Source organism: Ictidomys tridecemlineatus, chromosome 11 (genome assembly GCF_052094955.1).
Source record: "Ictidomys tridecemlineatus isolate mIctTri1 chromosome 11, mIctTri1.hap1, whole genome shotgun sequence".
Lineage (NCBI taxonomy): Eukaryota > Metazoa > Chordata > Mammalia > Rodentia > Sciuridae > Ictidomys > Ictidomys tridecemlineatus.
Genome location: NC_135487.1, coordinates 7365988 through 7435547, shown reverse-complemented (window position 1 = coordinate 7435547; position 69560 = coordinate 7365988). Strand labels below are relative to the sequence as shown.

General features: G+C 57.5%; 1 protein-coding gene across 3 annotated transcripts; it reads right to left on the bottom strand.

The window, feature by feature from the left end:
* Positions 1–12756: 12756 nt before the first annotated feature.
* On the bottom strand, positions 12757–58385 carry Disp3 (dispatched RND transporter family member 3). 3 transcript variants are annotated; one of them, XM_078025279.1, is made up of 21 exons: positions 58061–58383; positions 39139–40216; positions 37992–38211; positions 27642–27778; positions 26677–26811; positions 26173–26333; positions 25009–25148; positions 24574–24722; positions 24248–24409; positions 23455–23616; positions 21789–21902; positions 21079–21215; positions 19994–20178; positions 18212–18342; positions 17960–18132; positions 17040–17166; positions 16548–16693; positions 15429–15588; positions 14909–15022; positions 14366–14532; positions 12757–13913 (listed from the first exon to the last, which is right to left on the bottom strand). In XM_078025279.1, the coding sequence occupies exons 2-21, from the start codon at positions 40211–40213 to the stop codon at positions 13551–13553; spliced, it is 4158 nt and encodes a 1385-aa protein (XP_077881405.1). In that variant the 5' UTR covers positions 40214–40216; positions 58061–58383; the 3' UTR covers positions 12757–13550. The 3 variants fall into 3 exon arrangements, with proteins under 3 accessions (XP_077881405.1, XP_077881406.1, XP_077881407.1); XM_078025280.1 differs by lacking the exon at positions 58061–58383 and adding an exon at positions 42331–43411; XM_078025281.1 differs by lacking the exon at positions 24574–24722 and having other exon boundaries at positions 23455–23573; positions 58061–58385.
* Between the last annotated feature and the right edge of the window lie 11175 nt (positions 58386–69560).

Sequence of the window (69560 nt, the reverse complement as noted above, 5' to 3'; positions counted from 1 at the left end):
GGAGAAGTGTCCAGCAGCTCAGGGCTCTCTGTCTGAAGAGACAGAACACGCTCACAGGCAAGGACTGACGCGAAGCACATTTTTCACTCACGGATCGGCACGGGGCCACAGAGGCCTCGGATCCGCTGTGAGAAGGACTCCCCAGGAAGCTGCCCACAGCTGGGGGGCCCTGAAGGGCAGCCCGGATCTCAGAAGTCACGTGACCCACTGGACTAAAGATCTGAAGGACATTCTGTGGCGGAGGAGAGAGGAACCACTCCCTGGCTGTCCCCGCAGCTTCTCGTTACCTCCAGATGTTCCATCCCCTGGAGGGGACAGGAGCAAGGCCCAGGAGGGCCGTTCCCTCCTTGTCTCGGGGTACTGCGCTTCCGGTACATTCTATAGTCATTCTTGGGAGCTGCAAGTCAGAAAGGGGAGAGAAGGGAGTTGTACAGGCCACATGGAGAACTGGGCTGCAGGGGGGCCATGTCACAGCCTAAGAAAGCCGTGCGGGACGGGAGACCCCGGGGGCTCCCTTGTCAGAACACAGGGCACGGGAGCCCACGTCTTTGGGAATATGGTCCCTTGTCGTCTTGCATGGTTGTCAGCTAGAGTGTCCTCTGCCCCCCACTGCCCGTTGCCAAGGAGCCGTCACCTGGTCCACGCTGGTCAGTGAGATTGCCGTTCCTCTGGCTACAGTGACGAGTCTTGGAACGGATATGTGACCAGCAAGGTCGTTAGGGTTTTCCCTGCTGTTGGCCTGCTGGTGGCCTTCTGGGTCACCCACGGGGGTCCAGCCTGCTGAGAGGTGATTCCAAGCAGAGCTGAGAGCTGAACGCAGAGACTGGGATCCGACAATATGGCTCAAACCTCGGGGTAGCGTCGTGCCCCAGCCTGGTCCTGTCCAGGATTTTCATGTTTCTGGACCATTAACGATCTGTCTGAGTGCCGGGGAGTGGACGCGGGACCCTGCACGTGCTAGGCATGCGCTCTGCGCCCGAGCGGCACCCCAGCTTGGAATGATTCTTCACAATGGAGCTGGGGACGGAGAGATGATTGCACCACGGAGGAGAAAGGGCCGAACTGAGAGAGCGATGCCCTCCGAGTGGCAGGGAGCAGACCCAGTGTGCCAGGGAGCTCGCAGGAGAGCAGGGCCCAGTGGGCCCTGGGTGGGGGGCTGCAGGAGGGGAGGGGGATGTCTAGGGGTGAGGTGTGTGAGGCCTGGAGAACGTGCCGTTGTCCCCTGCAGGAGTCACGGTGTACCCAGGTGGGTCGTGATGGCTCTGGGCCCCTTCTGGCTCCAGTGTTTTGTTAATTTGTGAATAATCCCATGCAGCCTTGAGGTCTCAGTGTTCCCATCTGGAAAAATGGGCACGAGGATGCACGCTTTATGTTCTGAGGAGAGTTTCAGGAGGACCAGGGGGATAGTTGGGTACAAAAGCAAGTCTTGCAGGAATGCAGCTCGGGGTCCTTTGCAGACGTGCAGCTTGCTGAAGCCAGAGCCCCATGGAGCTCAAACAAGGCTCCTTGTTGTACAGGCAAGAAGAATCAAGCCCAGGAAGGGATTTCCCGACCTCCCTGAGTGGATCAGTGAGATGGTCCTTGATGCTCAGCCTCCTTCATGCCTGGCAGGCATCACGTCCCCAAGCCCCTGTGGCCGGGCATCTGCTAGGGTCCAGCTCCGGCTGGCCCATGGCTGAGGCCCCCCTGGGTGGAAGCGGTGCCCAGTGTATCACTCCCTCCCAGGGGGTGCTTCTGTCCTCTGCATCACGGCCGAACTGGCTGCAGGAAGAGCCCCAGGAGCCAGCTCAGCGCTCTGCAGCCGGCCTCCCCTCGCGGCCGTGAAGGAAAGAGCTGGAGAAGAACCGCATAAGAGAGGCCATCGATTCGGTTTCTAGATGAGCCAAGTGGCTCTGATGTCACCACTCATTCTTTCAACAAGAAATAACCAAGCCATAACGGCTGGCCCCGCACCCGGGCTCTCACAACAGCCTGCGAACGCTCGGCCCCGTCACCAGAGGGGCGGGGGAGGGAGCTCGGGGACCCAGAGAAGGACATTCTCGGTGGATCTTAGTGACAGGAATACGAGGTCTCCCAGCTTCCCCCAAGTCCGTTCTGCACACAGCAGGTGTATCAGTGGGCGCTCCCCAGAGAAACGGAATCTGTGCGTTAGAAGGAATTCAGTTTTACAAGGAACTCACTCTGGTGGCCTCGGAGGCACAATAGTCCCCAGATCTGTGGAGGCAAGCAGGAGACCTCGGAAAGATGATAGTGTAGTTCAAGTCTGAAGCCTCTAGAATTGGCACTGTTCCAGTCTGAAGACCCAGGGCTGTGACACCCCAAGGAACCGATATCCAGTTTGTCCCTGGAGGGTGTGAGAAATCCGTCCTCTGGGTCCGTTCAGGCCTTCAACTGATGAGACGGAGACCACCCATGCGCGGGGAAGGCAATCTGCTTGGCTCGTCTCCAGTTTACATGCTGATCTCACCCAGAGACGCTTTCCTGAACACACCCAGAATAATGTTTGGTCAAATGCTTGGGCACCCAGTGGCCAGTTTTATGTGTTGATATAAAATCAACCACATGAGTGTTTGAAAAGCAGGTTTTGTTAAACATACACCAGATCATATGGATCCTGTACGCTCTGCAGGGCCGCGGTGGTCAGGCCTCAGCCCACACCTCACCTCCTCCACGTCGTCCTCTGTCCACTGTGTTCCGCACACACACTGAGCGCACTTTGGGTGTGTCCTGCTCTTCCTCCCTCACAGCTCTGCAGTCGCCTTTCCCCCAGATCATCCAAGTGGGCTCTTCTCCTGGTTCAAGTGTCAACTCAAACGTGCCTCCTTGGAGAGTCTCCCCTGTCCCGGTCACCCCAGAGTCCACGATCCTGCTTATTTCCCCCTCACATGCACTAAGGACAGACTGGAGCCATCCCAGTTACTGGCAGGTTTGTGTCGTGTTCCCCTCCTACTGGGAGACGGACCCCACAAAAACAGGGGATTTATTTGGCCAGTCATCTATTCCCAGTGTCAGGCACATAGTAGGCCTTCAGTAAAAGTTGAATGAGTTAATTGATGGCAGCACATATTTTAAAGGAAGAAAAAAAAACGTTAAATATTCCCTCTTCCCACCCTCTTGGAGAGTACACTTGAGTCTAGGTTTTGGAAAACAAGGCGGTCCCCAGGGGTTCTGCTCCTTTCCCCGTGTGCTTTTGTGACAGTGCTAACTGCAAACCCCGCTCACCCCGGCATTCCTTGATGTGTGGGTCCCGGGAGAAATGCCGGGGTGGGAGGTGGTGGCGGCTGGAGGTAAACGTAGGGTGTTTTCCAAACCCGTCCCTCGTCACACATGCATGTTTAATGCTGTCGGAATTTAATTGGTTACATAAAGCTGGGCGCAGGAGCGTTGTGTGTAAATAGCAAGCCGTGGGAAGATTGCGCTCTGCAAATTTGTTTTCCCATCACAGTCACTTAATGCACCGGCCGCTGTCCACGGTCCTGAAACAATAGACTCCCGTCGGGGACGCCGCGGGTTGTGGGCGCCTCTGTCCGAGGTGCTGAAACAGCCCCCTCCCCTGCAGGAGAGCTGCCCTGCACGGGGCAGTCACCCATGCTTGGGTCACCCTGCAGTGACAGCTGCTGGAAGTCACGAGGTTGGAACACACTTCTGTCCTCAGGCATCTCTGGAAGTCCACCCCGGAGCTGCTGCCCCCCGCCTGTTCTGCTCTTGGGAGGGGGAAGGGCTGTGGATGCCGGATGGTTTTGGAAGCTGCACTTGGTATGTCCAGCCACAGGTGTCGCAGACCACACCTTCCAAGCCACCAGGAAGGCAGAGTTGCCGCAGATCCCACTCCCGGACTCCACTGACCATGACTGTCCGAAGGCAGGCTGCGTGGGCTCCGGTGGCACCTGTCTGGAGGAGCCATACCTCAGTATCCACATGTGCCCAGTGGGCAGGAATGCTCCTATTTCCCCCACGGTGGGCAGTAAGGAGCAGGCTCTGTGAATCTGGGGGCCTCCAAGAATTTTGGAGTGACAGGTGACCATTAAAAATATTTGTTAATATTACGAGATATGACATATAGAGCACCTTAACTACACAGCTTAAAGGGTGAGTGTGTGTGTGTGTGTGTGTGTGACATTCCCAGCTTGCCCCACCCCCTTCTGCCCACTCAGGCAGTACCTGCCCTGAAGGGTGACCAATTTCCTGGCGCTTGCCACCATGGATCAGTTCTCTCCCTCTTGATTGCCATGTGAATAGAATTATTCGGTACATGCTCCTCTGAATTGGATTCCTTTTGTTCAACACCGTGTCTTCAGACCCGCCCGTGCTGTAGTACAAAGGTGTCCCGCTCTATTTTACTGCTGATGACCTTTGGTGTGAATCAACCAGCTCATCTATCCCTTCACTGTTGAGAGTCGTTGGGGTGGTGTCCAGTTTGAGGGTGTGGACACTCTTGCGGGGGTCTGCCGATGGACAGTGCTCCCGTCTATGTTGACTGGATCTTGGCGTGCACTCAAGTGTTCAAAATGGTCGTATCAATTTAGCCATTAAAAGGATTCATTCCTCCTTCCTGGTGTTGCCTTCTCTGTGTTCTCTTGATGGATGGAGAAGATGCTCTGGGGAAAGCTGTTTGAATAATGGTGGTTTTAGAATTTCCTGGGGAACTTTATTGATCGACATTGATTAGATGACTGTTCCCTACTCATCTGCACGAGGCACGAGGGATGCTCTTCTCACACCCTTCCTTCTCTTGGGTCATGACCACGTCTGTCCCTAGGATCTGGTGGAGGTGAAGCAGAGTTCAGAATGACCAGCCTCCAGTTCTGCCTCCACACCCCGGGTTGGAACGCGCCGGAGAAAAGCATCAGCCAAGGAGCGCCAGGTACCTCTGGGCTCTCCACCCCCAGAGCACAGGCGGCGGGCTCCTGGGGGCTCCCACGCTCACGGCCAGCTTAAGATCTGCAGGGGGACAAGTGGCAGGGAGAAGAGCCAGCTCCTCCCCTCTGTTCTCACCTCTCACTTTCCCTCCATATTTTAAGTGAGTCAGGTGCGAGACACCAGGGGCTAGTGTGCAGGGTGCAGGTAAGATCAAGGCTCAGGCCGCGGCTACGACAGACAGGCGCAGTGAGCTCAGGGTGGCACAGGATGCCCTCTACAGATGCCCTGGACTGTGATCCATTCTCGCAGGATCCAGCGCCCAGTTCCTCTTCCCACACGCTGAGATTTCCCATGACATGGCTGCTCCTCTGTGAGATCCATCTCTGTGTGTGTCCGTTTCTCTGCTTCTTCAACTCTCTGTCTCTGTGTGTCCTATGTCTCTCTCCTCTCTCTGCCCCCCCCCCGTGTCCCCCTCCCCCGTCTCGCGCTCTCCTGCTCTCCCGCCAGCTCTCCGGCATCCTCTTTGTCCTACCTCTGGACGTCCCTCTCTGCCCCTTCTCCCCGACTTCCTCTGCTCTGACGTGCCCCTTGGAGCAAAGGCCTCTGAATTCAGAACATCCAAAATGGCTGCTGCAGAATAAAACGAGGCTCCTGGGTTCTCTTGAGACGGAGCCAAAGTTCTCATGGCCCCTTTAGAAGCAGCAGGCGGAGATGGGCAGTGCGTCGCGCTCCGCGCGCGGGATGAGAGCAGCCAGGCTGTGTCCACACACAGAACCAAGGGCTCAAGGGAGCTCTTGGCTGGGTCAAGGGCTAAAAGACTCAAAGCTTAGGACAAGGAGGGGGCCCGGGTGGGTTCCCTTGGGCTGGAGAGTTGGGGGCCAGGCCGGCCTGGTGGACCCCGAGGGTGTGGCGCTCACTCTGGGGCCCTGGGCACGTTAGAGATTCTCGACGTGCCTTTAGAGGATTCCGAGTACCACCCGCAGGACTGGGACGGGGATTGCTGGCCTCAAGGTCAAGTGCCCCGCCAGCCACCAAAGCTGCCTACAGGCCATGCAGGAAGTGGCCTCAGAATCCGCCACAGCGGCGGGAGTCTCCCCTGGCACGGCCGGCCCCTTGGCCTGAGGATGGTCCCCGTCAGCGCTTTCTCTCTCTCTGCAGATCAATAGGGCCCTTGGACGTGACCTCGAGTTCAATTATGGCTTCAATTATGGAATAAAGAGGCTGTTACCGCACACCTCCCTCTGTCAGGAGCGCTGCACGGGGGCTGGCAGAGCCCAGTCCTGCGGGAAATCATTAGCCCACTAATTTGAAATCAATTTAAAGTGCATTTGCTTAATGGCACGAGCATTGTGAATTAGCCATAAATTGTTGATTTCGCCAAACGTCCCACCAGGTTTTCATGGTACAAATTGCATTTTGGGTTGGCTAAGGTGAGTGTCCTTCCTCTTCTGGCCCCATCACCTGCTTTTTCTAGAACACAGCTTGATGCTCCTTCTTGTGGCCTGAGCTTGCGATCTGCAGCCGACGTCCCCTCTGTTGAAGGGGAGATGCCGGGCGCAGCCTGTGCCCCCGTGACCCACCTCTGCGTCAGTGACAGCTTGGGGAGGAGGATGCAGCACCGCAGGGGCCGCCCCTGAGACGGCTCTGCGTGGCTCAGAGTGGGAGTGACTGTGCCCCTCTCTGGGTCACTGCCTCTGTCTTCAGGAGACAGGAGCATTGTCTGCCAGAGACGAGGTTTCCTGGGGCCAGCGAGCTCCGAGGGCTGTCCTGGGAACCAGGCTGCCGGCATAAGTGACAGCCTTGCCCTGCGGACTAGGCACCTGCAGATAGGAGGTGGCACGAGGTGGGCCCTGTGGACAGCGAGGGATCTCGATACCAAGCAGCTGGAGTTCATTACACTCTTCCAGAACTTCTGTTCCGTGCCTGGCCCGAGGCTGGACACTGGATCTCTCATTTAAAGATCTGCCCTCAAAAACGTGCACACGGATAAGTCACTGCTTGTTTTATGGGGTCCTCACATTGTCCCCCTCTCTGGGCCAAGCACTTTATGGAATCCTCTTTGGAACATGGAGTGAGATTTACCACTGAACACTCAACAGATAAAGTAACGGTGAGGGGTTGTTCTTTTATAAAATGAGAAAACCAACCACAAAAATAAGACAAAACAAAAACCCATCATTAATCTACTCCCTGTACCATCACCCAATCCCTAACATTTAACCTAACCCTAACCCTAACCCTAACCCCTCTTGCTGCCCTGGGCTTGGGGTCAGACTCTGCATGGACCGGCAGGCTGCCCTTAGAGCTGTATTTTCTTCCACCCTGGCCTCGGGCTTTGAGGATCCAAAGTCCTCCCGTCCCAGGCCCAGACCCAGGTCCAGATAGAGCTACAAGGCAGAATGTTTGCACAGGATGATGCTGATGGCGCAGGCCACAGGACAAGTTGTCGGTGACTGCATGGTGGCCCGAGGGGCACACAAGAAGAAACATCCCTTGGAGCCATGCTCCGGGCAGAGGAACATCACTGACTTTAGCTCAGCCCAGAAAATCAGTGAGAAGCTTGCATCTCCCTCTGTCTGGGGCTCAGCCTGGTCCCTGGTTCAGGGCTGTGTCCCCCCAGCTGAAGCCTGGCCCGCATGTCACCGTCCCCAGTCCATAGTCCCATCTGCAGTCCTGGGGGCACAGTTCGGCCCACAACAGGGCCCTGCGCACCTCCGTGCATCTCCTCGGACGTTGTGAACAAGCCCAGGCAGCCTGCTGGACGGTGAGGGACACGTGGCCCTGGGACCCCTGTCCCCTAGCCTGACAGCCAGCCAAGCCCCTTGAAACGGGGACATCCACTAGCTCACGGCTTGGCGCAGACGCATGAGGGAGCCCTGCTGGGGTCAGAGCCACCTCCCAGAGGAGCCCACCTGAATTTGTGGCCCGGGGGATCCTGGGGTAAACACACGGCTGCTGTCTTAGGCCGTTAGATTTGAAGTGGTTTGTTAGGCAGCAGGAAATAATTGATACCCATGGCTCAGAGATTCAGTGGGCCGCGCAGGTCACACAGCTCTGGGGGAGCTCAGGAATGGATGGGCTGGTGGCCACACGCAGGGCAGGCTGTGCCTGTGGCAGCCAGTATTCACCTGGGGTCCCTTAAGGGCGGGGAGGCAGGTGGGAGGCCAGAGCGGGGCAGAGGATGCACGCAGCAGCTCCCCGTCAGCGCCCTACTGAGCACCTTTCCTCCCTTCAACGCCTCCATCTGCCACCTGAAAAATGGGGATGATGTCACTACAGCTGTATGTCGGGGACTGGAACACACAGCTTTTGCCCTCCTGGTCCGCGTGTCCACCATGCCCCCAACAAGGGGAGAGAACCTGGCAGCTGGTCATAAAAATACAGCACCCAGGGAGGACAAAGTGCTGTGTGGTCCCAGCCCAGGGAGGCTGACCCGGACTTAGGGTGACCACTAAGGCTCCTGGAGAAAGCTGGGTCTTTAAGGATGAGGAGGAGTCACACGGTGCAGTGGGCACAAGAGGAGTGCACCAAGCTGGGCCGTGACCTGTGCGAAGGCAGAGCCACAACACTGCGCCTGGCAGCAGCTGAGGAGTTTGTCCTACAGAAGCCTGAGGTGTAAGTGGAGGCTGTGACCTGAGATGGAAATGGGGACATGTCAGTGAGACCCAACTGGGCCTCCATGGCTGTGTGAACCTTTAACTTAATTCTGGAGGTGATGGGTAGTGCACCAGTCAGCTACTGCTGCGACAGTGCTGCATAACAACTATCCCCAAGCACAGTGGCTTCAAACAACAGTCACTGATTGTCAACTGGGAGTGGGCTGATTTATGATGGACCAGCTGGACTTACTTAGAGACCCATGGTTCCCTGGGTCTCTCTGCTTCCTGGAATCAGTGGGCTGCGGGGGCATGTTCCTCTCCTGGAGGTGCAGAAGCACAGAGGGCCATTCCCCTTGGCCAGGTATATTGCAAACCTTCCCTTGCTTCACTTTTGCCACCTCCTAGTGGATGACAAAGATCCCATGGCCATTCTCACCAGCCGTGGGACAAGGCAGCTTGCTCCGCCCCCAGTCAAGGAGGGTGTGTGGGAGGAATAATTCCTGCTTACTGAAGTGATTTGCAACTCCAAGCACATGCTCCCCTGCGTCTGGAGAAGTGGTGGGGACAGTGACGGAGGGTGTGGCAGGCATCTCTGTGGCCGTGGCCTGGGCAAACAGTATCTCATTAAAACACAAAGCCCATGCCTGGTGGGTATTATTCTATTAAAAGGATGAGTAGACAGATGAAAATAGACTATATGACTTGCCCAACCAAGTGGTTAATGGAGGTGGAGCCAGAATGTCCCTGAGCAGAGCAGAGGGACTGTTACTGGGGTGCCCCTCCATGTGTCCCTGCTGCCTGCTCACCTACACGGGGGCCAAGGAGCAGCATCCGGCAATGCCACCCCCATCACCCCAAGGGCTCATGGGACTCTGGCTCCAGAGCAGACAGCCCTGTCCCTGCTCATGGGCAGGAAGTGTCACTGGCCAGCAGCTCCTGGGACAGTGCCTTCACCTGGCGCTGGCCGGTGCCTGCTGGTGGGTGTGGGTGCGCCTCCTCTCCTCCCTCCCTGGCTCCTTCTCCCTCCTCCCTGGGCCAGTGAGCTCTCTAAGGGGCAGTGACAGCCACCTCTCTCCCCTGCTTCCAGACAATCATCTAGATGACAATTCCTGCAGTCATGAAGCCTGAGCGGGCGGATCTATAACCAAAGCCCCGCCTCCCGCACGCCTCCGTTGCGCTGCCCCACAGGGAGCCCCCTTCCCGTTTCCTGGTACTTCCCTCTGAATCACTTTCCCTGCAGCACGTGGAAGTGAATGCAGGTCCTCGCCGCCCGATTCTTTATGCACGTGAACCAGCATATTTCACAGTTTGGGGACCTTCCTCCCCATCAACACGTCTCGGCAATTCCCCCACACTGGCCCAGGAAGTCCCCAGCTCTTCCCTCGCAGCCAGAGCGTCCAGCTGTCCGGGTGGACTGGCTCCAATCCACTTCATGGGCCCTCGTGCTGATGGATGTTGGAGCTCCAGTCCCCAACATCCCGGCAGGTCTTAGAGGGGAACTTGGACACAGGGGCAGTGTAAGCTTATCGGCAGGAAGATTCTTGAATGGGGACTGTGTGGTGTGACTTTGAGTCACTGCAGGTCACCCTCCCTGCCTGCCACGCGCGCGCCACTGGCAGTCCCCCAGCTGCACGCCGAGCTTCGACCCTTCCCGCTTGGACAGGCAGGAGATGGGCTTCTGCTTTCAAATCTCCTTCGCCGTAGCCCTGTTCCCCTCGAGATAAAGCCCGGCTTCCCTGGGAGGATGTGGGAGTGGGTACGATCCTTCTCAAGGCTCCTTGTCCACTCAGGAGGGGGACAGGGACACCAGGGACACAGCTCATCTCTGGCTCCAGCCCCCTCAGCAGTGAAACAGGGCAAAGGGACTGCTGGAGCACACTGAAGAGGCCCAGGACACACAGGACCAGCGGGGAAGGTGCCCCACAGAAGCTGCCCCCCCACGGCCTGTCCCCCAGGTGAGGGGCCTGCTCCCCTGGGCTTCCCGCCTGCCCCTGGCCCTCCCCGTGCTGCGCGGGTGGATGAGGAGGGGCCCGTGTGCTTGGCGGAGCTCATCAAGATCACGGCCCGCGTGGGCGGCCCAGGAAGGTCGGGCTCTTTTCATGGGCGCTAGTGCCTCGGGGACCCCGTGGTGGCAACAGTCACGAACAGGATGAGGGGATTTACTTGTAGGAAAGTAGGCAGCCAGCTGGGCGGCTGGAGTTCCCTCCCCAGCCTTGTCCCGGGCCCTGCGCTGGGAAGGAGATCAGCGCCAGCTGGGAGTGGGATCGGGACGGACTGGTCACTACCCGGAGCTGGAGGGGCGAGGACAGGCAAATCAGGAGGGGAAGCAGATCTACGTCAAGGGCCATCGCAGAAGTCAGCGAGCCGTGTGCACAGCCCTACCACCTCGGGGGAGTCACAGTGACACAGGGTCTGGTCTCCTTCATCCTGACCTGCCTGTCCCGCCCCTGCCACTCTAGAAGGGTAGAGGCCGAGGGGAAGAAAGAGGAGCTGTTCCTTAAAAGTGGGCCGGGTGGGTGCAGAGAAGCACACCTGGAATCCCAGGCACCAGGGGGCCGAGGAGGATCACCAGTTCAAGGCCAGCCTGGGCACTTAGAGAAACTGTCCCCTGGGGAAAACAAAAGGCTGGTGGTGTAGGGACAGGCTCAATGGTAGATGTCCCCGGATTCAATCTCCATCACACACACACACACACACACACACACACACACACACACACACACGAGTAAATGGGCCCAGTGGGGACTCTGAAAGGACGTCATGTGGGCGGCATGAAAATGATATGCAAATGGCCCATGTCCACATTAAATCCAGGTTCTTGGGAAGGGCCAGTGTCCAGCTGTGGGAGACTGGTCTTCTAAGCACCTTTTGGGGCATCCGGTCAATGTGCCAACTCTGCCCCTCCCCAACTGGTCCCAAGATGCACCAGTCCCCACAGCATGGTCATCTGGAAGGTGACCGTCTCTGGAAGCGTGGCCCCGACACAGGGGCTGCCAGAGGTCCTGGGTCAGAGCCCAGCCTGAACCATGAGCAGCCCCTTTGGGGCCTTGTGCTCCGGGTGAGTCCCTCCCCCTCAGCCCAGCATTCCCGGCCGAGACCTCCAGCTGGACAGACACCAGAGCGTGAAGCCCTGTAGAAGTGCAGGGCCTCCCTCCAGGTTCCAAGGACAGGCCTCTGACCTCCCTGTAGACATCACTGGCCTTGTGACAAGTGTGATGAGAAGCGGTGCACACCCTGGGGACAGGCTGGCTGGGCTCGACAGGAGCTTGTCATTCACGACCCAGGCAGGGGGTCTCTCAGAGCCCTGGTGTCCCAGTGTGTAAAATGGGCACAACCAGGACCCACCCGCCAAGGCCAGCAAATGAGCCACGAGCCCTGTTACACACACACTGTCCCCGAGTCACGTTGGAGGCCTGACCCTGGTACCTGTGATGTGAGCTTATCAGAAACAGGGTCTTTGATCAAGTGGAGTCATCAGGGTGGGCCAGGCCAGTGTGACAGGTGTCCTTACAGAAGGGACATGATGGAACAGACACGGAGAGAAAGGGTGGCCCTGGGAAGGCAGGCGGGGACTAGTGACCACCTGCAAGTGTGGGCGCCACAGAGGCCAGCAACCAGCAGAAGCTGGCGGGGCCCACCCTCCCTGGGCCCCCAGAAGGCCCCCTGCCGACACCGTGATTCTGGATGAGCCTCCTCCTGCTTCAAGCCACAGGTTGGTGCTGCCGCGACGGCCACAAGACTCAGCCCAGCCCAGAAACGCGCTGCTGGTGTCACCCGCCAGCCAGTGCTGCTAGCTGCTCTCTCTCCGCCATGGGTGGCCGCTCTGAAGGCCCGACACTCCCTCATCTAACATGGAGCACTGGGCCACCCAGGTGGGGCACAGAGGTATCCAAGGGTCTTGCACCCTCAGCCTCCCAGTTACGCTGGTGGTGACCAGGGGAGCTGGCTTCCTCTCACCACCAGGATCAATGGATCAGCTCAGTGTACCCCCAGCTTCATAAAGCCCAGGGGACACCGACCCCAGGAAAAGGCCTGTGTGCCACTCCACCGGGCGTTGGAAGTGCTCGGACCCTCCCCAGTGTGGGGCCTGGGGGCCCAGGAGGACAAACAGCCCAGAGCTCTCTTGCCACAGCGGAGGCCCCAGAGCGCTCTGTGACTTGTTCCCAGGAGGGTGCGACGTCCTCCACCCACCCCGGTCTCTGTCCAGGTCCGGGGTGGCACTGGACCTGGCTGGCTGCATGGGAACACTGTTATTTCAATTTGAAGAATATCATGCAGTCAGCGAGGCTTAAAATGCTCGTGTCAATAGTGGCTCCGCGGCTCCATCTCACTTTAATAGAACCATCTGCCAAGAGGCAGCGCAGGCACGGCCAGCTCCTCCCACTGAGGCCGCCCACCAAGACATCCACTCTTGGTGCCAAGTTGGGGAGGTGGGCTTGGACTTGGGGGAGTCTGTGCTGGGCCCAAAGCCCCAGAGGAGAGTCTTGGAGGAGCCAAGAGCCCAGGGCTGGGGTAGGACATGCACAACCCAGGCCAGGCCCCTCTGTCCCCAATGGCGAGGACCACAGGGTCATCTGGCACTGGCCCCATAGAGCTGTGAGGAGGGGAGGCCAGGGGAGTGGAACCCGTGCTCCTCCTGCAAGGCTCAGGGAGGCCCCGGGAGGCAGCCCTGGCTGTGCCCTGACCAGCCACAGGGCAGCCGCTTTGCCTCTGGGCCTCTCAGCTCCACATTGTAGAAAGGGGGCCACAAGCAGCCCCGGGAGGCTGTGAGCACTGAGGCAGTGTGAAGGACACTCTAGAAACAGCCCGGCCCGTGGTGACCAGGCCCGGGAGGAGGGCTGGCCCCTGCCATGCAGCACAGCCCAGAGAGCCGGCTGCATTGGCTGGGTGCAGTGGCCAGCTTCGTCCTCGGCTTGGGCTCTGGCAGGGCTAAAGGCAGTGTGGTCCACACCGTGTGGACATCTGCTTGGCCAGGCCGAGGACTGGAAGTAGCTGGAGCGAGGCTGGGGGACAAGGAGCCTCTGGGGTCGCAGAGTGCAGTTGGTCCCCACGGGCCAGGGCAAGGTGCTCGAGTCAGGCACAGGTGCAGGGCTATAGGGCAGCCCCGCTGGGCAGAGGGATCTTATAGCCACTGCGCAGGAGCACAAGGCAGGTGCCCAGCCCCAGGGCCCCCGCCAAAAGGACAGCACCCAGGGCCTTGAGGAAGGAAGTCCTGGTCCGGGTGAAGGAGCCGGGGGCCATGATGCCCAGCAAGGCGGTGCTGACGGTGAGCGTGTACAGGATGGACACGCCCGTGTTGAGCGCCACGATCTTGCCGAATTTGGCGAACGGGGCGATGATGCAGAAGAACAGGGGCACGGTGGCGATGACCGTGGTGAGAGCGCTGGACACGATGGCCACACCCACGTGCCGCACGGCCTCCAACGTCCGCCACTGGCGCTGCGAGCGGGCATCCTGGGGCAGCAGAGAGAGAGGTCGGGCCGAGCACCCGCTGGGGACCTGCCCCACCACCTGGGGGGGTCCCAGCAGCAGGGCATCCTGGGCACAGGGGCACTCAGGGTGGCTGGGGCACTGGGACAGTAAGGTTGGCAAACTAGGTCCTGGGCAGCGGGCACCGGATTGCAATCTTTCCTCTTTTGACCCAAAGTAGTGGATGCACAATGGGGTTAGTTTTATGTATGAGTGTCTTCACACTACACAATCCCAGACTAGGAGAAAACAAACCCCAAAACCGTCACAAGGCTCATGGTCCTGGCTCCCAGTGCCCAGGGCAGAGGGCCAGAGGCAGGCCGTGGCCTCGAGGTCCTGGCTACATGCTCTGCTCCCAGGCTCAGGTCCTGGGGTGCCAGCTGTGCCGGGGCCTCTGGGCACCACGGTGGGGAGGAGGAGGGCAAGAGGCTGCTCACCTCAGCCTGGTGGGGGGGCAGGTTCTCTCCGGCCAGCAGGTAGCCCTCCACCAGATGGACGCAGTAATCCACGGAGGAGCCCACCAGGATGGACAGGGAGATGGCTTCCACCGCGCCCATTTCCCAGCCACTCCAGTACATGATGGTCACCACCAGGCACACGATGCCTGTGACAGGGGCAGCAAGGTGGGCAGCTGGGACCTGCCCTGCCCACATGGCCCTGGAGGACCCTCAGGGAATAGGGAAGTCTTGGGTGACAGGTGGACAAGGCCAGGGTCAGAGGGGGACACCAGAGGGTGCAGGTACAGCAACATGTCCCTGAGCCAAATGCTAACACAGGGGCCACCTGGCTCCTCTTGGGCACAGACTTGTGGGGAGACAGTCCCATGAGCCACCAAGGAGAGGGTCTTCTGTTTGGGCTGGGGGTATCGTGAAGCCGTCACTGGGGACACATGACTGAGGCTCAGAGAAGCTTGCTGGCTTCAGGCCACCAGGAGACCCTGCCTGCTCCGGTCCCTGTGGGCTGGGCCCGTGGCCACCTACCTAGGATGCTCAGGAGCACAGGCAGCAGCAGCAGGATGTGGGTGGTGAACACGGCCACCGCAGCCACGCAGATGAGCAGGGACAGGGCCAGGCCGTACAGGGCGCTCTGCACCCCTGGAGGTCAGGAAAAGGGCCTCAGCGGCCGTGCAGTGAGGGGCAGGGACCCCCACCCCCACCCCGAGTTCCCTAAGCCTGTGACCTTCCCGAGCTGAGGTGACAGTGGCCTGCCACAGGTGGGAACTGCTCTGGAGTCCATGAGCTCACGCTCCAGGTCTCAGCACAGGCCTGGCCCCTAGAGAGGGCTCACAACTGACAGCTGCCAGTGGACAGGACTGCTACGTTGTAGGGGGCCAGATCCCCCAAGCAGGAGGGGACCACACTCTGGCCTGAGGTCAGCAGCCCAGCACCAGCTCATCTGTTCTGCCAGGACTCTGAGCCTGGCTGAGGACGGCAAGACTGTGGCCTGGACAGGACAGGTGCCCCACTGCCCAGGACGACCCCTGAAGGCCCCTGCCCGCACCTATGATCTCCATGAAGATCTGCTTCCAGTGCTCGCAGGTCTGGAAGCCGCGGCGCAGGGCCGAGCCCTCCGGGAAGCTCTGCAGCTGCTGCCGGAGGAAGCCCTCCCAGCGCAGGTAGTCGGAGTGGGTCTGGAAGGAGGACTTGCCCTTGTACGTGGTCTGTGGGGACACGGCTCGTGGGACAGTGGCAGGACCTGCTCACCCCTCCCAGAGGTGGCCGCCGTGCTCAGTGGCCTCCAGAGTGTGTCGTGTAGGGGTGAACGATGGACGGCCTGGTCCCAAATGAGCTCCCACCAGCCGCAGGACACGGCGCGGTTCAGGGCAACGTGTCCCCGCCCCTTCCTCCAGGACCATCTTCTCTCGAGGAGCCTCTGCGTGAGGCCCCTGCAGGCGCTGCCCTCTCCCCTCGGCCATGCCAGGGCCCGACTCCCCTGGGAAGCCTCCCGATGCCCACGATGGGCCTCCTTGGGCTCCCAAGTCCCCGCGGTTCCCATCGCAGCCGCGTCACTGTCCGCAGGCTGCTGGTCTCCGGGCTGGGCTGTCTGTGGGGGCAGGAGCAGCCACGTGGCCAGCAGTGGCCAGCTGAGGGGCGCGCCCGGGGTGGTGAGGAAAGAAGGAAAGAAAGGGCCCCTGCTCTGGAACTTCCCTGTCACCTCACGACCCAGTCATGACCCAGGCCTGCTCACTGCACGAACCAGCCTGCGCTCTGTGTGTGTGTGTGTGTGTGTGTGTGTGCGTGTGCAAGAACCTCTGCGGGCAGAGCCACATGTCCCGGGGTGACAGAAGCAGGGGAGACATGGGTGGCTGGTTCCCTGGCCTCTAAGCTCTTTCTGGGCCACGTGGAGGGTCCAACACCTGGCTGTGGCCCTGACCTTGGCCTCCCACCGAGGCAGAGGGAACACGAGGGAAGTGTGTCCAGTGCGCTCAGCAACGGCAAGTGACATGACCCTGGCTGGTGAGCAGGAGGGCGGACAGCTGCCGCAGCCCAGGGGCAGAGGAGGCTCTGAGCGGGTCAGGGCACCTGCACCCGTGGCACATGACCTCCGGCCAGGGCCCTGGTCAGAGGCAGCCCTGCTCCAGGCCGCGGTCTGCGGGGCCCAGCGGGGCACCAGGCTCACCGACTCGAAGGCCATGGAGATCCACTGCACGCGGCCCTCCTTGACACCCACCGCCCCGTGGGACAGCTGCCCTGGCAGCAGGTTGGGCTCGGGCAGCTCCCGGCACTCGGGGTGCAGCATTTGCAGGAAGGAGGAGATGCTGTAGCCTGCGGGAGGAGAGGGGGGCTGGGGCCGAGGAGCCGCCCAGGACGCCAGCACCGTCCCAGGCTCCCAGAGTGGCTGCGACCACACCAGTGCCTTTGGAACTCCTGTGACACACACCTGCCACTGGAGTGGAAAACGACATCTCAGGTTCTCAGGGACAGCCACGCATGACCTCTGCCAGGCAGGTTCTGTCCTGCCCCACACTCAGACATACACACACAGACACACAGAGACACACACAGACACAGTCACAGACACACAGAGACACACACATGAACCCGCACATGCTCCCAGCCACACATACACTGTGCTCATCTGCAAAGCACACGAAGGCCCACGCCCACCCACCTGAGGGCAGGCACTGGGCCCCGCCGGGCTTCACCAGCTCGGGGTTGCCCGCGATGGTCTTGCAGAGGCGACACAGGTGCCCGATTTCCTTGAAGAGGTCAAAGCTGCTGTCGTAGACGACGCTGCCCTTTCCCAAAGAGACACAGTGGCCGGGTCGCTCAGTGAGACGGAGACTGGGCCCTGACTTGCTCCCACCCTGCTGCCACTGTCCCTGTAAGGTGGCAACCCTCTGCGGGTCACCTGTTGTCCCCACTGACTGGCTATGTCCTGCCCCTCCAGCACCTCTGTGTAGCCACTGCCCACCCTGGAGCGGCCTGGACTCCACGCTCCCGTGTCCTGCTCTTCCTGCTGCGTGCCCAGCCCCTGGCCAGCTCTGCCCTGCTGGGGACACCTGAGCCCAGCAGACGAGCCTCCCGCCTACTTGCGGCCTTGGCCACAGCTTTGTTCCTGACCCCCCACTGAGTGTGACTCCTAAGGCCAGCGCGTCCCCAGGCCTTTCCACACCATCAGCACTTGAGGCGCAGCCCCGTCCCTCCCCCAGCTTGACCAGTGCCTCCCAAAGCTTCTAGCCCAGAGCAGGGTGTGAACATGAGCAAAGGGCAGGGACAGCGTGGCCCAGGGAGCAGACACAGGTGGCCGGAGCTCACCACTGGCTGGCAGGGCTGCCCTCTCCCCAGGAGGCTCCCAGCTTCCCTCATCTCCACTCCAGCCCCCACGGACGCGGGCAGCCAGCCCAACTCCAAAAGTGTGCCTAGATTTTTGGGTGACTCCAAATCTGCCCTGGGGGGTCCCCTGGGGGTCCTTCTGGGGTGGTGAAGCCCGAGGAGCCAGGAGGGTGTGGGGCTAGAGGCCCAGGGCTGGTGCTCCTCTGCTAGCCTGTCCAGGGCCCTGTGGCACCTGCCCAGAGCGGGCCCACCTACCGGGTCCCCAATGACATGGTTGTCCACCTGCCGGGTGCGGTTGAGGCCAATGATGCCAAAGACCACGAAGACCATGGCCCCTGTGTCCACTAGAGGCCGCACTGCCGGCTTCCCGCAGCCCGTGTTCACGCAGGGGTTGAAGCCAAAGGTGGCCGAGAGGCGGGCCTTGGGCACTGTGGACAGGTGGGTGCTGTAAGGGAGGGTGGGAGGGTGGGCCAGAGCTCCCGAGCCCCCCTGAGTCTCCACAAGTACCTCTCTCACTAGGCACATAGAAGAAGCCCTTGGTGGGCCCATCAGGGCTGGCGCTGAGCAGGCAGCCGGGAGGTGCACCACACACGCGCCCGTGGAAGGGGGGCTTGTGGGACTGGGCAAAGTACAGCTTCCTGTGGAGGCAAGGGAGGCCAGGGCTGAGGCTGGGAAGGCCAGGAGGACCTGGGGAGGCAAGGCACGCAGGCCATGACGAGGAGCCAGGAGGCTGCAGGGGACAGGCCTGGGCTCAGGTAGACAGAGCCGTGCCCAGGGCCGGGGGAGAGGCCTGTTCTAGCCCTGGCCCTGGTCAAGGCTGAGCTCCCCATGGTGGTGTGAGCAGAGTGGCAGCAGCTTCAGACTGTCCAACAGGGAGCTAAGGGCTCAGGAGGGGCGGGGGCCAGCTGAGTGCCCTGCTTAGCAGCCCCAGGTCACCTCCACCTGCAGAGCTGGGAGCCTCAGGTCCCAGGTGAAGTGTGGTTCCATGGCCAAGAGCTTGCGGGCCACAGACCCGAGGTGGTCCAGCTCTTTCTAGGATGTTATGCTCATCCGGGCAGCTGACCCCGGTCATGGCTGAGCGTGCAGGGCAAGTCCAGGGAGGACAGGCAGAGGGTCCCCAGCCCCGAGTCAGCAGGTGCCCAGCTAGAAAGGGCCGTGCTGGTCACCCTTTCCCCAGGTAGAGTCTGGCCTGGTGTGGTGCCCACACCTGGACCACAGCCATGGGTCATGGTCACAGTGCAGGGCCAGGCGGCCATCTTCCTCCACTGTGAGTGGGGCTGTTTCTTTCTGAGCATGAGTCACACTTTGTTATGACACTGCTGTCCCTGCCTGGCTCCCACTAGGGTCCCCAAGGGTGGGAGCCACACTGGCCTATCCCCCAGCCCCCACCCTATCTGGCTCTTGGTGGATGACAGCCCCTCGGTCAACAGCTTCACGGAAGAAATGCAGAATAAATGAACGTGAGGCTGCGTTCAGAACACAGGAGTGACGCCCCCGTTACCCGGGGGGACACGGCCACTGGCAGCCTTCGCAGACACCTAAGTGTCCCACAGGTAGCTCCGGCAGACACGGCCCTCACCCCATAGTCTGAGGGACACAGGAAGTGAGTATTTTCAAATTAAATGCCGACGTAGAGCCCGGAAGGGCGCCGTGGACAGGAAGTGCGGGTTTGCCGGGCTGGGTAAGGGGCAGGGGATAAGGAGACAACAAACCCCAGGGGGCCCCTGTGGTACACAGACCTGCTCCTGGGTGGACAGGTCACCTGCCAGACCATGAGACTGCAGATGACCAGGGGCCAGAGAGCGAGCCTGGTAGGGCGATCTGGGGGGAGGAGCTGGGGGAGGGGACAGCAGATGCAAAACCCTGAGGTGGGAGAGCCTGGGAGCCTGAGGGGGCCTGCGCCCCGCGGGGTGTGTGTGTGTGTGTGTGTGTGTGTGTGTGTGTGTGTGTCTGTGTGTGAGAGAGAGAGAGAGAGAGAGAAAGAGAGGGAGAGCGGGAGCCCCTGGACACAGTCGCTGCCAGGTCCCCGCGCCCCATCCTGGGCACAGACAGGAATAGGCGTGTGGGAAAGGACAGAGCCTTCCTGCAGCACCTGGTGGCACCGCTCATGTGACCTGGGGGATACACAGAGAGAGACAGAGACACAGAGAGAGAGAAAGAGACAGAGAGAGACCGAGAGAGAGAAGTGGGAGGAGGTTGGGGGAAGGGAAGGAGGGAGGGAGACAAGCGGGTGGACAGGGTGGCGCTGGCCAGCGGGGACGGCTCGTCCACGGGCGGGCGGGGCGTTACCGCGTGTGCTGCTGCTCCTTGGCGGCCACGTAGAAGCTGAAGTCAAACTTCCAGCCCCGCCTGGCGTCACAGGCCACGGCCGTCAGCATCCACTTGTGGACGGGGCTCGCGGCCGGGAGCAGCCCTACTGTAGACATACAAGCGGTCAGCTTCTTGGTGAAGTCACCAAAAGGCGCTCTATACACCTAAGCAGTGGATCGAGAGACAAGACACGTGACTCGGGGAGGCTGCCTGGCCGCTGGCCCGTCCCGCCCGGCTCAGCAGTCTGCCCAGTCCCAGCCCCAGGGGAGGTCAGGCCCTGGGCGCAGGCGCGAGGCCTGGTGAGCCGGCAAAGCGAGCGGTCCTCCCTGTCTGAGCCTCGGTTCTCCCTCCACCAATGGTCACTGAGCTCCCCCCGCAGGCCAGGCTCTGAGGACAGAGCACAGTCCCTGCCCTCCTGGGGCTGGCCCTGAGGAGGGAGTCAGGGCACGAGGCAGAACAGATTCGGGGACAGAGGGCACCCTGAGGAGGCAGGCGTGCCGGGCCCTCTGAGGGCACCAAGCCAAACCTGAGCGAGGGCTTGGGAAGTGGCTGCTGGAGGGGCTGGGAGGAGAGCCCTCGGGTGGGACAGCAAGGCAGAGCTCGGTGTCAGGGGGCCGGAGGCCTCATCCTCCCAACGGACACAAACCCAACCAGGGGTCACATGTGTGACCATCATGTGGAGCATGGGGTTTGCTGAAGGGGAATGCAGGACATCTGGGTGGGCCCTGGAGACCCCTGGGGTGCTGGAGCGGCTGCCATGCCCTGACTTGTACTGGGTCCTACCACAGGGGCCCCTGATAGTGCTGGCTGCTACCTTCTATATCCTCATTGCTCAGATGAGGAAACCGAGGCTCAGAGAGGTAAAGTGACCGCCAAGGACACCCAAGTGACGCACGGCACAGCCAGGACTTGACTCAGGGCTGTGTGGCCCCCACCTGCAGGTCTCTGCGCAGTCCTGGCTCACGTGGAGCAGTCTCCCCACTCATGCCAGTGCCGTCCCCACGGGCCCCGCCCTCCTGCCAGTGTGGCACCACAGGCCCCTCAGGTCAGGACAGCCAGCTCACCTGGAAGGAGGGCACCTCTCCGTCCCCAGGGGCCACGGCCTGCCAGGGCGCGGGCAGGCTGGCGTTGAGGGAGAGCCTGTAGATGGCAGGGTGGCCTTTACTCTTTACTTTGGAGATGTACACGGTGCCCAGGGAGTCTAGGACAAGTGCAGAAGGAAGGGGAGCGAACGGTCACCTGACGGCCCACAGCCGTCCCCAGGTGCAGGCTCTGCCCTCCCTACTGGACCACCCATGGCAGTGAGTGGGGTGGGGGTGGCACGGGCTGTGGTGGGCAGTGACAGAGGTGATGGTGAAGTGCTGGACTAGGGTGGCCACCGTGTGAACAGGGGGCCTGGTGCTGGTGACCATGGTGGGAACAGGTGGTGGCAATGTGTAGGGTGACAGAAGCAGACACCCCTGCCCTGCAGGGCTGGTTCCTGCAGTACTATGTCCCTGCGGGTCCCCTCTGGTGGAGACCCCAGCAGGGAAACACCAGCCTCCAGGGCCCAGTCACCCCGCCAACACTCGGGAGGCTGTGGCAACCAGGCAGGGGAGTGGCGGGAGGCCCAGCTCTGGCCAGGGGAGTCGTGGGCCCGAGTGCGCCCCACACCCCGTCCCCCTCCGCCAAGGAGGACAAGGCTGTGGGAGGATGGAGGCTGAGCTTCGTCGGCTGCCTGTGCAGGGTCCCCAACTCCCGCTCCAGGAGGGCCCCGGCCCTGGCCCCAGCTCACCCTGCGGACTGGCCTCAGGCCGGCTGGCCCAGGGGGCCCCAGAGCCCCGCTTCCTTTTCTCCAGGGATGTCCGGATGCTGTTCTGCAGGCTGTGGGGCTTCTCCTGGAACAGACCTGACCCCCACACTGTGTCAGGGACAGCAGGGCCTCCCTGGCTGGCCCAGTGGGTAAAAGGCAGAGGCCGGGATCCTCCGGGGCCCAGAGCTGGGGGGGTGTCAGGGTCTGAAAGAGACCGGGTGGGGCTGAGGGGAACATCAGACACAGAACTGTGTCCCTGGGGCTGCACCTGCCTACAGACAGGCCACCGTGGGCTCTGCCCAGCTGCCTGCCCGGAGCCTGGGGAGCAAACACAGCCCCTCCTGAGCTTAGCCGTGCATCTGGCCCAGAAAAGCCCGGCGTCAGGAGCGTGGGAGTGGGGCCAGCAGGGACAACAGCAGGCCACGGGACTGCCACAGACGCTGTGGACTAGGGTTCTATTTGCTTTAAATGAGAGGAACCCCACGTGTCAGCAGCTGCGTCCCCACAGTGACCCGGGAGGAGAAAGTGGTTCAGGGAGGTTGGTGACCTGGGCAAGTGGCAAGAGCCATGCCCCAGAGGCTGTGCCCTGCTGCCCTCCTCAGCTGAAGCTCCACCTGTGGCCACGTGAAGGGCCACCTGTGGACTGAGCGATGAGCCCAGGGGTGGGCAGAGGCCCTGAGGTGGCAGTGAGGTCGTTTTGTGCCCAGGCAGGGCCATGGCACCCAGGGGACTCGAGCAGCACCTCTGAGCTTCAGCTGAATACCTGCCTGTGGCTAGCGCCATGACTGACGGGAAAACAGGTCACCAAGGACACGGCCCTGACTAAACCAAGGTGGCGGCGCTACCCCAGGGTCCTCGCATCTGCTTCTGCTGCCCCCGCAGAGGTTTGACGTTGGGCCGGCCTGCCCACCTGGACCTCAGGCTGCCCACCTGGAGGGCGAGGGCCTGGACCAGACCCTCCAAGGCAGGGAGCCCCGCTCACCCTGACGCCAGCTCCACCACCAGGGGCAGGAGAGGGAAGCCCCGGAGCACCTCAGCCCCAGGGCGTGTGGGCAGTGGTCAGCCCACTGGGCCTCATCCTGACAGCGCAGCCAGCCCCCTCCCCTCCACTCTGCCCCTGGGACACTCGGTCAGCACTGCCCCCCGCACTGGCTTCCAGGGAGAGTCAGAATGGACTCCAAACTCCCTGCTTCAGCCCACCGCCAGGGCCCAGCCACCCTGGCAGCCTTGGCTCCTACAGCTGCCCCTCCCTGATGTGGCCGTTCCTCCCCAGGCTGGCACTGCCCCTCAGCCCGCCCCGCCCAGTCTGGCTGACTCCCCTCCCCGGCCTCCCAGCCCAGGAAGTCCCTCCTCTCCTCAGCCTCAGAGACATCACCTCCCCGAGGGCCTGGCAGGACACCACACCCAGGGCACCCGCTGTCCCACAAGCTCTCGCGCACGATCGTGAACACAGGCTCCTGGAGCTCAGGGGCCTGTCCCTCCTGCCCACTGTGTCCTTGGTGCCAATGCATGGCGCCACCCAGGAAGCACATAATGAAACGTGAGGACAGAGGCCGGTGTCACACAGTGACGCGGAGCCTGGATCTCACACCTCTTAGGCGACAGTCTGGCGCTGGGTGGAGGGTGGCGATGTGCCAGGAGCGCTCACCTGAGCAGGTGATGCAGGAGATGCCCTCGGCGCTCAGGTTGTACTTGAGGTCCAGCAGCACCTGGATGTTGGTGTCCGGCCGGAAGAGCAGAGGGGCGCGGCTGGCGGGGCGGAGGCGGCTGGCGAACACCAGGGACAGGACAAGGATGGAGACGAAGAGCCCTGCGGGAGGGACGCTCCGCTAGGCGGGGCTGGCCCAGCAGCAAGTCCACAGCCAGGCAGCCAAGGGAGTGGGCAAGGCCGTGTGGCAGCCTGCGGGTGACACCTCCTGGGGACTTGTCCCCAGGGCAGGGGCTGTGCCATGTGGAGTCACTGGGTGAGCAGCCGGCCTCCTAGTGTGTCATAGCTCTCGAGGGGCTGGCACACCACCCGACAGCACCCAATTCCAACCTGCTGCTGAAGGTGCGGGCAGGTCAGTGCTGGGTGTGCCCTGAGCGCTCTGGCCTGGGCCTCTGCAGCGACCCTCACAGCCCTAATGGTGTCTCACCAGATGTGTTTCTCATTGTCCAGGACGAAGAGGAAACTGGGGGTCAGGCTGACACAGCCAAAGCCACAGAAAGCAGGCAGCAGAGCCGGGGTTCAAACTCAGCCAAGGCCAGCGTCAGGGTTCTGCACTACTGCCCAGCGCAGGGACCAGCTGTGGCCACAGCGGGACCAGCCACATTCTGCACAGGCAGGAGAGGCTCAGGGAGGGAGGCTCCGCCCAGACTCCAACCTCCAGTTCACCTCTGCATGGGCTCCTGGGAGCATGTGCTGGGCTGCAGGTGACGCAGGCAGGGGGTGGAGGACTCACCCACAACCACCCAGCGGCTCTTGACGGCGGACCACAGGGCCCAGTGGTTCAGCAGCTCCTGCAGCTGCACCAGGAGCTGGTCCCGGCTGCCCCTGCCAGGGCACGGCTGCAGGCCCTCTGGGGGCACGGACACCAGCGACACATCTCCCAGCTCCAGGGACACTGCCAGGGCAGAGTGGTGGCCTGTCACAGCCTTCTTGGCGTGTACCCCTCCAGGGAGGCCCAGCGTGTGAGGACCCCATGGGCTGCCTGGGCCACTGCCACTGGGACCGGCCTTCCCCACACCACGTGGCCAGCGGCCCCTCCCAGGCCTGCCCTGCTCTCACCCGGCTCCTCCTCGACGCTCAGCAAGGGGATGTCGTCGTCCAGGTAGGGCATGGGGCCCTGGCCAGGGCTGCCCCCTGCCCGCTCAGGGGTGGCAAACACGTCCCCAGGGAAGTGCAAGGAGCTCTTGTGGCCGCATTTCTGGTGGCAACTACGGGGAGGGCGGGGTGAGGCTTGAGTCCAGAGGCCATGGGCACCCGGGACACGAGCCTGTTCCCTCACGGTAAGGCACCCAGCTCCCGGGTTTTGGTGGGTGAGCAGTGGGTGACAGTTTGTGTAGACGGCGCTGGGAGAGCGGGCACCAGAGGTGACTAACACAACCTTTGCCCGCTGCCTGGCCCAGGACTGGCATACAGCAGGCACTCAATGAAGAACCCAAGGCTTTGGAAGATGGGGTGCCGTGTGGTGGCTCTGCAGGCAAGGACACGGTGGCTCACCTGGCCTGGCAGGAGCTCTCCAGGGGCGCCACGTAGAGGCTCCAGAGGCCCAGGGCTGCGGGCATGGTGAAGAGCACGGCCAGCCAGCAGCAGGACACGATCAGCGACATGAATAGGCCAAAGTCGTGCACGGCTGGGATCTGGACGGGGCGCGGAGGGACACACGCAGACACTCAGGCCCGGGCTGCTGGTGGTATGCCAGCGCTGGCCTTGGGGACATGGAGCTGGCCAAGGGGCTGAGGGCTGGCGAGGTGACGGCGGCTGGTGAAAGCCCTATCCCTGATGGCAGAGGCCCCTGTCCACCTGCAGCCCACTGCCCAGAGAGCCATCGGGACCAGAGGAAGGAGAGGAGCCGAGGAAGATGTCTCCCTCCAGACCTGGCTACACTGGCTGGGGGAAGGGAAGGGAAGATGCCACCTGAGGGAAGCAGGGAGTCCAGGGACAGGAGCCCAGAATCCCACAGGGACCTTCCTGGGCATGTGCCAGATGAGCCACGAGAGGCACCTTCACCGCCTTCTCATTCCACTCCCAGAATCATTCACAGTGAGGAACGCGCGGCTCAGAGAGGTTGAGCAACCAGCCCAAGTCACACAGAGCAGGTCTGAAATGGCCCTGCCTGCCCCCTGCTTGGCTCTCCAGGAGGCCTGGACAATCCCAGGGCACGCACAGTGGCCAGATGTGCTCTGCACCTCGGTCACCATGGCTGGGACTGCCTTTCGGGTTCCTTCAGCACTGTGGCCCCAGCCCACCGCTTTCCCCGATCCCCCTCAGGAACACAGGCCAGAGGGCGCAGCAGCACCAGGGACGAGGAGGTGGCACAGAGGGTGGGGACAGCCCCAGGCCCAGGTGGCCCCTGTGCGGTGTGGAGGAAGCCCCTTAACCTCTCTGGCCCCAGCCTCTGTCAGGAACCCGGGAGGCGATCACACCAGGGACCTGCGGGCTCTGTGCACCGTCCTGTGTCCCGGCAAGGCGCAGGCCACCCGTGGCGTCGGATCCAGCCTGTGCTAGGCTTCGGTAGCAGGTCAGGGGTGGACGCGGACTGCAGGGGGCAAGTGCCTTGAGGCCCAGGCCGCATGGTCACACTCAGGCCGGGGTAACACAGAGCCGGGGACAGCCCCGCAGGGGGCCAGGGAGGCTGGGACAGGGATGGGGCAGGTCCCCCACCTGGGAGAAGACGTTGGCCGCGTAGGCGGCGGCCGTGGTCAGGGAGGTGAAGAAGGTGGCCTTGCCGGCCGTCTGGATGGTGTGGACCATGCGCAGCTGCGGGTCCTCCAGGTGGGTGGCCTGGCGGTAGGTGTTGATGAACACAAAGACGTCGTCCACACCTGAGGAGGGCGTCCAGCTGCAGGGCAGGCCCAGGCACCGGCAGCCCCAGCAGCTCCCAGAGCCAGGCCCCAGGGCGGTCTTCTCAGCTTGCAGTGGGCAACGGCCCACTCGATGCGCCCACCCGGTCCTCCAGATCTCCGCCTCCGTCCCTCGCTTCCAGGGCTCCCGCCAGCCTCGCCTCTTTCTGCCCAGCACCTGCCACCATCCGCCGCCCCTCATATTCTAACCCCCACTTCAGGGCCCTGGGGTCGGGAGGGGGCTTAGAGGCCCCGTGGAGGCCAGGCCTGCCGTCCAGGGAGAAGGCCTTGGTGGGGAAGGGACCGAGTTCCCAAGGCCACTCACCAATGCCCACGATCACGAAGGCTGCCACCCCGTTGAGGATGCCCAGGTACTGAACGCCAAAGACCACGTGGTACAGGAAGAGCGCCACCAGGCAGCTGAGGCCGATGCTGGCGATCCCGAAGAAGGACAGGAACACTGGGCGGGCAGGGGGCACACAGGTGAGAGGGACCCTCGCAGAACACGAGCCCTGCTGGCGTCCCTGGCCTGCGCTGCGTCCTGCCTCTGGCCCTCCTCCCTGGATGCCCTCACCGCCATCTGCTCCCAACAGTCTCAGTGCTCTACGCCCAAGGGTGACTTTGGGAGACGCTGGGTGAGAGGCTGCAGTGCCCGGGGAAGCCACCCGCACAGGCCGCGAGCTGGGGACTAGTCTTTGCAGAGCTTGTCTCAAGTACTCGCAGAGGGTCACGGGTGTCACGTCCATGGCGTCTGTGACCACAGGAGCCCAGGCTGGGTGGAGAAGGCCCGGTGCCTGTCGGGCGCCCCACCGCCCAGGCATGCAGCGGGGGCCCAACAACACCACGGCGTGCATGACCACGCACCTCCTCCACCTCCAAGGGCAATTCCCTCCCCTGTCCACTTGGCGGACAGCAGTAGGCAGGAGCTGGTGAGCATAACAGCAGTAGGCAGGAGCTGGTGAGCATTGGAGGTGGCCGTAGTAAAGGGGGACAGGGACAAAGGGCAGCTGACTTGGGACAGAAACAGCCTGCAGAATGACCCATGGCCAAGCCCAACACCCCAGACTCCCCAGCACAAGGCTCCCAAGGAGACAGCAGGGGCAAACCCTAACTGCACGACGTCCAGGGCCGGGCCCTCTGCGCCACCTGACCTGTCTCTGAACCTCGGCTGCCTGCCCGGGGTGGCAGGTGGCTTCTGAGTCGGGCCCTGGATTCAAGGCCACCCTGGGACCCTTGAGAAGCTCTGGCCAGCAGCACCCTGGGGAGAGGGCGGCCCGGGGAGGCGCCTACCTGAGCAGGAGGTGAGGACGTAGACCAGGGCGGCTATGCAGCTGCTGCTGATGAAGGCCAGCAGCATGTCGTTGTTGAAGGTCCTGCGCACCTCGTAGTCAAAGAGGTCCGTGCCCCCGTAGAGCACCTGGACTTTGCTGGGGGAAGGACACGAGAGGACAGATGGGAGGGGATCCAACGTGGTGTGAACCCCAGAAGGACCAGGAGCCGCCGCGTTCTGGGCTTCACCTGGGCTGCACATCGGAATCGCCTGGGGCTTCCAGACTCCCTGCCATTCAGGCCAGCCGCCAAAGAGGTTTGTGAGCTGAGCCGCCAGCATCTGCTAAAGTCTCCCTGCGACTCAGGCATGGCCCAGGCTGGGGACCTCTGTCTACACAGCTGATCACCAACTAGATAGATCCAGATCCGGGGCCACCTTCCAGTCCCCAATCGTCCATAGCAAAGCTGACCCTGAAACGGGCCGCTGGACACTGGGTTTCACACGGCTGTGCAGCGTGTGTTTAACCCATTTCTAATAAGGAAAACCAGGCTGGGCCAACTGTGCTCCAGAGCATCACCACCAGTGACGTCTGACTGGCCAGGAAGGACAGCGGATTCAAGACAACAAGACCCTGAGGAAACACGCACAGCCAGACTGTGGACCTCAGGCAGCACAGGTGTGACCCCGGGAGACAGGGGACAGTGGTTGCCCTGGTTTGCTGTCCTCAGCGGCCTAATTCATGTTGACTGAAAAAATTACAGACTTGATGAAAACTCTCGGATCCAAGAAATTTGAGCAATAGACGCCACAAACCAAAAACTCAGATAAAAGTGCAACACGGCACATCATAACCCAACCGCTCAACAACACGGACCAGGAGAAAATTCAAAAAGCACTTGAGAAAAAAGACATGTCACATTCAGAGGAACAAAGATGAGGGTGACAGCCAGCTCCTCACTGGAAACAATACACTCAGAAACAAGTGCGTCAACATCCCTTCCACACTGGGGACACTCCCAGCCCGGGATTCTTTATCCTGCAGGAAATCTATTTCAAAACCAAGGCAAATAAAGACTTTCAGGTGCTCCAAAGATGAAATGGATCTCAGCGCACCCATCCTTCAGAGATGTGAAAGGAGGCTTTAGGCAGGCACACGACAGCGTAAGGAATGTGGGCTACACGAGGAACAAAGGCACCCCAAACGGAAATAACGTGAATGGAAACATGAAGTTTTCTTTTTTAAAAAAGTATTTTTTAAAAATATAATAAATAAAGTTCCAGTTGTTGATGGACCTTTATTTAATTTGTTTATTTATATGAGGTGCTAGGAATCGAACCCCTGCCTCACACATGGGAGGCAAGCACTCTACCTCTGAGCTACAACTCCAGCCCCTGAAATTTTCTTACTGTTTACTCAAGTACCTTTAAAAGATTACTGGCCACTTCTGAGATCACAAGAGAGTGTGAGATTTGTGATATAAGTAACACGTGTGATGACGAGCATGAAGACTAGGAGGGGTGACGGCAGCATATTATCATCATGCGTGATGTTCAGTGTGATGTGGTGCAACAGCACTTGAAGGTACACTGTGATAAGTGAAAGAGGGAGACTATGAATCCTGAAGCAACCACTAAAAGAAGAGTTATGGCTAAAAAGCCAACCAAGGAGATTAAACAGAAACATGGGAAATACTTAGTTTACCCCAAAGAGAAGAAAAGAAAAACAGAGAACCAATGGACAGTTAGGAAAAAATAAGACAGACATAGGTAAATCCAGATCAATAACTGCATTAACTGTAAGTGGATAAACACATCAATTAAAAGGCACAGACTGACAGGCAGATTTTTTAAAGTAAAGATCAGGTTCCATACAAAAAAAAAATCTACTTTCAATATAAAGATAAACATGTTAAAGCAAAGGGACAGGAAAAAATATACAAGGTTAACATGAACTAAAAGAAGGTTGAAGTGTTTATATTAATAACAAATGAAGTGAATTTCAGAGGAAAGAACATTATTAGGGATAAAGAAGGATAATTTTAAAATGAAGATAAGTCAATTCATTTAGAGAATACAATAATCCTACATGTTTCTGTATCTAATAACAGACCTTTAAATACATGAAACAAAAATTCAAAGCTATGAAAAAAGAAATAGATGAATCCACAATTATAGCTGAATACTCCAATACTCCTCTTATAATAATTGCTGGAACAATTAGAAAACCAGTGAGGATTCAGGAGACTTGAACAACACAATCAGCCAACTTGACCTCATTGTCATACACAGAATACTTCATCCAATGATGGAAGAATACATTCTTTTCAAGTGCAAAGGGACCATTTAACAAGACAGATCTTAGAACAGGCCATAAAACAAGAGTCCACAAATATGAAAGGACATGAGTCATACAGAGTATGTTCTCTGACTACAATAGAATTAAATAGAAAAGAGGAATTTGTAAACTAAATAACATATAACACATGGGTCAAACAGAGATCAAGAGGGAAAACAGAAAGTATTTTTAACTGAAATGAAAATTAAAATCAAAATACCAAAATTTGTGGGATATACTAAAATAGTAGTATTTAGGAAAAACTTTATAGCACTAAACAAGTATAGCATAAAAGGAGCCACTAATTGACCCAGTTATCCCACTTCTTGGTATATACCCAAAGGACTTAAAATTGGCATACTATAGTGACACAGCCACATCAATGTTTATAACAGCTCAATTCACAATAGCTAAGCTATGAAACCATAGCTTAGGTGACCTTCAACAGATAAAGGGATAAAGAAAATGTGATTATATATATATATATATAAAATCACATATATACACACACACACATACATACATACACATATACACACACATACATATATACCACACATTATACACACATACACAATGGAATATCACTCAGCCATAAAGAAAAATGAAATTATGGCATTTGCCAGTAAATGGATGAAACTGGAGATTATCATGCTAAGTGAAATAAGCCAATCCCTCAAAACCAAAAGCTGAATGTTCTGGTATATGGGTGTTAACCCACAATGGTTGGGGGGCGGTTGGAGTTCACTGGATCAGACAAAGAGGAATGAAGGGAAGGGAGAGGGGATGGGGACAGGAACGAGAGTAGAATGAATCAGACATAACTTTCCTATGTTCATATATGAATATATAACCGTGTAACTCCATATAAGGTACAAACCACAAGAATGGGAAGTTACACACCACGTATGCCAAAATACATTCTACTGTTACATGCATCAAAAGAATAAAAAAAGGAAAATAAGAGAAGTTTCAATCAATGACCTCAACTCTATTTTGAAACAGTAGAACAAGAAAAAATTAAATGTAAAGTAAGCAGAAGAAAGGAAATAATAAAGATCTAATCATAAATCAATAAAATAGAAAAACAGGAAAAAAGAGCAAATCAATTTTAAAAAAGATAGTTCTTTGAGAAAGTCAATAAAATTGATTAGCCTCTAGCTAGATAGATTGTGGAAAAAGAGAAAAAACACACATGAAAGAGGCAGTTACACTTCCTATATTATTAAGAAGATAACAAAGAAATGTTAGGAATCACTTTATACCATCAAATTTGCAAATATAAATGAAATGGACATATTTCATGAAGGGCTCAAATCACCAAAGCTCACACACAAAAACATTATCTTGACAGTCTTATATTTTTAAAAACTTTATTTGTGTTTTAAAACCTTTCCATAAAGAAAACTGTAGGCCCAGACAGTTCCACTGACAAGTGCTACAAAACCTTTAAGGAAGAAATACTGTCAACTCTCTCTATATAAACTCCCTAATAAAGTAAAAAAAGAGAATACTTCCCAACTCATTCTGGAAGGCAAGAAATGCCCTGATACCAGAAATAAGACAAAGATATTACAAAAGAGGACACTCCAACCTCTATCACAAACATAATATATCCATGAACATAGAATACAAATAGAACCTAACATTATATGGCAGATAATATATCCTAACCAAGGGGCCTTATCTCAGGAATAAGCAGTCAACAAATACAATCCATCATATTTAAAAAGAAGAAATTATGACCATCTCTCTAGATGCAGAAAAAATGTGGGAAAACCTACCAGACCCCCCCCCCCACCAAAAAAAAAAACTACTAGAAAATTAGGTAGAGTGGAACTTCTTAAACCTGAGAAAAAGACACCAGCAAAAAAACTCTGCATACTTCTATTAGGAATAAGACAGGGATGTCCACCCTCATCACTTCTGTCCAATGTTGTAATGGAGATGCTAGCCAGTGCAATCAGACAAGAAAAGGGAAAAACATGTATCAAAACTGGAAAAGGAGTAGCAAAACTGTCTTTATTAGCAGAAAACATGAATATACATGTAGAAACAACAAAACCAAACCAAAACCCCCTTGAAAATCCTTAATAGAACAAATAAGCTTAGCAAGGTTACAAAACACAAAAGAAATTATATTTATACACACTGCGATGAAAATTAGAAATTGAAATTTAAAAAATATCATTTGCAATAGCATAAAAATATGAAATGCTTGGGGGTAAATCTGGCAAAAGAAGTAAGCTATATTCTGTTTGTGGGTTTGAAGACTCTATATTAAGATGTCAGTTCTGCTTCAAATCAATCTGTGCATTATACACAATCATATTCAAGATCCCAGCAGAAACACGTAAACTGATTTTGGAGAAACACATAAACTGATTCCAAAATTCATGTGAAAATTCAAAGGACCTACAATAATTAAAACAACTTAAAAATGAAGAAGGTGTTGGGACTGGGGATGTGGCTCAAGCGGTTGCGCACTCGCCTAGCATATGCGGTGTGCTGGGTTCGATTCTCAGCACCACATAAAAATAAAATAAAGATGTTTTGTCCACTGGAAAAATAAAAAATAAAAAAATAAAGAATGTGGTTGAAGTACTAACACTAATTTCAAGTCTTGGTACAAAGCTGCAGTAATCAAGACTGTGGTCCAGTGTGTAGATGAAAAAATATAGATTAATCATATATCTATGGACAATAGATTTTTTTGTCCAAGGTGCAAAAGCAATCAGTGGAGAAAGAACAGTCTTTTCAAAGAATGATTCTGGAACAATCAGATATCCATATAAGATATCCACCTCAATCCATGGTTTGTATATATAAAAATATAAAGATTAACTCAGAACGGAACATCATAATACTAAGCATAAAAGCCACTTTTAAAATGGGCAAAAATTGACCAAAGATAAATAGATGTCAAATAAATACCAGAAAAGATACCCAAACCACTAGAAATTAGGGAAATACAGTAAAATGCCACTAGACATTTAATAGAATAGTTAAAATTTTTTTACCCTGACCATACCAGGTTTTATACTGACCATACCAGATTTTCAGGTATGATCAGTGTAAAAAGTTTTTTGTTTTGTTTCGTTGTTGTTTTAGATTCCACTGGAGTTTCTACATATATATTCATGTTTTCTGCTAATAAAGACTGTTTTGCTTCTTCTTTTCCAGTTCAGATACATTTATTCTTTTTCTTGCCTGATTGCACTGGCTAGCATCTCCATTACAACACTGAATAGAAGCACAGGAAAAGATGCAAAACTGAAATTCCATACACTACTGGTAGGAATGTAAAATGGTGCACCCAATTTGGCAAACAATTTGGCAGTTTCTCAAAAAAAAGCTTACACTTACCATATGATCAGTAATTTCAATCCTAAGTATTTACCTAAGACAAATGAAAATATATGTCCACACGAAGGCTTATACATGAAGGTTCATTGCACCTTTATCTGTAACTCAAATATCCATCAATCGGTCAATGGGTAAACAATATATGCCATTTCCATACAAGGGAATACTACTCAGCACTCAAAATAAGCTGTTGATACATGGAAGGCCAAACAAAGCAGCACATACCATGTAACATGTATAGGAAGTTCTAGGAAATGGAGACCACTATATAATTATAGAAAACAGAAAGTGGTGGCCTGAGGTTGGGATGGGGAGGCATGATTGGTGGACCAATCATCAGGACTGCGTGAGAAACATATTTCAAGTGATAAATGAGCTCACTATTTAGATTGCAGGGGAGGTTTTGTGGTAGATACAGGTATCAAAACCAACCAAATTATAAAGCTTAAGTATGTGTAGTTGGTTATATGTCAATTAGACCTCAATGAACTTTTAAGAAATATACCAAAGCCCAGTAGGAAATTTCTCAGGATTACCTACTTTGTTAAGTTAAATAGCTTAGTTGTTAAATCAATCACTTATTTGTTCACACATCAATCTGTACAGCATTTGTAGAGCATCTCCTAAGTGCTAAGTCCTTCCTAGTTGCCAGCTATAAAAAGACATAGGCCCAAACACTTATTCTCAAGTAGAAAGAAACAGCTCATGGAAGACCAGTGTCTTGCCTAGAACCACAGTGGTCCCCTGTGTCTATGGACTGGCCCCAGCTCACCCTCCAATAGCAAAATCCAGGGAGGCTCAAGGCTCCTATATAATATGTCATAGTATTTGCATATAATTTACATACATCTTTCTGCATATTTTAAATCATCTCTAGATCACTAATAATACCTAAATCAATGTGAACAATGTGTCAGTAATTTTACTGTATGAAGAAATAATAACAAAAAAGCATATTATATTTGGTGCAGATGCAATTTTTCCCTGAATAATCTCAATCCTCAGCTTGCTGAATCTGAGGCTCCAGAATCTGAGGGTATAGAGGGCCTGCAGTACTAAAATGTCATATAAAATTCAGATAAAAATCATCTGATAACAGCAAAGCTGCTGAAGGAATAGACAAGAGGCAGGGGGGGGCAGGGCTAGACTGCAGAAAGGGAAGAACCTGGAAAAGGCTGAGTGGCTGCTTTTACCCTGGAGGCATGTGCTACTTCTGAACATGGGCAGAGGGCTGAAAATCTCGGTTGGAAATCAGATAAATTAGTAGAGCTTTGGGTAAAACCTGCCAGCCAGATGAACACCAGCCAGTGCTCCCTTAGTACTTTTGCTGAAGACAGCGGCTGTCTGGGACATGAGGCTAAAGTACCTAAGCTCAGGAGAAAATGCAGGGTGCTTTGTCCTGTTTTGTTTTCGCAGCTTTGAGAGATAAAAATTAGAGTTTGGAACCAGGGAGAGGGACTTTACAGAATACACTAACTCTCAGTTGAAAATCCTAGAGAATTTAGGGCCAACTACAGGAAGACTTGAAACACATAGGGCCATGACCCATTCTTGGTGAACCATTCTTGACTCCATGCAGTAACTATTCTCTGACCAGTGGAGAGAAGGATAAGCTTTCTGTGTGGGAAATAACAACACTTGAACTTATGCATTTTTTTTTAACAAAACATCCATCATGTAGTAAAATCACCAGGCTATCCCCAGATAGAAGCCCATGACCAAAAACCAAGTGAAAAAACAGACTGCAGGGCTGGGGTGTGGCTCAGTGGTAAGCGCTCACCCAGCTTGGTGAGGCACTGGGCTCGATCCCCAGCACCACATAAAGTATAAAAAATAAAGACAAATGCTGTACAGATTGATGTGTGAACAATCAATTTTGAACCACCTATAACTAAAAAATAAATATTAAAAAAAACAGACTGCAGGAACAAATGCATGTGTTACTCATATATTCACATTAGCTGATAAGAACTTTGAAATAACTATAATTAGTGTGTTTAACAACAGAGAGGAAATTATGGAGAAAATAAATAAAATATGAAGAACTTCACCAGTGATGTAGACCTGTAACAAAGAATCAAATGCAAATTCTCAACAAAACACAGAATATTAACAGCTTAATAGACGTTAAATGGCAGATTAGAGCCAAGAGAAGACAGGATTAGTGATTTGGAATAACTAAACCAAAGCATAGAAAGAAAAAAATTAGGTGAAACCTAGAAAAGAGCACTGAAGACATGGAACTTAATGAAAAGATGTAGCATTTGTGAAATTAAAGTCATAAAAGGAGAAGTACAAAGAACAAGAGAGAAGCAATGTTTGAAGAAATAATAGCCAGGAAGTTCCTAATACTGTTTACGACAATCAACCTACAGATTCAAGAAGCTCTGAGACCCAAGCAGAAAACTATATCAACATACTTTACAGTAAAATCAATGAAACCAAAGATTAATAGAAATCTTAAAACCTGATGGGGAAAAAAGACAATCATTTAAAGGAACGACAAAAAAGATACACAGCCAACTTTCCTGTAGAACTGATGGAAGTCAGACGACAATGGAGTGACATCTTTGAGGTAGCAAAAGAAAATAACTGTCAATTTATAGCGAGACCAGCAAAACGAAAGAAAAATAAAGATGTTTTTAAGATACACAAAAGAGAGAATTTACCACTAGCAAACCCGATCTAAAAGAATACTAAAGAGAGTTTTTCAGACACAAGGAAAATAATCCCAGAGGGAAACATAAAATTGTAGAAAGTAATGAAAAGCAACAGGAAAGGTAACTACGTGAATAAATATAAATGAACGCAGATTCTGTAAAATAATGGAATGTCTTATAAAGTTTAAAATGTATACAGAATTTAAAAACGTGACAAAAATGCAAAGGTGAGGAACAACGAAGGTAGTGAAAGTGCGCTAGGACTCTGGTGTTACTGGAGCATGATCATCTGCGTGACTCGGTGCTAAGTCAAGGTGCACGCTGTCATCTCTGGGATCACCAATAATAGAATCATAAGAAAAGACTTTGTTAATTGAAAAGAAGACACTAAAATCAAGTCCACAGAGCCCTGGCTGTCCCTCCTGCTATGAAGCTCTACAGGGAGAGGGACTTTTCCCCTAAGGGCAGGGGTAATGCCTTGGCAGAGAAAAGAGTTTGTATATAAAATACTGAAGACGCTTCCTGAGTTAACCCCTCAGCTACCTCTCCCCGGGGCACCTCCATTCCATTCATGTATTCATTCATTCCTCAGATAAATCATCAGTACAGGGTGGCCGACACTGCCAGGGGGCCATTCTTACAGAAATGAGCCAGGCTCACCAAACTCCCACCAAGACGAACAAATCAGACCTTTCTCAAACTTTTAATGCACAAATAACAGAAATGATGCAAGTCTGGGGAAGGGCTTGTGATTTCATATTTCTGACAATCCCACAGGTGATGTTAATGTTGCCAACTCAAGGACTGCACTTTGGGTTACAACCAAAACAGAGTGACAAATGCTATAATGAAATTGTAGCTCAGAAAGGTGAACTTGCTCACCCAAACTCACAATTAAGTGGAGTAACTGGGATCTGACCGTAAGTGATAACCCATTAGAGATACCTGTGGAAACAGGTAGAGAGGGCATTTAATCCAGCCTCAGGGAAATGCTACCCAAGTTGGATCTTAATAGAGGAACAGGAGTTTGCCTGGCAAAGAAGAAGGGGAACAGAAAGCTTGTAGTGCAGAAACTGTCATTAAAAACTCAAGGGAGAGGGCTGGAATTAGAAACCAGTATGTGAATCTTACTCCACCACTGATGAACTTTAAATTTTTGAACAACTTACTTGTGCTGTGCCTCAGGTTCCACAACTGTAACATGGAGGTAATCATAAGAGCACTCACCTCATTGGATTGATGTGAGAATTAAATGAGATGGTGCCTATAAAGGGCTTAGCACAGAGTAAATCCTCAGTGAACATTAGCTCTGATTATTGCAGTAGCTGCTCAATATAATAGATGAGCAACGGAAGGAACAGGATATTTCAGCAGACTGACTCCTCCTGTGCCTGTCCTGTCAGAGTAGGGACTTGGAAGACAGTGGCGTTATTACCCAGTAGGATGTTTCCTGTCTTGGAGGAGAGGGACTTGGCTATATTCCTGGACACATCATCCCAAAGCAAGCACCTTCACGCTTGTTAGCGGATCTTTTCCTAATGACCAGGGTAACAGAAATCATAGTCCCCATTTTTATAAGCAGGGACACTGATGCCAAGAGAAATGAAGTTACTTGCTCATTATTTCCCTGGGTATTAAAGGCAGAGAGAAATTCCTCATTTGTTAGCCAAGATCTTTCCAGAAAGATCTGTAACACCATCTCAGGAGAAAAGCAAAATCCAAGCCCTTCAGGGCCAGGGACCTAGGACTTCCTACTTCTCTCAAAGCTGACCTTTTCACTACCCATCAGCACTAAGTAAGTAAAAGGATCTTTCACTTGTCAAGAGTGACAGCAAGGATATACCTGGCTCTACCCCTGATTCGGGAAGAAAGATCTCCTGGGAAAAGGTCGTGGAAAGAGATCTTGGGGTATCAGTAAGAGGCATATGGAAACCAACTCCCTATCCTCCTTTGGCTCTTCCCTGGTACACACAAGGGCAGGCACACCGGGGTGTGGCTGGACTTCCTACCTAGTAGACTGCTTGGCTAGCATGGCCACATAGGTGACGACGAAGCTCTGAAACTTGGCCCGTTGCTCCTCCCAGCGGTCATCCACCGAGTAGTAGTTGGGCAGGGGTGCTCCAAACAGGATCTCACTGCGCAGGAGGGAGCTCTTCAGGTTGTCTGCAGAGAGGCCCTCATCCACGTACCAGTAGAACTCAGGGTGAGTCATGGCCAGCTCTAGAGAGCCTGCAGGGGCACGATGGGGTGGGGAAGTTCCGCAAGTAGCTCCCGCCACTCCCACCAGCCCTCCTCACCATCTCACCCCTTTCTTGTTTTATATGTATTTATTTTTTAGCTTTAAGTGGACACAATATCTTTATTTTACATTTATGTGGTACTGAGGATCGAACTCAGTGCCTCAAGTATGCTAGGCGAGCGCTCTGCCACTGAGCCACCAACCCCAGCCCCAATCTCACCTCTTTCTAAAGCGCTGGGAGATCCCACTCAGGCTGCTCAAAGGTCACTAATGGACAGAGGTATGGTCTAAAGACCTCACAGCGTCCCAAGGAGCGCAGCCCCCCAGGCCTGCTCACACACCTCCCACGAAGCTTACCTCTCCATTGCAGTCTGAACCCCACCTAATTCCCAGGCCCAGTCTCTGTGGTCCTCTAATTCCACCATCTAGGTCCTATTCCAAGGTCCCCTCCTAGGGTTCTTCCCCGCCCACACCCTCCTTTAAAAGGTACACCCACAACCCTTGTGTGACCCTGCCCCACTATTCCTCAAGACCCATCCTTAACTTACCTAAAACTAACCCTACCGCAGTCTTCCTCCAACCCCAGCCTGTGCCCTATCTTCCTCTAACCAGATGCCTGGTCCTCCTGCTCCCCAGCAGGTATCCACCTCCCGCACCCCTGCCAGGCTTTCACCCTCTGTGGCCAAACATAACTCTCAACATCGTGCAGTCCAAGCGGGCACCCCAACCTCCCTCTTTGCCTCCTTCTCGCACTCCCCTTACCTCCCCTCCCCACGTCCCTCCCGGCCATGCTCCCCTGGCCATGCCCAGCTCTCCTCCTGCAGTGCTCACCACCCAGCCTCCCACAAGCCTCAGAAGTAGTAAACCAGGACCAGGCCCAGGGCCAGGGCCCGGCGCAGCTCGGCCGGAGGGCTCACCCCGGATGTCGGCCAGGTCCTGGCCCATGCCGTCGTAGTAGATCTTGCCGCCCCTCTCGGTGGGGAAGAAGTAGGTCATCAGCGAGCTGGGCGGGGAGCAGTAGGAGTAGGAGCCCAGCGGCAGGTCCTTGAGCACCTCGTGGGGCTTCCAGCAGAACTCCCGGAAGCCCGGGTGGTCCATGATCTTGCGCTCGATCTCATGGATGGTGACCAGCCTCTCGCTGGTGAAGATGTTGCGCTCCGCGTCGCCGCGAGCCAGGAAGATGAGCTCGATGCGCCAGTGCGCGTGCGTCTGGGTGTTGGCGCTCACGTACGTGCGTGAGTAGTCCCAGCGCGAGGCGCCCCGGCGGGAGCGGCTCTGATTGGCCGCGACGGCCGCGGGGGGCGTGGTGCTGGGCTGGCGTTGTCCATTCGGATCTGGCCGAGGGTCCTTCGGAGCTTCACTCTGGTTGGCTGCCAGATCCGCCAGGGGCGGGGCGTCACGCGGAAGACGCCTGCTCCGATTGGCTGCTGGCTTTTGGGCCGCGGAGGTGTCCCGGGCGGCCGCGGGAACCGAGCGCGGGGCTCTGGCGGCCTGCCGGGAGCGATTGCCGAGATGCAGCTGCTGCAACTGCTCCGAGATGAGGCGTTGAAGCGTCTCAGAGGTGAAGTCAGCCAAGTCGCGCCGGTTGCGTCCCCAGGATCCAAACTGGGACTTGAGTGCCAGAGCGAGGGCGTCAAAACGCTGCGAGGCCTCGTGGTTGCGGATCTCAAAGGCGTTGTAGGAGATGTCGATGTCCAGGGGCGGGTAGTAGAGGAACATGAAGGCCGACAGGGCCATGGGGATGCTGCAGCCCAGGAAGAGCACCAGCCCCGCACAGCACGGGTTGGTGAAGGCCCAGCCCAGGGTACTCCAGAAGCCCGTGGCTGGGGGCCCCGAAGGCAGAGTCCAGCGCCGCCAGCAACACTGCCCCCCTGCCCCAGGACGGGGCCTCGAATTCTGGGCCCTGCTAAGGGCCTCGCCTGCTGCTTCTTCCTCCTCCTGCTCCTCCTCTAGCCACACGTCCTGCAGCAGGGGGTCATCCTCAGAGTCCATAGCCTACAGGAGAGGGAGAGCGTCAGCAGCCTTGGGAGAGGGAGGGGATAGTGCCCTGTGGCGGGATTTGTCCTACCTGGGGTACCAAACCTGCACACTCCTAACCCAATAGTAATACCATAATGGAACTGCGGCAACCAGGCATTTAATACTACTGGATTCATCCACACGTGCATCAAACAGAAAAATCCTGGTCCTTCCCCATCACCTCTGCCAACTAGATCTTGGCTTTCAAGGCCACAGGAAGAGGTGAATTACAGCCCAATTGCAAACAGAAAAGATGTTTCTCCCTGGGTAAGGAATGTGCAAGAATGTTGACTACTCATGATTTTCCAATCTTTGGTTACATTCTGTCTTTAGAACTTGAGGCTGAGGTACACTGTGACTTCTCAGCAACGACTTTTATTTACTGAAGAACTACAAGTACCTTCAGGGTAGAAGGGAAAGAACATGACCTTTAGAATCAGACTCTGGTTGGAGTCCTAGCAGAGTGAATATTGGCAAGGCAGTGAGCCTCTCGGAACTTCAGAGTTGTCCTCTACAAAATGGAGGTGTCCAGTCAGTCCTGCCTCACACAACTGTGGGACCAAAAGTATCTTTGTAGTACATTAGGAATTGTCTGCCTCAGATAGATAGATAGACAGATAGATAGATAGAAGGAAGATAGGTATACATATATAATTTTTCTCCCCTCCAGGGTTTGTAACCTGCACAGCTATTGCCCAGGGAGCCGTGCCAGTGTTTGGTGCCTGTCATAGCTCTTCTGGAGAGCCCTCAGTAGCTCCCCACCCCCTCTCCGGGATGCTCAGCTGCAGCCACTGTTTATGAAGCCCAGACCACTTAATATGCAACTCCAGCAATGTCAAACCTTTGGGCACTGGCAGGGACCAGGCATCTGCATCCTGAGATTTGAGCACCAGCAGCAGGAGGGCCTGGCAGGAGAGGGCAAGGCTGGCCAGGCTGTGGGCTCCAGTGGGGTTAGGGACAAAGGCAGGACACCTTCTAGCATCCGTGGGCATGGCCTGTCCCCTTGTCCTACCTGCCTTCTGTTTAGATGCAGAGACTCATTATCCAGTTAGACGCCAGGCAGTGAGACGAGGAAGCTAATTATGCCAGAGCTGGCTAATTAATGCTCTTTCCTATTAACATTCTCTGGAGTGTTCCATTTCAATTAGACGGTCTGTCCAAGGGGGGAAGGAGGGCTGCTGTCAGTCCAGAGGAAGAGAGGGCGAGGGGAAGCAGGGCAATAGAGACGGACATTGGAGAGATTCCAGATGGAGAAAGGAGAATGGGTGGTGGGGAGACGGGAGGAAATAGAGAAACAGAGAAGGGAGCAACTGACTAGGGTGGGGCCCTGGGGTGGATGGAGAAGAGGGGCATCCAGCACAGGGGTGGAGACTGCTTCTGTGACCCGCAAGATTCCTATCAGTATCTTCGCCAGGTGTCCCAAAGCAGGCCTTCAGGGTGCCTGGGGTGCAGATGTCCTAAGGCCCAGTTTGCATCTCACAGGTGGCGGCTCAGAAGCTGAGGGGTGGTGTGTAGGCAGTGGAGGGTGGAGGGTGGAGTTGGAGCTGCCTCCTCAGTCCTCCCCTCAGGTAAAGGAGCAGACGTGGGCCACATTCGTACCTCTCCTCGGGGCTAAGTCTACCCATCCGACCTCCACTTCAGCCCGCCTTGTGGGGAGTACAGCTTGATGTGTTGGTGTGTGAGGATGTCAAAGGTCAAGGTTGAGTCCGCCCAACCCTCCTCGGGTGATCTGGAGGCCCCTCTCTCCCACTGTGACCCCACCAGGGCTGTGGTCCCTGCCAGAGTCATCCACATCTACCTCAGCTGTCCAAGCCTGGTTCAGTATCATCTCTTGTAAGAAGACTTACCACCAGATCTGAAGCCCCAGTATCCCCTCTTGTCCTCTCTTGGTGTCCCCACCACCCTTGTCATAATTTGCCTGGGGTAAAAATTACTTAAGGACAGAGATCAAGAGGAGTATGGCAGTGGCAGGATCTGTGGCTTTGGAGGCAGAGAGACTTCAGTACAGATCCTGTGTGACTTAGAGCGGGCAGCGTAACCTTTCTGAGCCTCAGTCTTCCCTCTTGCAGAGCGGGGACAACGGTACTCACTACAGAGGTGGCGGGAGGGTGATGTCGACTGCAGGCTGGTCACAGTGTGGGTGAGGCAGGGAAACGAGGGCTCTACTTTCCTCTTCTGACCCCACGGAGGCTGCGAACTCCCCGAGACCCACTCAGCAGGGTGTATTTCCCAGAGGTGGCCACGGCAGTGTCTTCTGTCCCACCAGCTCATCTCAGGAGGTGACTCTGGTATTCTTCCCTCCAGAGGCAATGTGTGCATTCTTCCCCTGGAATCTGGGTGGGCCTGAGGGAACCTGTACCGCAGCGGTGCCGCTTTGTGACTCCCGAGGCTGAGTGATACCAGGTGCAGCTTCCGCTGCCAGGAGCTCCTGCTTGGAGCTGGCTGCCATGGGGGCGGGGGGCCAGAGCAGCCCGTGCACCAGCCCAGACAGAGACCACGGGAGGAGCTCCCTCTGACAAGCCAGCTGACAGCAGCGTCACCCAGCGTGTGATGGAAAGGCGTGAGCAGGACTGCCTGCGGGGAGTCCCCACTCCCACGTGCAGGAACCCTGGCTGTCACGTCTTCTGGGAGTAGGAGAGCCAGCGGCCTGGCCCTGTCTAGAGGGACACTACAGCAGCACCCAGCAGTAGTACCCAGAACATCCCATATGTGACTCCAGGACCTGCAGACAGCATTTGCGGGATTGAAACCCCCTCAGAAAGTTGGGCAGAGCCCCGTCCCCCAGCCAGAGCCCCACAGTGTTGGAGCCAATGGGTCTGGGCCACCGTGGTCCCTGTGGGACGAGGAGGTCAGATGTGCTGAGTGAAGGAATCAGAGGCTCTGACCATCTTGGGGTCAGTGTTCCTAGACCCTTCCTCTGGACAAAAGGACAAGGGAGGTGTCAGGCGACGTCAGCACCTGGCAGTGCGGCCCCCTCTGGCTTGGGGAAGATCCGAAGCATGAGCAGAGGACTCAGTGAGTCCCTGGTGTGTCACACCCTCTGCCCCGACACCTGCCTTCTCGATCCACCCCGTGTCTCTGGGCCAGCCTCAGCCACCAACTTTCTGTACAGCCCCAGGTAATGTCCCATCCCTTCTTGGGCCCCGTGTACCCACGTTGAAGAGAGATGGTGAAGGCCCAGGTCTCTCCGGCTGGGACACCCCCAGGAGGGCAGGCCCGGCCCAAGGGTCCCTCCACCCCCAGCCCCCACCCAAGCTGAGCCCCCCCACCTCAGCCAGTAGCCGCCTCCTCGACCCCTGACCCCTGGGTGCAGGCCGTGCAGGCCGGAGGACAGAAGATCACGACTTGTTTTCCTTTCTCAGGTGACGGAATGCATCAGCTCGACAAGGAGCTCCGGCTGCTCTGTGCAGAGGTACACAGGGTGGCTCCCAGGCACCCTGGATGCTGGCACAGCCCAGAGCAGGATGGGCTGCGGGGGCCCTGTGATCTCCACTGTGGGGGCTTGGGGTGTTCTCAGGGACAACACCCTCCGACTCTGTCCGCTGTCCCTCTGACACACACAGAGGGAGTCGGAATTTGACTCTGTCTTTCAAGGCCCTGAACCAGGTGGACACACATCCAGGGATCCAGTCTCCCTCTCTGGGAAAGGCAATGGGTGGTCACCAGGGAAGGAAGACCCCACCCCGTTTCAAGGTGAAGGGTTGGAGGGGCCCAAAGCCACATCTGCAGCAAAATCCAAATTTTATAACAGGAAAAAACCAACCGAGAGGTGTATATGTAAATAAAACCCATTCGCCGTGGCTGTGCGTTTGGGAGGACCGTGGTGATTTTTATACTCCCCTTTATACTTGCCTGTCCCCCATTTTTCTGCAATGATCAAGTGCAGCCTTACTTTTAGATTCAGAAGTAAATGTTATTTAAAAATAGAACGTGTGTGTGTGTGCGTGCGTGGAAGGGATTCGCAACAGCCTTCAACTCTTTGCAGAGTTACTATAATGGGCGTGGGAGGGGGCTTTGTCCTCCAAGGAAAAACCAAGCAGAGTTGGCTTCAGTAGTAGCAGCAAGAAAGTGGCGGGAGCTGGGACACAGGACTTGGCAGAGGCTCAGTGGTGGGTGCCTGTGCCAGCTCCAGGCCCCTCAGATGCACAGAGAGGGCTTGAAGTGAACAGGAAGTAGGCATGGTTCATCAGGGCCAAAGGCACCCTCAGGCGTCCTGGTCCAGCTCCGTGGACTCGCACATGGGAGACAGGCTCAGGGGTCGGGAGGTAATTCCCAAGGTCGAGGGGCCACGGCTGTTGGCTGGTGGTTCTCATCCTGCTCCACCGCTGGATCTTGGGGTAGTTGTTTTTTAAAAGTAACTTCATATATATGACTACATACTGTATATGAATGTTTGGTATATATATACATATACGTTTATTTTATAGTTGTAGATGGCAGAATGCCTTTATTTTATTTGTTAATTTTTATGTGGTGCTGAGGGTCGGACCCAGTGCCTCACGCATGCCAGGTAAGCGCTCTGCCACTGAGCCCCAGCCCCCGCCCAGTTGGGGTGGCTTTTGGCAGCCCCAGGGCACAGCCAGGCCTGGAGAAGCTGGCATATGGATTCAATGAGCCAAACCGGGAGCTGTGTCTAAAGTGTAGGGGGAAAGGCATCTGTAACTAGCGGGCCAGAGGGACTGGCCATCTGGGCAGAGGGGCTCTGGTGGGAGGCAGTGGGGACATCCGTAGCCCACTCTTCTCCCCAGCGCTCCAGGGGTGGGGCCCCAGGTCAGAGTCTGTCTAGGGCCCCGTTTATGACTCCCCTCGAGGCATCAGATGACAGACCCTTCCTTCTCCATTCCCCCATCCCAGCCAGGCTATTAAAATGCAATCAAAAAAACCACATTAGACATGCAGATTTGACTTAAAATACGTGTATGTATATATAATTTAATGGCAATTAGGAGCTCACCAGCCTTTTCCTCCTGACTCGGGGGGTCTGCCTCCCTGGCTTAGCTCTGCTTCTTGAACTTCTTGGGGTCTTTGATTCTCTCACCCTTGGGTGGAGAGATCTGGGCAGAAGTTCAAGGTGCACGCTCTTGAGTTGAGTACCTGCATCTGCCTCTGATTTGCTGCAGTGGGGACACTGTGTCTGTCTCCTGGTCATGGCCTGCCCCTCCTGTGCATCCAGCTCACACGAGGTGGAATCAGGAGGAGGCCATGGTCCCTCCAAGGTATCACTGTCCTAAACCCAGATATTCCCACCAATCCAGATATTCACCCGGATCCCGAACCCTCCCCCCGAGACCCGGCCGCTCCATCTCAGCCTCGGAGACTGGAGAAGCCCTAGGAACGAGAGGGCAGAAGTGGGGCAGCACCACACAGGCGGTGTGAAGCCAATGCCCAGCCAGCTCAACACAGACACTCTGACACCCTAAAATTAGGATAAAGGTAGCATCCCAGTTAGCTGAGCACCTACCGTGTGCCCAGTACTCTTTACCTATCCTCGGTCATCCTCACATTAGCCAGGCAGGCATATGAACATCTCTATTTTTACAGAAGAAAAAATCATAATCATAGAGGTTAAGTAACTCCGTCATGGTCACACAGCCAATAAGGCAGAATCAGAGTAGAAACCTCAGCTCTGCTGATCCCACAGCCCAGGCTCTCTTTTGCTGTTCCAGGCCCCCAGGGCCTTGAGCAGTGGGGTGCCTGGAATGCAGGCGCAGCTGCCCTCAAGACACCGTGCGCATCCCCACGAGCTCTAAGTCACAACTCGGTGCACGGCACTTGGCCTTCCTTTGGTGGAACACGATGTGACTGCTCCTTTCATGGATGGTTTGACTGCAGGTGCCAAGTGCCCTGGGTTGCAGGTGCCCAGACACGGGGCAGGACAGGATTCTGGGTGTGTCTGTGCGGGTGTCTGGGGTGAGATGAACCTTGGAATCAGCAGGCTGCGGCCCCTCAGGTGGACGGCCCCTCCAACCCACTGGGGAGCAGAACAGCTCAGGAAGGCTGAGGACGAGGGACACTGTTGCCATCCCCTGAGTGGGGACAGTGGTCTTTCCTGGCCCATGGACTCAAGCTGAAACACCGGCCCTTCCTGGCCTTGAGCCTTGCGGACTGGAACTCAGACCTCAGCCTCGTGGCTCTCCAGCCTTTCCACTCAGACAGCCCTGCAGGGTGGGCCCTCCTGGGTGTCCGGCCTGCTGCCTGCGCCCTAGGGCCCTTCCAGAATCTTCTCTCAAGAAGTCCCAGGTCCGACCCAGAATCTCAAAAGAAAAAGGCCTCCAATCAGGGAGATGCCCGAGATCCACAGAGGGAGGGGTGTGGACCGTCTTAGTTCCCTGCCCAGCCCGGAGCCCTGGCTGGGTGACAGCAGCTGGCCCACACGGGCCTGTGCCCTTCCCCCCACCAGAAACACCTCCCTGTGGGCCCCACTGCCAGCAGGAAGTTCAGGGGTGCCCACGACCATCCTCTTGGGAAAGAGAAGAGCCCAAGTGGGGGTGGGAGGGAGGCGGTGGGGACTCTGGTGAGCCTACCAGGGCCCCTCGGTTCCCGGGAAGGGCGGGCTCAGAGAGCATGCAGGGCAGCTGGCCTCCCGACCCAGCCGCACAACACGCCCCGCTCTGGGCGATGTTTCAGCAGAAGGAACAGCGGGAAACCCCCAAAGGGACCTAACAAGACTGAGCCCAGCAGCCTCAGTACCCTCCCCCACGCTGTGTGCTCCCTCCCGCAGGCTCTGGGGACAGAGCTGGTTGCCCTAACGCCAAGAGGGCGATCATGGAATGAAAGCAACCAGGGCCCCGGGGTGTGTGTGTGTGTGTGTGTGTGTGTGTGTGTGTGTGTGTGTGATGGGTAAACTAAGCAATGTAGACTGTGCGGTCCGACTTGGGTTCAAGTACGGCTCTGTGGCTAGCCAGGGGCTGTAGGCACGTCTGTTTCCCCATCTATAAAATGGCACGGTGATGTCCCCTCCCCTGGCTGAAGCACAGCAGCTAGGAGGGTAATTATGAACTTCGCAGGTGGCAAGGGTCACAGATCTGGCCGCTGCCTGTGGGCAGGTCTACCCGTCAGCCAGAGCGGACCCTCCTCTCCGCCACCCAGGCCCCTGGACTTCAGTGTGAGTCAAGAGTCACTTCTTAAAACACAGATTCCAAACCCCACCAACTCAGAGGCTGAGGCAGGAGGATGGCAAGCTCGAGGCCAGCCTCAGCAACTTAGCAAGACCCTGTCTCAAAATTAAGGGGAAAAAAATTAAAAGGGGCTGGGGATGCAGCTCAGTGGTAGAACCTGCCCGATTCAATCCTTAATAGTGCAAAAAAAAGAAAAAAAAAAGCAGCAGATTCCACTCCCAGACCCCAGATGGCTCAGAGGTGGAAGCAGGGAGCTGAGTCCATGCAGAGCTTCCAGACAACTCACTTCAGACCCTGAGTGCTCCCCGGCTCCCGGCTCCCTCAGCAGGGGAGGGCAGGCTGCAGAGGCCAGCACGTGAGGAACGCTGGCCTCCCCGGGCGCTGGCCTCCCCCCACAGGGCTCGGCAGGCAGACCTGGTCTCTGGCTGGGGTCACTCCTTGGAGGGTCTCTTCCTCCAGTCATGGGGAGGGAAGAAATGGTGGCATCTGGACCAGGAACAGAACTTTGTGACCAGAGAGGGGGCCGCAAACAGCCGACCAGATCGGCCAGCCAGCTGCTTCTGGTTGGAAGAACATGGACGACCCAGTGGGGACCGTCTGCCAGGCCCTGGGCGGGTGGGGGAGGGGTAAGGCGTCCACCAAGCTCCACCGTGCACCTGCTAGGTGCTTTACTGACTCTGATGGAACCCAGCTCTACACCAGGCCGCCAGCAGGGCTGGGCTGGATGGGGGCCTCCGCAGGTGGGTGTCAGAGCTGTCCCTGCAGCCAGTGAGCTCTGCGCCAAGAAGAATCCCACCCCATGACCCCACTCCCTCCCCCTCTCCCTGCGCAACTCCTCCTGACAGTCCTGGCTCTAGCAGCCCTGGGAACAGCCTGAGCCCAGAGAAAAAAGGGACAATAAAAGCTTAATCAAACCAGCAGCTCGTACAGAGCCCGCGGAAAAGGAGCAGCCGCCCAGACGTCCCTGGCCTGGAGGGGAAGGAAGTCCGTCCCTCTCACCACCTCTCTCTCCCAGGTCCCAGCCTCTGCCTGGAGCGACTCCGGCCACAGAACCAGGGTCCCAGGGGGCCCAGCAGGCAGTCCAGCTCCCCAGCCCCCAGATTGCTGGGTTAATAAAAATAAAAAGATCCCGCGATATATGACCAATAACCACGGCTATAAACGCCAAATTGGATTCCTTCCTGGCTGATGAGCTCGAGCCCTCTCGCTCAGACCCGATTAGCAAATATGTAAAACAATTCTCCGCATCTCCGCTCCGCCTGCCTGCGTCTTCCTGCAAGCTCAGGGAGAAGAGGGGAAGGGAGCAGGGGATGGCGCCTGGGGCAGCAGAAGTGGCCTGGGAGTGGACGCCTTCCCCCACCAGTCTGATGTGTGACCTGGAACCCGTCCCTCAGCATCGCTGGCTGGGCAGTCCCCCACCTGCAGACGGTGGGTGGAGGGGTGGCCCTCTGCACCCTGCACCTCTGGTCCCTGTCGTACCCACTGGGAAGGTGGAGGAGGGGAGCCAGACGGTGGGGAGAGTCCCCGAATCCCCCTTCGAAGCCACTGCACAGTGGGAGAGGTGCACAGCCCAACAGTCACGCGCTGGGACAGGCCACCGCCAGTTCCTAGCTCTGTAAAAGGCCTTGGGAGCCTCCGTGCCTCCCCTAACCCAGCTCACAGATGACCTCGGGGTCCGGGGTGTTGCAACGGTCCCCCTGGCTGGGCACCTCCCAGAGAGACGCTGGACAGGAAATGGGCAGCTACAAGATGAACAGGCACCGAGCCTGCGGAGGGCCACCACCACCGGCTCTGGGTGGGGAGGAAGTGGGAACCGTGGGGAAGGGAGAGTACCGGGTCCCGCATCCCCGGCCACCTGGGTTTGTGGAGTGCTAAGGAGGGCGGCCCTGAGAGGAGGTGGCAGAGCCGCTCAGGCCCGTGTCCCTGAGCCGAAGCCCGCGTCCCTGAGCCGGAGCCGTACCTCACCCTGTCCTCCACCTCCTGGGGTCTGAGCGACAGCGCCGCGCAGCAGCCCCCAGAGCTCGCAGATGGACCTGCACAGGTTTTCTGCTCCCAGGAAAGATTTCCAATTTGCAAACGAGAAAACTGAGGCTCAGGGGTAAAGGGACCCGTGTGGACTGACTGCTGACAAGGCAGCCCTCTCCCTCTCCCTCTCCCTCTCTGTCAGGTTCCACTTGAGTCTGACGGGAACTCTCGGCCCTAGGCAGCCCTCACCACCCGCACCAGCGTGGGAGCCTGCACACACACACACACTCACACACTCATTCACACACACACTCACACACACATTCACACTCACACTCATACACACACACTCATACACACTCACATTCACACCCACTCACACACCCTCATGCACACTCATACACACACATATACACACTCTCACGCACTCACACACACGCTCAGCGTCTGCCCCAGTGGTCTGGCCAGTCTAGGCACAGCCCAGCAGGGCAGTGGCCCCGGAGGGGAGGAGAGGGGCAGCTTCATGGACTCACGCCCACCTTCCCCATCCGGGGGTCCCTGGTGGAAGCTCCCTGAAGTGCCGCCCCGCAGTGGCTCTGGGAGGGGCTTCCTGGCCACGCTGACCACTGACAGCTCAGGAGTGGCTGGGGGCAGGTAAGTCCAGGAGGTGGGCTCCGGATGCCTCCGCACCTGGGACCGGCTGGGAGGCCCTTGCCAGGGTGGGGAGTGTGCTGCAGCCCCCCGCAGTGTGCTCTTTGTCACCCTTGGTGACAAGCCGGGGCCTGGGCAGAGCTGACCAGCTCGCTGGGGCAGGGGCCACCCTCCAGCACCCCACCTCCGCTGCCTCTCTCCAAACATGCCCAGGAGGCTGAGACCTCAGGCACCAAGAGGTGCCCCAGAGCCCACGAGAGGCCCGTGAGGCCGCCCCCAGGCCCAGGGATCCAGCCCGCCCCTCGCCCACCCACAAGGAGGCACCACCCAGCCTGGACCCCGCTGCCCCTGCCCAGTCCTTCCGTGGTGAAGGGGCTCTGTGCTTGTACCTGGGCAAGTCTCCCCTCTCCTTGCCTCAGTTTGCCCTTCTGTCAAATGGGACTCAAGAAACTCTTAGGGCCTCTCGAGTCTGTCATTTGGTGTCTTCAAAGGGCCAGGAGTGTGACAGGACAGAAGGCAGGAGGCAGCTGGGAAGAGGAGGAGGTCGCAGGGTCTGGGGTCCTGGGGCCTCCTTACCCTGTAGTCTTCTAGGTCCCAAGTCCTGCCCAGCCAGGAGCCGGGCACCCAGGACCAGAAGGCCGGCAGGTGGGGAGGGGTGGGAGGTGCAGAGACAGCGGGATCCGTCTCTCCCCACCCCGACCCTGGGCATTTACCCCAGGGCGGGGAGGCGGCCGGCCGGGGCCTCCCTGTGCTGGACACTTGGTCTGCAGAGGGCAGAAGAGTCCACTCGGTCTTTCAGGCGGGTGAGGGCGGGAATGAAGCCCCCCACCCCAGGCCTGGGCTGAGTGGGTCTTCTCACCCACCCTGGAGGGAAGATGCACAGGACTCTAATCGAGAACCAAGTCCCCGCCCCAGGATCTCCTGGGCGGGTGGGGACGCCAAGCTTCCCTTTGTGGGCACTTGGGCTCAGGCCCTGCCCATCAAAGCTGACCGCCAAGGCCACGGCCCTCCCCAGCATGGCTCCTGCCTGCAGCCCCTCCCCTCCTCACACCCGCTACGGGCGCTGGCCCTAGAGCGCGAGGGCTGTGCTCCCGGGGACCTCTTGGACTGCGTTCCTCCCGAAGGCTCCGTCAACCTTCTCACCCCAGATCCATTCTCAGCCTCATTAACGCCCACGAATGCCTCTCGCGCACGGGTCCCTGTTTATCACGGATCCCTGGCTCCGTCGCTCTGGGATCGTCTGCTGGAGGCTCTCAAGAACCCGTGGGAAAGGCAGCCTTGCAGGGGACACCCGCAGCCCCCAGGCCCGAGCCCAGACCAGGAGGGGCTTCCTCCTCCTCCGGCAGCGGACGCTTCTGCAGAGCCCGATCCCTCTCTGGCTCAGCCTGTGTCTCTCGCCTGTGTCGCAGGGAGGAGCTGAAACCTACATCCTGCCTTTGTGAAGCTGCAAGATGATGTTTTAAACCAGCCAGCGCTGCTCAACCCGAAACTCCCTCCTGCAGGCCCGTCCAGAGGGGCGCAAGCCCCCCCGTCCACACCGGGTGAAGGGGGCGCCATCGGGTGAAAGCCAGGAAAGTCCTGCCAGTCCGCCAGCCGCTGCCCACGTATGGACATCTGGAAAGTGATCCATTTGGTTGCTTGGCTTCAGGAAGCAACTGGCCAAACCCCGCCACCCTGTCACCGGGGACAGAGCCCGAGTCCACGCGTGCAAATTACCCCGATGACTGAGGATTCAAAAGATGCTTCGCCTTCAACTGCCTTTGTCCCCGAGACTCGAATCAAGTTCATGCAGAGGCCAAAGCGAGGTCTTGGCCACAGTGTGGCAGTTTGCTCCCGACTCCTGTGGTCAGCTCACCCGGGTTCGTGCCAGCTCTGCAGCTCGGTGGCCAGCTGCTCAGCCTCGGAGTGGCATTTCCCATTGTTAAAATGGTGACAGTGAGGCTGTCCCATTGCTGGGCAGGTATGGGGACGAGGTGAGTGATAGCTACAAAACTCTAAGCCCTTCGCCAGGTGAGGTGGCGCCCACCTGTAATCCCAGCAGCTCGGGAGGCTGAGGCAGGAGGAGCTCGAGTTCAAAGCCAGCCTCAGCAATGGTGAGGCGCTAAGCCACTAAGGGAGACCCTGTCCCTAGGATGTGACTCAGTGGTTGAGTGTCCCTGAGTTCAATCCCTGGTACTTTTCCCCCCAAAAAATAAAAACCTCTAAGCCCAGGTAGCAAAATGTGTTGACTATTGTCCTTATCAGTGTAGTGACAAATTCCAGAAGTCCCCACAAGGGAGAGGACGTGAAATCCTCCGGAGAGTGCAAAGGTCAGGAAACACAGCCCAGGGACACCACCTGGCTCAACCCCCCTGGCCCCAAGCCCCACCTCAGCCTCCTCCCCTGGAGTGGAAGTTCACCACCTGGCTGACCAGGAGGCTTCCTGCTGGCAGCTGCGTCTCCTCTGAACAAGCTTTGGCCAAGGACACGCATCCAGGTGCCAGTGTGTGGGGGATGCTTGGAGCAGATGGTGGGGCGGGAAGGAGCCTTCCACTCCGCACCCAGCTCTGCCACCGAGACGGGAAGCTGGGGAGCGAGCCCCGCCACTCGGGGGCACCGCCTGGGAACCTGCCTCTTGGCCCTGGGAGGCCGCTGGCCTGGATGGTGTCCTCTGGGCCCCGAGAACACACAGGTGCCCCCTGCACTCCCTGGGAGCCCCCTGGGCCATGACTCGCCACCCACCGCCTCTGCTCCAGGGAAAGGGGTCCTGGGACTGGGGCAGGGCACTGCGTCAGCTCTCCAAGGACAGGGCGTCCACTCCCGGGTCACGCTGGCGCACAGAGCTTACAGAGGGGGCCGGAGGTCCTGGACACCGGCTCCCAGGATTCACTCTCAGGGACCTGGGTGGCACCTGTGAGCATCTCAGCCCACACCAGCCCTCCTCACTGTCCCCGCCAGCCACCCCTCGTTCCCAGTCGTCTCAAGACTCAAGTCTGCCACCCCGTGGCCAGTTCCAAACTGCCCAGGTTCGCAGGCTGGTTCTACCAGAGGGTGGAACAGAGGGAGGGGGCGAAGGCACCATCTGGGCGCCGCTCAGCCCGCGGTGCTGCTCTCTCCGCGGTTCTCCCCGGGGGCCTTGGGGGAAAGCAGTCACAAGCCTACGCTTCGGTGACGTGCTCCAGTGGCTGGTCCCAGAAGCACTGAGTTCCTCCTTCCAGGTTCTGGCAGGGACACAGCTGCTGCGGGCACACATGCCAGCCAGCTTGCCAGGGCTGGGAGGCTTAGTATAAATAGCCCCGGGCTGCCCACCGCCGCCTCCTCCCCCGGCTTTGCTTCCAAGCCTTCCCCTTCCTCGTTCCCAGAGTAAATTTGGTAGCAGAAGCTCTGCTGGCCCCACCTGCCCCTTTACAAGCTGTGTGACCCTGGGCAGATGACTCAACCTCTCTGGTCTCAGTGCCTTATATTGTGAAATGGAATAAGAAGACCTGCCTCTAGATGGCTGCAGGGATTGCGGGCACACAGTAGGCATTCGGCAACTGGCAGCCGCTCCCAAGCTCCTGTGGGTATGGTCAGCTCCAGCCTCTCATTGTGGCAGGGACCGGAGGCCGCCAGCCTTGGCCGGTGCCCCTTTCCAAAGAGCTCTGACTAACGTGCAGCTCTTTGTGGCTACTGTCTGCAAAGCATTCAGCACGGTGGCTGGCACCCGGCTACTGTCTTGTGTTCACAATGGTCACTGTTCATGGTGACGACCTGGACCGGATGGCGCGGGCAGGCTGGTGTCAGGACAGAGAGGACTCTGAGAAGCTGGTGCGCAGCACGTCCCCTCTGCCCTGCAGGGGAGGTGTTAGGTCCCTGGTGTCACAGACACACATTCAGGAAACCCGTGAGGTTAGGTGGGAAGAGCCCCAGTAGGGTGCTGTGGTACCACGGTGCTGTGTGATGCCGGGCAGCTCACTGGCCCTCTCTGAAGGAACTTCCCCATCTGCAGAGTCCTCTCGCAGTGCTGACCTTTTTGAGGTGTGTTTCCTAGTCCAGCCTCCCCAGTGGGCTCTCCAAGTTGGGGCCAGAGCCTGAGATGCACAGGTGAGGCACTGGGCCTGGGCCACAGAGAGGGAAGCCGGGGGGGGGGGGGGGTCGTACTGGTCTTCCCTGCTGGCAGCAGAATTTATATTCTTTTAAAAACCATCATGCTGTGGGTTTCTTGACCCACCCCCCCACCCCCAAAAAATGAACCAGTGAACATACAACTAGAAACCATGCATAATACTGGGGAAACGGGGATTTTTGCTTCATTCAGATCAAAACCCGAGGTTGGTCTCCAAGCTGTGTGACCTTGAGCAAGTCTCTTCACTTCTCTGAACCCAGGTTTTCCCTTGCATTCAGTGAAGATAACGATTCCTGTGGCACAAGGTGGCTGCAAGGCTCGAGTGACAGTGTCTGTGAATCCTTGGCACTTGGCACACGGTAGGCATTCAGCAGTGGCAGCCACTGCTACTGGTATTGTCATCTCCAGCCGCCCACTGTGGGCCAGGGACCGGAGGCCGCCAGCCTTGCATGGCGCCCCTTCACGAAGAGCTCTGACTAATTCACAGACGCGCATTACTCACCAGCCTCCCACCAGCGCCTTCCAGCGGATGGCGAGGACCGGTGGCCAGCTGGTCCCGTGGCCAGGCCGGGGGGAGCTCACCAGTACCTTCCCTGGACCAGTCCCGGCAGCATCCTGCCCTGGCCTGGGAGGAGACCTCCTGGGAGCCCGTGGGGAGCGCTGCCCGCTGTCCTGTCCACCCGGGACACAGCTCGTGGGAGATGCAGATCCGAGCCTGGGCGCCCGTCTCTCTTTCGGGCTGACACGGCTCCGTATTTATTTTCCCTGGGCCTTGGTGCTCTGGAATCCAGCTTGGAGGGTGTTTTGACAGACGGTTGACACTTCTCAGCTCCTCTGGCAGAAACATGCTCCGGTGGGGGGAGGGTGGGCAGGGAGGAGGATTCCAAACGACAAAGCCTCTTCCTGGCTAGGAGGACGGGCACCTGGATACTCCCGCCTCACTGTCCACCCCTCAGCTCTTCCACGTTTGGGTGCCGGGAGGGGTCCAAAGGGGTTCAGGCGAGGAAATAATTGCAAAGAGGGGGAGGGGCCCCCAGAGGCTGATCACCAAGCTTCCGATGACAGTCATGCCCACATGGTTATCGACGCCAACAATACTCTCATTGTCAACGACCACTGCTTTTTATGACCGACAGTGGGCGGGCCCAGGCCTCAGGGAACGCCCCCTTCCTCTGCATCTCCCTTGTGCAGCCCCTGACTCGTGGTGGTTTGAGAAATGCTGGTACCCGCCGCCCCTCCTCTGGCCACAGATGTGACAAATGAGAACCTGCAGGCAGTCGATCAGTGGACTCTCAGGGACCCGGAGCTGACTGCAAGGTCCCAACCCACTGGCAGGACCTCAGAGGTGCACTCAGCTTGTCCCTTCTCTGGGGTCATTCAGAACCAGCCAAGAGTCTGCCTCCTGGGAGCAGGGACCCTAACTCAGACAACTCCATGGGCCTTTGATTGACGGGGTGTGGGAGAGGGGAGGGGACACAGGGAGGCAGGTCTAAACTGTAGGAAGACGGCGGCACCATGGCTCCGGGCATACGGGGACCTGGAGACGGGGTTTGATCTCCTCCTTGTCCATTCACCACGTTTCCACCACGGAGTCGGTGGCTCGCTGATCCGATCTGAATCAGTGCCTGCCCCCATGGAGATGGTACTTCAGCGGGTAACCTCAGGAGAATTACTTGATATTTCTGTTCTATTAAGGAAATCATCTGAACATCCCCCACTCGGGGTCAAGATGACAAAGGTGCCGGAACCCCAGGGGTGACAACCACAGTTTCAATCCCACTAAATCCAGGGACTTACTAGACAGTCAATGTTCCAGGTTACTGTGGCCCAGAGGGACCCCACAGGTCACCCCAGCCAGCTCTGTCACTTTACAAATGAAGCTCAGAGAAGGGAAGTAGTTTGCCCAAGGACACCCTGGGAATCTGTGGTCAGGTTGGGGCTAGGATCCGGCCTCTCCCCTCCCAGGGTCCTCCCACCACAGCACCACTCCTTTCTCAATCCCTTTCCTGGTCTTTAAGGGCAAGAGTGAGCCAAGGCCTGGGTACACACCCTTCAAAAGGCCAGCTTCCCGGGCAGGGCTTGCTGTGACCCCACACCCCCCCTTCCCAGAACCTCCCTTCCTTGGAGAGGCTGAGGCCTCTCAGGCACCCAGCCCTGGGAATTTCCCCGAGGAAGGAGGCAGAAGCTGCAGAGGCCATGGGCAGGGGAGGGTCAGACTTCCAAAGAGACGGGAATGGAGACGTGGGGTCTGCGGCGGAGGAGGCGGTGAGCCTGGGAGAATGAGTCGGCTCCCCTGGGCCTGCTGCACCTGGGAGTGGAGACTGCGCCAGAGCCAAGCTAAGGAAAGTGGGAGAGAGAAGAGGAGGACGGCGGAAAGACAGACCAAGAACATGGACAGGTGGGACGAAGGGCAGGGAAACAAAGAAAGTGCAAGAAAAGAAAGTGGACGCTGGTGGGAGAAGGCAGGTCTGACCAGGTCGGGTGGACTTGAGGGTGGACAACCAAACACAATGACCCTGAGCTTCAAACCAAGATTTTGCAAGACTCGCTTCCAGCTCTCTCCTCCCTCCTTTGGCAGATGCCCTAGATGCTCAGAGGTCTGAAGTGGGAGGTGAGGAGGGGGCTGATTGCCTCTTGGCAGGGAATGGTGTGTGTGTGTGTGTGTGCCGCGCGTGTTCAGGGGGTGGGGGTTGGAGTTGGAGGGGTGGAAGAGTGGGGGGGGTGAGATATGCGCACCTGAAGCCTGAGGGGCTCTGTGAGTCCCAGGGTATCAGTGGAGCCCCGCGAAGTGGATTCTGAATCTAGGACTCAGTAAGTCCCTCTGGAGGGAGCAGCCGAGTGTGGACCTGGAGTCAGATGTTGTCCACTTCCCCGAGCTTGCGGGGAGATCTGCGTTCACATGCGGGTCAATCTTGGGTCTGTGTGTGGATGATGCGCTTATGGACTGTGGGTGCGTGTGTAACTCTGCGAGTGGACTGTGAATCTGAGCGTGGATAATCCGCGAGTGGTCTGTACGTGGTGTGTGCGCGCGTGCGTGGACAGATGTGAGTGCGCGCGGACTGTGGGGCTGCGTGTGCGTGCGCTGGTTGGCACGCGCTGGGGCTACTGCTCGGCTCCCGGGCCGGCTCAATGCGCTGTCCGCGGTGCTGACCCGGGCGCACGGACAGACGGGAACCCGCGCCTAGCCTCTGGAGGGATCGCTGGAAGCGGGCGCTGGCCGCGGAGCGGAGGGGCCATATGGAGGAAGCCCCGAGGAGGCCCCTTCCCAGCTCCACGGCGGGCCTCCCTGGGGAGTTGGGGAAACTTCTCCCAGCGGCGGGGTTGGCTCTCCAGACTCGCGCCTCTCGCGCTGGGAATCTTCCTTCCACCCTCGGGGCTGCTACTGCCCCATTGCCCATCCCACCTCCACCCTCATTCGCCTTCTCTAGATGTCAGCTTGCATCATCAGCCCGCGGACCCCAGAGCCCCTACGCGCACCCGGCGGTACCTGCGGCCAGGTTAATTGGGCCCCAAGACTCAATGTCCCGCAGAAAGCACGAGTGCGCTAAGGAAAGGGGTGGGTGGAGGGGGGGTCCACAGCCCTTCCCCGTCTGTCCCTCTGCTCAAGCCCGGCGGACAGACCGATCGGCGGCTTCAGACCGACGCTCAACTTTTATGGAACGAGACGTCCACCCGACGGGACGAGCCGGTGGCCGGAGGTCTGAAGCCTGCCCATTTCGAGACATCGAGCTCGCCCGTGCAGATCGAGGCTGCCCTGACTCCACGGGGTGTTGGTGTGAGGCTGGGGCCCGGCCTCGGGGCTCAAGTCCTGGACTCTGCGCCACCGGCGGCTTTCCCGGGGGCTCCGAGGCCCGCAGCCCGGGCTGGCCGGAGCGCGGGAGAACTTCACACAGCGCCTCGCGCCGGCCAGGGTGCGGGCGATGCGGAGGACCTGCCCTCTCCTCGGAGCAATGTATCCCCAGCCCCGAAACTGGATGGGCGCCCGGCGGCCGTCGCACTCACCTCGGCTGGCCGAGCTAAGCTGCGCAGAGCCGCGGACGCTGGAGGGGACCCGCCGAAGGGATAGGGGCCCCGCCACGCAGACTTGTTCCTTCGTGGGGGTCTCAGGGGAAGCTCCTCGGGGTGCAGGAGGCCGGCGTTCCCCGCTCGGCTCCAGGGCGTGTAGACTACGGACCGCTTGGTGCCAATCTCGGTCCCCGGCGCGCAACCGGAGCACTAAGCGCCTCGGTCGCCTTTTATTCGCCGCCCGCCTTTGTTTGGGTCCCGGCTCCTACCACGGAGTATGGGGGTGTGAGGGACGAGCTCTGGAGCTGAACCGCCCCCCCCCCCCCGCCACTGGTGCCTCCGGCCTCCGCGCCTCCGGACCTTGCGTCATTGGCCGGAGAAGGCCTGCGCTCCTCCGCGTGCTGCCGTCTCCGGAGTCCGCCACCAGGCGCCGCCGTGGCTGCCTCTCCCCCTGCGGGAGCTGCGCAATGGTACAGCCAGGCTCCTAACGCCGGCGGGTGGGGGCTGCGTGTAGCGCAGCGACCCCTGGGGGTCAGTCCCGGCCTCTGCAAACGGCCCTGGCCAGGCCCCCGCCCCGCCCCCGAGGTTCTGAGGTTCCTAAGTCTCTTCCCAGCCCGCGCTCCTGCGCCTCTCCAGCCGGTCGGCCCAGCCTTGGCAGGTGGCCAGCCTTCTGGACACTCGAGGGCATCCCCGGGTGCCCTCCGGAGGGAGCTGCCAAGCTCAGGCTCCTGGTACTGTGTCTTCCTCCCTCATTCTCCATTCACCTCGCTGGCACCAGAGCCCAGAGCCCAGAGCCCTTCCAGCCCCTGGGACCGGGCATCCCTCCAGCGATAGCACACTGTCTGCACACTGACACCCCTGGCCGCAGGGCCACAAGGAGAAGGGGGCTGGAAGCCAAGGCCAGCGGCCTGGCCCCTTTCCATCAGGGCTCAGAAAGTGTTGGCATTGGTGTCACCCGGGGAGAGCCAAGGAGGCTGCCTCAAAAGAGGACCAGCGGCCAGCTCCATCTGCAGGATCAAGAGGTGTTAGTGATAGAAGCCAGAGAAGGGAAGCCATTGCCACTACTGGGTGACCCTGAGCCACGAGTTCCTAACATATGGACAGTGTGTGTGCTGGAGGCGGGCAAGACAGAATCCCTGCCTTCAGGAAGCTTCCAGCCTATGGGAGAGTTATGAAGTGAAATGCCAAGCCCCACACCTGCCCCACACCTGCCCCACACCTGCCCCACACCTGCCCCACACCTGCCCCACGTGGTACAATCCACATTAGCCCCCACCGGAGCATCTAGCCCTGATTTTTATATATACACACATACATATATATTTATATATATTTATATATACACATATGTATATAGTGTGTGTATATATTTATATATTTATTGTTGATAGACCTTTATTTATGTATTCATATGTCGTGCCGAGAATCGAACCCGGTGCCTCACACATGCCAGGCAAATGTGCTACTGCTGAGCCCCAGCCCCTAGCCCTTATTTTTAAAAGGGGAAAATCAAGGTGGGCCGCCTCTAATTTGGGGTGTTGAGTGAGGTCCCACTCTGTCACCACCTGCCTCTCCTGCTCTCTCTCTGGTGTGCAGTCCCTGAGAGGTGCACCCACTGGCTGGCTGCCAGGTGGACACACTGGTATTGATGACCCTGGGTGCCCGGAGAGCTCATCTCTGCTGACCATCAAGGGACCCACTGACAGGCTGGCTGAGTCTGACAGAGGACCCTCAGTGGCTCCATCCAGCCTTGAAGACATTAAGGTGGGGGTAGGGCCTGGTGTGAAGGGGGCCACTCTGAGCTGCAAACAGAGATCTCTCCAAGTGGAGAGGGTTTGAGTTGCTGCCTTAGGGACAGAGGCCAAATTCTGTAGATGAATACAGAAGGATAGCTCAGCGCTGCCTGCAAAACGTCCAGCCCAATCACCATATCCCAGGAAAGGCGGAGAGGGAGGAGCCCCGGGGGAGGGTGGGGGGAAGGAGACCAGGAAAAGGCTGGTTTTTAAGGAGCCCTGGCGGCACCGTGTGTGCTCCCTGGCCCAGCCGAGATCACAGGGTTTGCTCTGCTGGGGTGAATGGCTGGCTTCTCTTCAGTTTGTTTTAAGGCTGCTTCCAGAAGGTTCCTCAAAGTCCTCCAAGGCCGCAGCACTGTTCCTGGCAGTGAGATGAACCCACAGGGCACCCTGTCATGGTCCTGTGATGCTGTGCCACCCTCTGCCCATGCCTGGGGATGCAGCGCCCCCCCCCCCTCCCAGAGTATTTTTAGTGAACTTGATAAGGGTCCTGGTGAAGTTCTCATGACCTTCAAAGGGGTCCTAGCTTCCTTCTGCTTAGCTGGCTGGACCTGTGTCCGCCTTGGTCACACATTCCTCAGAGCCCTCTCTGGCCTCTCAGGACCCCCAGATGACCTGGTGGGAGTGGGCTTGCCTGCTCCTGGTAAGGAGCTTCTTTGAAGGGAGGGGGCAGAGGCTGGGACCTAGGGAGGCGGGAGCAAGCGGGGACGGTGGTGGCCTGGAGCTGGAGAGAGGTAATCTTCCCAGGCCATCAGCCGGGTTTTAAAAATGCAAATGGAACCAGGCCTTTGAAATACGCCTGCTGTAAAGGGACCGTGTGGCAGCAGGGGTGGGTGCCGGTGTGGAAAGTCGTGAGATCCTCTCCTGGGGCCTGGCTGCAGGCTCCCTGCTCCTCCGTGGGTGGGGAGGGGGGGTGGTGGTCACAGGCCTGGGAATACTGGACTAGGGGACCTCTGCCCTACCTCAGGGCACTTCCCCAACCCCACTCCTGACCTCCAGGCGCACATCAGGGCAGACTCCAGTGGCCTCTGACTTGGCCCTATTGAAAAGCTGCAGAGAATGAGGTTCTGTCTCCTCTGGGTCCCCATCCCTGTGCTGCCTGGGGGAAGTTCTTCCAGGGTCTTCCAGGGTAGGTACAGACAAGCTCCTTCCCTTGTGACTAATTGAAACCCCTTCTTTTGTGAGGGGAACAGCCATAAAAGGCTGCTTTGTTCTTAGCTCTGATCCCTTTATTTCTCCTCTGTCTTCCCCCCAGTGATGTCAGAGCCAGGCCTCAGACAGACTCCACTCTTTCCAAGAAAGCCATCTTTCTGTTCCACCCCTTGCCAACTGTGTGACCTTGGCAAAGTCACTTCACCTTGCTGGGCCCCAGCTGCCTTGTCTATAAAGGGGGGGGGGAGAGTGGAAGTAACTGTCCCATAGTAGTGACTACAAGGAGCTCATAAAGGGTGAAAAAAGAAATCTGTGCAAAAGTAGCATTTAGCACGCTGCAGAGCACATACCAAGCTTTAAATAAATATTACCGCCGTCTTTGCATTATCACCACCTGCTGGTGAGAGCTGACCAAATCATCTCTCCCTTCTTTGCCCCGGTGAGGGGGTTGTGTGCAAATGGAGTCCTCCCACCAGATGGTTGAGCAGCTGAGGATGGAGCATATGGGGAGTGTTGGGAGTGTTTATCTTCAAAAATATGGTAGATTAAGACATTGTCCCAGCACCCAGGAGCAGAATAAATACATGTATAAGTAGGTCCCATTCCAAGCCGCTAACTCTCTGACTCTGGAGGTCCTGACCCCAGCTCCAGCCTCCCCTTCTCCAGGAAGCAGTGTGGGTGTGGGGGGGTGCGCAGAGAGCTCGGATTGAGGGAACTGGGCTTGATTTTTCTACGGGTCTTTTATTAGCTGCATGACCTTGGATGAGTCGTTTCGTTTCTCGGCGGCGATTCCATTTCCTCATCTTCAAAATGAGAGTCCTAAGGACCTCTGCCTCTAATATGCCTGCAATTACCTCTTCAGCAGAAGTGGGCCACATTTATAGGTAACAGTTTGATAATCAGTTCTATATATAGTTGTAATTGTATATCGTTAGAAAGATATATGATAGAAGGATCAATTCTGTTTCGGTGATTTTCAGGGTTGATTGCACTTCATATGACATAATGGATGTAAAAGAGCTCAGGAAACTCGCCCAAGTTCACAGTGAATGAATCTCTGACTTGAGGTCATATAGGAAGTCATCGGAAGAGCTTAGGTTGGCTGTCAGGCGTCCCGGGGCCCGGGCCTGAGCTCCCCTGGAAACCCCCTCTTCCCTGAAGCTCTGTCCGGGAGTTACCTGTGAGCTGATGGAGAAGAGCGCCCACATGGGAGAGAACAGGAGGAGTCTGGGGGAGGGCAATCGAGTCGGGTGGGGAAGGGGTGCTCCAGACAGGGCCTGGGCTTGACAGATGGGAAGCCCCCTCCGCCTGCTCCCCCAGAATCCTGCCAGCAGCCAGGCCCGGCTCTCCTTTCCCAGCCTCACTGCCTCCTCCAAGGAAGCCGGCAGCCTGTGCCAGAGTGAATACAATCCAAGTTATTAATTGCCTGCAACAATTAGCCCCAGCGCCTGGGCCTGCAGACGCCCAGGCTCTGAAAGAGGGAGCCAATTACAGCTTCATCAATATTCACACTGCCGCACAACCCTCTCCCGGCAAGATGGCCCCCGCGCCCCCACCCGTGTTTCCAGGGCCCTTTGCTCTGACCCCAACCTCTGCAGAAAGCCAGCTATGGCTGAGGCCCTAGAGAGTGGAAGTCAATGCAGGTGACGTCGGAGGGGCATTTCACATGGGGACCAGGGCCCTGGTGGGGAGGAGCAGACTCCCGCCCTAGAGCTGGACAGCATGCCCTTAGCCAAGGACTGTCCCCTTGGCTAGGAGGGGGGAAAGTGCAAGCTCCACATCGGGGTGTTGGTAGACCCCAGGGCCCTTATCCCAGGACCGGCTTGAAATTGGGAGGTCAGAAATACCCCTGAAAGGTCTAGCTCTCCTCCCAGCTCAGTCACACACTGGCTTTGTGGCTTTGGGGACTTTGCTTCCTGTCTCTGGGCTTCTTTCCTTACCTGTAAACGGGGGGAAGACGCAGGGAGGGGCCTCTGCGGGCCTGGGGTGCGCGGGACAGAGCGGCTGGAGTGGAAGTCCCAGGACCCTCGGGAAGCGCGGTGACGGGGAGTGAGGGAGAGGGGCAGGGGGGACCTGGAGGCCGGCCCCGGTTTTGCTGGGACTTATTCTGTGGTCTTGGTGTCCTTCCATCTCTGGCCCGTTGCTCCTACTGCCAGGTGAGGACATGAGGCAAGGTCCCCTGGCTGCCACCTCCCAGGACAGCGTGGGAGGGCAGAATGAGCTGAGGCGGCAGCGGCGGCTGTGGGGAACACGGAAGCCCCAGGTCTCCGAGGGTCCAGTGGCAGCGGCAGCACACGTGACGGAAGGTGCAGAAGGCGTGGAGACCCTGGAGAAGTGCCCAGGCCAAAGCCGTGACCCAACGGGAAAGAGGCGCAGGCTCTGCCTAGGACGAAACCCAGTCCTCTCCTGGCCAGAGCGACTGGGGGGCGGGTGGAAGTCCCTCCATGGGCCTTGTCCTTGGGCCTTTTCAGGACCGTGGACGGGAGCCGAGCTGCCCTGGTTGAGGGGAGCCCGGTGAGGGCCTGAGTGGAAACCTTGGGGCTCGGGGTAAGCAGGGCCAGGGTCAAGGACCACTCAGCCACACCTGGCTCTCGAGCGCCCAGGTGGCTTCCCGCGGGTGGAGGGTAGGGGTCTTCACACAGCCTCTGCCCAGCCTCCCCGGGGATTCCGCGGGCTCCTGGGCGCCTGCCTCTCCGTTCTCCATGACTCAGCAGAGACTCCCAGCCCCACCCTCCCCGGGCCTTGGTCTCTCTGGCCTCAGCTTCTGGGCACAGTTGGTCATCGTCCCCCAGCCAGCCAGGCTGGACTTCCGGCGCCAGGAACCGGGTCAGCTGTAACCCTGGCCACCAGGCCCCACTGGGCTTCCTCAGTGACAGCAAGAAATAGCTCCTCTGGCATTTCCCCAGGAAGGAATCTGGGCTCTGATGGCCGCCCCAGAGCCAGCTCCTGTCCTGCACGTCTCCGTGGGCAGGGCCAAGAACGCACGGTGCCAAAAGTGCAGTGGCCGGGCCTCTGGACGCGAATGTGGGCTGGACGGCAGGTCGTTGTGTCCTGGCAGCTACAGGGCCTTCTGGGCAGAGGGATGCTCCTTAGGACATGAGCCGCAGGAACAGCTAGTGGCCGCCATTTACTGCCTGCCAGGCTCTCAGCATGCCCGACTCCAATCACCAACCACCCCCGAGGACGGTCCTCTTGTCACCCTCATTTACAGACGAGGACGTTGAGGCTCTGAGAATAGTAAGCTGCTGTAGGTCACCCAGTAGGTGAACACTGGGGACCCGGGCCCAGGCAAGTACCACTTGACCTTCCCATTTTACAGATGGGAAAATGGGGGTCCGAGAGGTTAAGGGACTTGGTGACGGTCACAGAAACAGGGATGGAGAGGATGTGAACCAAGGTCTGACCCTCTACCTCTCCCTGGTGGTTGAGGTCCCTGTTGCGGACCACTGTCAGTGCTCCTGAGCGTGACACGGGGCCTCATCCGAGGTCAAGCACGACTCAACTCGTCCCCCTGTTGGTGGTCAGCGGGGTCACTCCCAGGGGAAACAGTCCAAGGCGGAGCTCACATTCCATTTGGGGGTGGCCTCTCTCAGAGGAGGTCCTTACTCAGAAACCAGAGGACCCATGCTGCAGAAGGCAGCCACTTCCCGGACCCAGGAGGACAGGGTCAAGGTCACTTCGAGGACAGGACGCAGGGGCCAGGCTGATGGCTGCAGTCACACCACGGGGTTGGCGCCACCTAACACCGCTGCCTGGTCATCTTCTGGCCTCTCTCCTCACAAAAGGGGAGACTGGGACCCAGGGCAGGTGGCCACAGTGGTGTGGTCACCTCCGGGCAGCACTGTCCTCTCGGCCACCTTGCCAAGCCTTTGTGTCCTTCTCGGCATTTCTGGGTCCTCATTTTGCAGCTGGGCACATTGGGGACAGCTGTTCTTGCTGACGACCAAGGCCACACCTGGCAGATGTGTGAGCAGGACACAGAGGGAATGCATAAGAGACCCAGTGGCCACCCGGCAGCGCCCCGGCCAGCTCGGTGGGCTGTGCCTAGGCACCCGGGCGGGGGGCGTGTCCCTGCCCCCCTTGCTCCAGCTCCTCTCCCCGTCTGTCCCCCGGGCGCCCTGCCTTCCCGCCCCTACACTTCTCCTTCCCTTGAGAATGACCACAGGGAGCATTGATTGAGCACCAACTGTGGAGCCGAGCCGCATGCACCAAAGGCTCCTCTCCTTACTCCACAGCAGCCCGGAGCCCCATCTCCCCTGTGTGGACGAGAAAGAGCAGTTCAGAGTCAGGCGCATCCGGCCCTGCTGGCTCCAGTCCCACCCTCCTGTCCTTTGGCCACGCTGGCTCCAGTTCCACCCTCCTGTCCTTTGCTCTGCTGGACTGACAGGCAGCAGGGGCACTTCCCAATGTCAGTGACACTGAGTGACTCTGCTTCAGCTTGGCTGGCAGGTCTGGAGGCTGGGAGGTCTGGAGGCTGAGAGGTCTGGAGGCTGGCAGGTCTGGAGGCTGGGAGGTCTGGAGGCTGGGAGATCTGGAGGCTGGGAGATCTGGAGGCTGGGAGATCTGGAGGCTGAGAGGTCTGGAGGCTGGCAGGTCTGGAGGCTGGCAGGTCTGGAGGCTGAGAGGTCTGGAGGCTGGCCTGAGCCCTGCTGACTGTGAGCTGGTCACTGGGCTCTGCGTGTCCTATGAGGGGCCAAGACCACCCTGGGATGTCCCTCTTATGGCTATGGTAGGAGGTCAAGAGGGCAAAAGTGACCAGACTAACATCTCAGATCTGTCGCCTGGCTCCCACCCGTCGGCCAGGCCCAGAGTCCAGGGGTGAGGACGTGGGCTCCGCCCAGTGTGGCGCTCGGCAGGGGGTAAGTGTACTGGACTGTCCCCAAGAGTACGGAACCGAGATCCAGAACTCAGTCTCTCATGCTGCGTTGATGCCTCCGTCTTTCCTCTTGTAGGTTCTGATGGGCCACTGAGTGTCCCCAAGGCCACCAGACAAGTCCCTCGGCCTGTTTGCTTGCTGGCAGTGCCTATGCACCAAGTCTTTAGCTCACTCTCGACCTCCACACCAGAAACAGCCGTGCTGACCGCCAGGAGACCACAGGGAAGCCCAGGTTCCAGGGGGCCACAGTGGGGGTCCCTCTAGGCCCTGAGTCCGCTCCTCAGAGCATCCTGGAGTCTGAGTGGGACGTACTCTGACCTTCCTGCGCCTGACCCCCACGCGCTTGACAGCAGCCCCAGTTCCCAGTGAAGAGCTGCCCTGCCCTTTCCAGCCACTGGGTTTGGAAGGGGGATGCTCATCAGGCCTCAGCCCCCGAGGGTCTCGTCACCCCCTTGGTCACAGTGGTGGGTTCAGGGATGACTTCATACCAAACCTGGGCCAAGTGAGAATTCAGTCCTAAGATTTTTGTCAACTTGCAGGGAAAGAGACTCTGTTTTTCCTGCAGGACTTGAACATGAGGGATACAGGCTTTGTGTTACCAGGAACAATCAAGCCACAACATTAGTTTCAAGAATAAAGTCACCATGAACTGAAGGACAGAGAAACACAGCTTGAGCTCCTGGGTCAAGCTGTGCCTGAAGTCCTAGTGCTAGTTTGGAACTTTCCTATGGCTACGAGGCAAGGACAAAGCTTTCCGTCACCTGCAACTGAGAAATCCTATAACCCTAACATGTTCTATAATCCTATAATCCTAGAACCCAGGATGCTTAGGACTATTAGTTTGTTGTACATCAGAGTTGAAATCCTTAACAATTAAGTCTGTTTCAGGGAATGTAGGAGGGTCCCGAATCCATGGGTGAGGAGAGGGACAAGAGTCAACATTCCTGTGTGTACCCCGACTGGTGCCGGCTCCTCTGTGGGTCACATAACCCCAGGTTCTTGGCCTCAGCTATGGCGCTAACTTGTGGCTCGTCACGGTTGTGTCTCTAGTTGGTCCCTTCCATCCTCTCGTCCACCCAGTTGGGGTCTCAGCTGGCCTGGGACGGTCCAGACAGCGTTGCTGCGAGTGGCTGCTGGAGGAGGTGGGCAGCCCCCCAAGGGCTACTCTGAACCCGCACAGAAGGCCGCCCCAGACTGGACTCCTGGGAGCCTGCCCCGGGTCCAGCCGCATCATCACCGGCCCTCGCTGGCTGACCTCTCAGCGTGGAGAGGGCCGAAGCTCCCACCTGACCCTGGCTTCCCACCTGCACAGACGGTCCTCCACGGTGCCAAGGCCCGACCTGGCTCCCGGGCCTCTTGCGCCTGCCAAGGATCTGCTCCCTCCCGCCCGTGGCCCCGCGGCCCTGATGGGCCTCAGCTCTGGGTCCAGCTGGCTTCTGGCCTTGCCCACTCATCCCCGGAAGGCGGAGGGTACCTGCTCCTGGGGACAACAGACTTCAGTCCTGGTTCCACTTTCTCCAGCAATGGGCTGCTCTACATGGCCAACGAACTTGGCCTGCGCGTGTCCATCTGAACCCTGGAGCCCTCCCCAGTGGCGCTGTCTACACTCGTGTGAAACAGCCTCACGCTCTACAGGCAAAGACCCCAAGGCTCAAGAAGTCCCGGGTCCATTCCTCCCAGAGCGTTCTTCTAGCAAACACCAGCCCAGCACCTGGTGACTTCCAGGCTCTGCACTGGGCTCTGGGGACACCAGGTTATTAGGGCAAGGTTCCAACCCCCAGGCCACAACGTCGGGACACCAGCCTTGCTCAAGGTCAGAGGGCAAACTATCATCCCCCGCCTGCAGCAGGTGCTCAGTGAAGGCAGGAATTGGCTGAAATGCGTGGGCCACAGGCGGGAGGGATCCTGGGTCAATGACACAGGGTGCTAAGGAGGCACAGGAGACGGGAGACCGAGACGTCAGGGGTCTGCAAACAAAAAGTCCATCCCCTCTGAGCTGTTTGCAAAGACCAGGGTGGAGATGAAGGGCGGGAGCGGGCGGCTGGCGGGCCTGGCTCCTGCCTGCTGGAGCAGCTGGGGGCCTGCAGAGCTGTGCTTGGGCAGTGAACCTGACGCGGTCCCCACAAGCCCCGAGTCAGGCCTAGAGAGGGTGGGAGCCCTCGGTCGGGGAGTGTGCCAGGGACGCTGGCAGAGGGTGGCGGGCTTGCAGAACAGGGACAGATCTTACTCGCCCTCTTGAGGTGTCTTGGAAGATGCTCCGAGCTGGGATACCGCAGCTCCTTCCTGGCCTCTGGGCCTTGCTTCTCAAAGTGTGGTCCGCGGACCAGCAGCCTCCCAACACCAGGGCATCTGTTAAAAATGCAGACTCCCGGCCCCGTCCAGACCTGCCGACTGTGGATCTGCATTTTAACAAGCTGCCCCAGCGCCTCCTTAGAATCAGCTGGGTGGCGGGGGTGTGGAGAACACGGACACCTGGCCCCACCCCCAGAGCTTCTGACTTAATTGGTCTGGGCTGCAGCCCGGGCATTTTTAAAGCCCTTCAGGCGAGTCCAAAGCACAGCCGGGGTTGAGGACCACAGCCTCCACTTTTAGGGAACAAAAGTCATGTGACTCGCCCCAATCCTAGGAGCCCCAGAGGGTGTGGTTGTCTCCATTTTTCAGAAAGGGAAACAGAGGCCTCTTACACCTACCCCAGTGTAGAGCAGCAGTTCCCAAAGCGAGGGGCCCAGACCAACCGCGGCAGCCCTGGAGCTTATCAGAAATTGACACGTCTGAACGGGGCCAAAGACCGTCTGTCCCTTCACAGTCCCTCACGCCTCCACCTCTGCAGAGCCAGCGCCCTCTGCCTGACTGTGCATCTGCCTCCTCCTGCCCAGGTGCAGCCTCTCCATGAACAGCCCCAGGGCCTCCAAACAGGGCCTCCTGAGCTGCCCTGGGGTGGGGAGCACTTCCTGCTGCATTATGCATCTCCTTGTCATCTGCCTCCCCCAACAGATGGAATCTGGAGATCAGGGCCACCAGGGGCCACCAAGGGCACCGCCTCTGAGCGGAGCAGATGGGTGTTCAAGGCCCACGGGACTGAACTCAGGGCCTGAACGCCCGGTGTCATGGCCACGGTCTCCTCCTGGGCTCCAGCACCCTCTGCTCCTCGGGAGCAGCCCATTGCCAAGCTTCCCTCTTGTCAATCTGCAGCTCTGGAGTGGACTGAGAGGTGCCGGGTCTGGGAGCTGCAGGGAGCCGGCACAGTAGGTCTAGACTGGCTCCTTCTCAGGGAAGTAGCAGGGAGGAGCGGGGGACGCACTGTGGCCACCAGCAAGGAGCTGAGAGGTGCAGCCAATGACCCCAGAGGGCCGGGCCGTCAGCACCAGGGACGTATTGTGCTCAGTGTCAGGTCAAGTTTAAGGACATGCAGAGGTCGCCCTCTCTCCGCTCTTCCATTGGCCATGATTCAGTCCAGCTGGGAGGGAGGGTGAGGTCCACTGGGTCAACATGTACACCTACTGTGCACCCAACCACACTTCCCGTCCTGACACACACATCAGGCATCAGGTGCTGTTCTGTGATTGACAAGAGCATCTATGGAGCACCTACTATGTGCAGGTCCCTGTGAGAGGGGATGTATTGCAAACTCCCTAAGCCTGAGATAGAAGGTGGCCTGAGCACCTACTATGTGCAG

Excerpts from the sequence above, each read along its gene's own strand:
- Disp3 (XM_078025279.1), bottom strand. The coding sequence starts at position 40,213 with ATGGACTCTGAGGATGACCCCCTGCTGCAGGACGTGTGGCTAGAGGAG. Across the intron at positions 18,133-18,211 it reads CTATGTGCCTAGTGAGAGAG|TGCCCAAGGCCCGCCTCTCG; the intron begins GTACTTGTGGAG and ends ACCTGTCCACAG. Across the intron at positions 17,167-17,959 it reads ACCATGTCATTGGGGACCCG|GGCAGCGTCGTCTACGACAG; the intron begins GTAGGTGGGCCC and ends TCTTTGGGAAAG.